The sequence below is a fragment of the Sipha flava genome, unplaced genomic scaffold, assembly GCF_003268045.1.
Source record: "Sipha flava isolate LNK unplaced genomic scaffold, YSA_version1 491_pilon_pilon, whole genome shotgun sequence".
NCBI classification, from domain to species: Eukaryota; Metazoa; Arthropoda; class Insecta; order Hemiptera; family Aphididae; genus Sipha; species Sipha flava.
Genome location: NW_020273322.1, coordinates 2,248 through 74,336, shown reverse-complemented (window position 1 = coordinate 74,336; position 72,089 = coordinate 2,248). Strand labels below are relative to the sequence as shown.

The 72,089-nt window shown below is 30.9% G+C and overlaps 2 protein-coding genes across 2 annotated transcripts; one reads left to right on the top strand and one right to left on the bottom strand.

The window, feature by feature from the left end:
• Positions 1-51,854: 51,854 nt before the first annotated feature.
• LOC112690167 (probable ATP-dependent RNA helicase DDX31) lies at positions 51,855-69,826 on the bottom strand. Its single transcript, XM_025564114.1, has 11 exons — positions 69,534-69,826; positions 69,256-69,474; positions 68,005-68,271; positions 67,727-67,947; positions 67,352-67,610; positions 67,075-67,266; positions 66,539-66,729; positions 66,334-66,394; positions 64,944-65,043; positions 64,559-64,724; positions 51,855-52,075 (listed from the first exon to the last, which is right to left on the bottom strand). Exons 1-11 carry the CDS (start codon positions 69,648-69,650, stop codon positions 51,952-51,954), a joined length of 1,917 nt encoding a protein of 638 aa, XP_025419899.1. The 5' UTR covers positions 69,651-69,826; the 3' UTR covers positions 51,855-51,951.
• Positions 69,827-69,925: 99 nt separating this feature from the next.
• LOC112690169 (28S ribosomal protein S10, mitochondrial) lies at positions 69,926-71,592 on the top strand. The gene is made up of 4 exons (XM_025564116.1): positions 69,926-70,204; positions 70,280-70,410; positions 71,264-71,465; positions 71,533-71,592. The coding sequence occupies exons 1-4, from the start codon at positions 70,040-70,042 to the stop codon at positions 71,590-71,592; spliced, it is 558 nt and encodes a 185-aa protein (XP_025419901.1). The 5' UTR covers positions 69,926-70,039.
• The last annotated feature ends 497 nt before the right edge of the window (positions 71,593-72,089 follow it).

The following is a 72,089-nucleotide window of genomic DNA, read 5'->3' as shown; positions in this document are numbered from 1 at the left end:
ATTTATTATTATATTTAAGTGATCAAATAATATCGTTAATAAGTTTTTGATTAAAGAGATAGGTCTAAAAATATCATTTCGAAGTTCAAATGTTTATTATAATTTGGAATTAGTAGTTAATGGGAAATAATAATCTTACTTTTTCTTTTAAAAGGGTCCCTAAACTCTTCGTTTAAAAAAGCACTCTAGGACCCCTGCACAGCTACAGATGGTTCCACCATAAGCGTGCGCACAGAAGCAACAGAATGTGCTGTTGTTGTCCTTAGGCGGTTTCAATAGGTTAGGTTAGGGCCAAACAATCCAAGCTGGCCAACGTATAATCCACAATAAAAAAATATGTTGATTACCCGAAAAGTCTATTAAATAACCAAGCTAATCTTTTTTTTTTTTTTAAGGCATTTGAGACCATATTGCCGTAGAACAAATCCTCCCCATTCATCTCTATTTTTTTTTTTGCCTCCTTCCAGTCCATGTCTACATAACCCACTCCCTTAGTATTTAGGAAATATTTTTTGATTCCGTCTTCTGAGCGTAACATTGGTCTACCCAGAGGTCTTTTGCTCCTCAGGTTTTCTTGAAACACTCGTTGAACCATTGAACCTTGCTTTCTACATATATGGTCTGCCCATTCCAACTTACTCCGTTGGATCTCGTTTACAATACTTGGTATATTGAATATCTCCATTAGTTCTTAGTTATGTCTTTTTTAGCTAATCTTTACTGTGTTTAAATAGATTACAAAAAAAACACAGTCTGTAGTGACTGTTACAGGTTTCTACACTACACTAATCATGTATAGGCCGTCTATATTGAAAAAAAAAAATGTGCTGGTAAAAATATTCGCTGCCCCCGACTTGAAACTCTGCGCATACCTATGAGCTTTACTTGGAGTATAATACAACTATGCATGATATGCACGCAGCACGTATTATACATATTATAATACAATATCAGTGATGAGAGATTTAATTAATTATTATGGTTCTAATATTTTATTTTCATCATTCTTTCACTCTTATAATTATTCACTTCGTATTATAATAATAACATGTACATATACCGTACACCGGTCGAGTGCTAACGGTTCGCCGAACAACAATAATTCCGTAATTGACCCACGCGTGTTTAGTCTTTTGCGGCGTACACGTGTGCACAACATCGAACGGCTGCAACACGATTGATGCAGTTTTCGAATGCGTTCTCCCTAGACGTGTTCACGGATATGCTTTCGCGACAGCCGATCGAATTCGATCATCGAAACTTTCTCAAACCCGTGTTTAACTTTTTCTCATTGTAAATGAAAATCAAAAATCTCATTGTACCTATATATTTAAAATATTTGAATATTATATTAGTACAATAAATTGATTTTAGTCATTTTTAACACCTGAATTCTAAATTAACACAATTACAATAATATTGTATATTTTTAATTTTTATAATAATACTGTACTTTATTGGAGATCCATTCTATAAGTACAACTAAAAAGTTAATAGTTGAGTTACTAAAAATAACGCTTTCATTTTTTTTTTTTTTTTTGTACTGTCTGTATAAAATAATTATATACCATGTGTTTAATATCTTGTATAATACAGTTTTAAACCACTATATAATACAAACTCACATCACTAAAAATATATCATAATTGTCTCTAATATCTATTGTAAATATTTTCCTAAAAAGTTTAGGTTAGAATGATATTATTAAAGATTTTGCTGCACAGAAAGCTAAAAAATAGTTGTAAATATTTTATATTGAAAAAATTTGTATTAAAATGTTTGTATTTAGTACCTACTAATTTATATAAATTTAAAAACTACTGTTGTTACAATATGTTTATAAATATAAATTAATTGAACAATCTTAACTATGTTGTTACTTGTTGTATACATACATAAAATATATATATACATGTACTATACATGTATATATATATATTTTGGTTTGTGGAAGGGGTTGAATGGAGGAACTTTAAAATCTGCCCCCATGCGGCAAATTTGTTAATCCGGCACTGTTTACAATAAATAAATCCTTGCAAAATTTTTTATTTCCTTATAATTTCCTTACATTAAGAACACTATTATATACAATTTTAAAAAGGCCTATGGGGGGGTCTGACCCCCACATCCTCTGCTTGTATACGTCCCTGCATAAATCCATATATTTCTTAAAAATATCAATAACTCCCCTTCAATAGTAAATGATCATGAACAATTTGCTTTTGAGTAGAGAAGTTTAATGTGTAATTTATATTACACTAATGAATATTACATAAATTACAACCTATATCGTAATAAATGAACGGAACGAAAACAAATACATTTATCTTGTGTCATCGTTATTGATATACCTAAGTTATTTTGAGTATTATAATTTTTATTAAAAGTAATACTTTTAAGTTTATTATTAGTGCTTTTTCATATGCAAAAATTTACATTCCAATGGTCGTCAACATTTACCACAAAGGATTTTAATTGATTTTTATTTTAAACATAATATAATATACTATATAAAATGGTTAAAAAAAATTAACATGGTTTATTTGATAAGAAAAAATAAATAACCAGTGTTGTGCATTATCTAGATCATTTTATCTAGATGATTTATCTAAATGGATAAATGTCTAAAAATATCTCAGATTTTCCAACGTATGTCAAAAATGTAAACGTAAAACGACGTATATATTAATTCCATACTATTATAAGCACTTTTTTTTCTTCGGATAGAACAAATTTCTCAAACCTAATTTTTTAATGTTTGAGTCTACGATTTTATTGTTGTCGTTCTAGCAAAAAAAATTAACAAAAACTATTATTTAAATAGTAAAAAGTGTATTAAAATACCTTTTACTAAACAGAATTATAATTTTAATCCTTAATTAATTTTCTTATTAATTTTTTATAACTATATGGTGAAGAAAAATGAACATGAAAACGTGATTTCAAACACCCATGAATGTAGACATATAACAATAACATACACTGATGAGTTTCATAGAATTGAGTTGAACAAACGAGCAATTTAATTGTATTATATAATTTCAACTACTGAATACATTTGTTTAACAGTAGTGTAACACTATAATGAGGCATGTACCTACTTTATAAAGGTAGTAATAATAATTTCCAGTCGTTTTTATTTTTAAACATTTGTTTTCATAATGTACTTTTTATAATGGCTAGAACTCCCATTTCGATTACGGTCGTTTTTTTACAATTTGACTGCGTAAAGTTATTACGAAACTTAAAATTCATTTAAAAATTATTATTTCATTGTACTGCGTTGTGTAGTATCATACGTTTAATAATATTAAATCGACTATGTGATTGCATTATGGCTATTATATTATTATATTGGGTAATAATGATTTGCAAATTAAATTAAACAATTTATTAAAAAAATATAATGTTACGCGTACAGATAGTCTGCAGCAAACGTACACATTATGTATGTAATGTGTATGTATAAATCTTGGAATCGAAAAAATTAATAGCATATACTGTTGACAAAATTCGGCGCTATTAAAGTACCTTTACATATAAAATAACTGAATAGTAAACAATATTTCTATCGTAGATTTGTCAGCGAAACTAACCGTGTAAAAACCATTATTATTGATAACCTAATATATTTTAAAACGAAGAATTTTAATTGAAACTTTCACTTCATCGAAATAATTGTTTGTATAAAGTGTATTTGATTTATTTTATGCGATTTACTCGAGGGTTTTTTCTTCATTGTAATAAAGATCATTGCAAATATTATTATCGTGGATTGCGCCACTGAGTCGGTGTCGGTCTCACGAAATGATTTTCCGTTGCGTAAAACAACGTATACAGTATAATATATGAGTATTTTGTAAGTGGCAAATATAATTCGCAGTACGTGCAATATAGTTTTACTTAAAAGAATACGACAATAGTTGAAAAATAAACATCTCAGATCAAATCAACACGGTATCATGTACCCATAGACACGGCTACAACTCGTTTGCGCAAAAATGCACAACTCGATAGCGCACATATAATTTGGTTACCTGTGATGAAAATCCCTAGTGTCAGAACTCGTTTGCTTATTATCGTTGATTATAATACCCTCATGATTATGAGAGTTGGTTACTTTTATTATTTTTTTTTGAATTATTAACAATAACACTCGCAGGACATTTTTTCTTTGTGCATCTAAAATTTGAACATTCACTCATTAAAACACAGTATTCACTAAATTTATAATTATCAATATTAAAACATTGTTTTCCTCACCAAGATTCAAAAATATTAGAAATTTCTACATCATATTCAAGTTTAAGTCGTCAATACACTAGTCACCACTGTACCATCCATATCCATAGTCCATACCTACCGAAACTTTACATGTCATGTGTGTGAATGTGTCGTTGTGCGCAAATAAATTATTTATTTTTAGGTAAACGACTGATTTCGTCGTGCGCAAACGAGTTGTCGATTTTCAGGTAAAAAATTTTGAATGTGCGCAAACAAGTTGCAGCGCTCATAGACGATAAACATACAATTAAAGCTAAAAATTATCGTTTTATTCTAGTATTTATTAAAAAAGTTGAATGTATCTTAGCAAGAGCCCATCGATGCACGACAAAAATGAAAATTACATCAAATAAATTGTTAAATATAATTTTTTTTTTTAAGTGATTTATCTGTTGAAGTGAAATGTAATATTATAACTAAGCTTACTATTTGTTTATGTAATAACAATAACTGTAACTAATTTCAATGAAACCATGAAAGCCTTATCAGTACATATCGTGGATATATGCATATATATATATATATATCGTGTAGTATTTTGATCAGGCTCAATGCAACTTTAGATGTCTCGATTAGTTCGTTCACCGATCCTTGAAATTGTCAAGAGCTCTCTCATGAACTATTGTAAATTAAAGATACATTTCACATACACTGGTAACAATTATACAGACAAATCCTGGCCCATTATTAGATTTTGGTGTGTTAAGTACTCCATATAAGATGAATACATAATTTAATGGATATGCAATTTTTTTGCACGTTTACACCGCCGCAGAGGGCGTATGATAATAACAAAATTGGTCATGAAATCTTGGTGCACCGTATATATAAAACCATTATCCTAGTTTGATTTTTTTAATATCGGTTTAGACAACGAGTCCCTTGTATAATATGCTTTTACTAGTACATTTCGCACATTTTCAAATACATATCCATAGCCTCTATATTAACATGTTTGTATTTTGTTTTAATTTTTCGTGTACTGATCAACTTTTCCTAATTAAATTTGAAAGTCTCACGCAATGCATAAAGTTTTCAGTACGAGCCCGAATAAAATCATAGTTTTCAGCTTTTACTAAGTGCAAAAAGTAAATCCCAACATTTAATGGTAAAACTTGGGTTTACCTAATGATCGGGCTTTTACGGTAAACGCGAGCACACACACGGTAATCGCTATATTTCTCTGCAGTGGCGAATCCAGGGAAGGGTTAGGAGATTAAAAACCCTCTCTTTTTTATGTATGATTATTTATCTATTGATTACAATAAAAACACACAACAATTCAAAAAAATATAATGTTATAGTTTTTCTAACCCCCTCCTAAAAAAAAAAATCTGGATACGCCACTGTCTCTCTGTATTTATAATTACACAACTATTACGTGTACATCGTGTCGCTTCACAGTGTACGCAAAAATGTATACACTGCAGTGTATACTTGTGCCTACTATTGTTTTCAAACGTTATCGTAAATAGCAATTCGTACACAAATACGCTGTTAACGCGCAATCCCGTTTTACAATGTTACGGGCGCACAATTGCACCGAATACATATCTACCGCTATAAGAGTGTGTGTACAGCGCGGAAGTCGTGGTCACGACGTTTTCGTAAAATTATAAATGCGCACTTAAAAAAAAAAAACAATAAGTACTACAGAGCTTTATTGTTCACTGTTTATTGTGTACGGCATACATGTATATGCTTTGGTTAGTTATATTCCGACGTGTAGTTTGTACAGACATTTATTATTATTATTATTATTATTATGCGCTATTCCGTCGAAAGCGCCGAACCACCGGTCGACCGCAGCCGCGGGGGTTGTGTGTACATATACCCTGTTGAGCTAATTTTTTTTAAAAGGGTCGCGAAGAAAGATAAAAATAAAAGAAAGCAACAGTCTGCTAACAAAACACGCCCCTCGCGTACACAGCACTGCTTTCGCACACCTATACCGTGCTCACTGTATAATGCACGTATAAGTGTGTATAAAAACTCCCTCACTTCACACCCCGAAATAAAAATAAATAGATTGTAAGCAACTATGTTCTTTTTTTTTTTTATTCACGTTCATAAAAAGACCCCGTTCACAAAAAAAAAAAAAATAATAATAATAATAAGAACAACGTGCGCGCACACCACAATGTTTGTGGTAGTGGTCTAATTACTCGATATTACTGTGCCACCGTCTAAAATTAAAGTCTACATAATGACGTTCAAACGGTGCGGCACAACGAAGGGGTTTTTTTCTACACAGTGGTTTCGGTGAATTACAACACACGTTTCTATAGCATTATGTGTCCTCCCACGCGTTATGTATAGGTGCTGAAGGAAATTGTTTCCGGATCATATAGCTGACAATCGCGCGTATGCATACATAAACGTGCACGTAGATTGTTTACGCACCGAACCCGAAAGTTAGCTTTTTTTTTTTTTGTTTAAAAAGACGCATCGTACGCGCGCGTACCCCGATCTCATATTCGACGCGACAGCTGTTTACCCCAAAGGAAATTAATAACTTGTTTGGGGGGGGGGGGAGGAAGAAATAAAAAAATTGAAAATCGATCGACATTTTTACCACGTCGCAACGTTACCGGGATAAAAGTTTCTGTCTGTAAAATGGTCTTTAAAATGGACTCGTACCGTCTGCACACAATTCACCACGAAAACGCAGTCCGCTCGTGTTTCACCGGTACGTGATTACTGCGCGTAGACAGACGATTAGTATCTATATATGTGTACGTTGTGCAGGACGTGTTGTATGGCGACGCATACATGATAATATAATGTTACCGGACAGTTTCACCAGCACACACGGTGCTATCGCATCCTCTCCGGTCTCCGTATTGTTTACCGACACGCGCGCCAATCTGTGCAGTACGCACATCCATGGGCGCAACTAGAGCCCAAATATTGGGGGAACCGAGATTGCTGAAAATGAAATTGAATGGTATTTTACTGTAATTACTATAAATTATATAGATCTGAAAAAAAAACAGGAGTGCTACAATTGAACTCAGGGATGATAAAAACCCTATTGCGTCCCTTAGATGCGCCTATGCGCATATCAACGGCGTGCCCGCGTATATTGCACGCACGGTGTACGTATAATGCGCGCGATTAAAACAAGACGCCGCCGACGGGCGACAGCTCTCGTACGCGGTCCTGTGCCAGTTCCACGCTCTAAGATCTAACGTTAACGATTATTCCTTCTGCATACGCTAAATTCGTAGCACCTGCGATGTAATATCTGCTGCGGTCAGCAGTTTGTTCGCCTTCTGATTCGTCTATCTATTTCAATCGAACTCAGCTCATCCGCGTACAAACTTATAGGAGGAGTTTGCAAACGTTTACCATTTCGTCGATGTTACGATAAACTTGCACGATTTTATTAATTTTTTTGAACTTGGCGCGTGCGAAGTGCGTCGTAAACCCTACGCCAGTGTGTCTGTTGATGCAAAAACGTCTACAGTGACCGTCGGCGCTCGGAAGCCAGGAACCGTGCGAACCGCATTAAGTATACCATGCGCACATTTACGTAATATCGAATATCATAAAATACCAACGGTATCCGTAGTAAGTGTTTATGAAAACGCGCTATTACATCTATACGATTCGTATACGCATTATTATAATTAACGTTCCAACAGTACATTCTTTCGTACGCGCGCACGTTGAACGTAATGTAATGTATAATATTATATATGCCACCGCTGCACACCGTAGTGCCCATGGGAAAATATATACGCTCGTGGTATTAATCGCGGGCGATTGCTTCCATTAAAAACGTTTTTTTTTTTTTTTTCTCTCTAATTTTTAAGTCACGTTAATATCTCGCTTGATGCTCGCGTACAATATTAATACACAATGTAAAATGTATAATAACAATAATGACCACTGCGCGTGGTGAACCATCTCTCACATAATACTCACCGCCGATTGCGTATAATTGTTCGGCCGTGTGTTTATGCGTGTGAGTTGTGTACCGGTCGCTTATAAAGACTTCTTCGTATCATACACGTGTACGTATGCGTGTGTACAAACTTACACGGCGGCGGTAATCAATCTGCATTATCTCCCATAAGTGTATCGCGAACGTGTCGACGGCGGCAGTGGCAACGATCGAACGGGGTTCGTGAGGTGGTGTACCTGTATACACACACACACACACACACACACACACACACACACGCACACTCACACACACACATACATTTATACCAAAATAATATATATACATATTGGAAAAAAAAATTCAAAAGGTCATTGCGGCGTACGAAGTGTCATTATACAATAGACGGCCGTATCACGCGCGCGCAGGTGCTAATGATGATGTTTTATCATTGCGCGCGCGTATATACATATATATATTAAAATAACTATACATTCGTGTTTATGTATATATACATCGGGGAACTGATAGAGAAAGAAAGAGAGCGTAAAATGTTGGGTGCTATGATCGACGCACAATGGATCGTATTAAACGAAAATTTAATTAAATTTATTCGATTACGCGTTATTACGGTAACGCATGAGCCCATAATATTATAATATGTAGCACATAATGTCCTCGCAACGCGCATTACCGTGCATGCCGTTTCGACGTTTTCACGGCGAAATAAACTCGTTGGACGTGTAGGGAGGTGTTGCGCGATTCAAAAGCTTTCGACGTTTTAATGCCAAAGACATGTTGAAATAACCGTACCAGTGCAGGTATACACACACAGGTAAGTACTCATTTCATATTGACAAGTCTCATTAACTCTATTGCTAATCTACGTGTACGTAACACGCCTCCTTCGTGGGTGCACATAATAACCACTGAAATAATCGTCCCTCTTCGTGACGGCTGACACGTGAATAATAAACACCCATTACACGTGTATACGTACTTGCAGGGGACATTATGTTGTACACGTACACAGCCACGGACACAACAAAAACTGTACCGAAAACTGTCAAGCAAACCTTGAAATATTTAAGGTTGTCGATTTATAACGATTCATGCTGCAGCACTGTACTCATATACGTGTGTGTCTGTGTGTATATAGAATATTATTCTTTGAATAAATGTCTTTTGTTGAGTAATTCAACGCCAAGTGGTATAATAAACAATTAGCCTATAAATATTGTGAAGGCAGTTGCGAAAATGACCTAGCCCGAGGATAACACAATAATATTATGTATGCACACTGTATTATTATTTCGTAAAACTCTGTCAAGTACTTCCTCGACTCAAATTAAATTACCAAAACATGATAAAGACTCTTTCGGAAAAAAAAAATCTATACACATAATAAATATATTTTCTTCAATGTACTATATAATCAGTGTTACATGCGAATACAAAAATAAAATCATAATACTATAATAAATAAATATAAATAAAACCGAGCCACAGTTTTGTATTTTTATAATTACATTACGTACTGGTAAAAAATTAACAACATTTTCCTCCGAGTAAAAAAATATTTCATCAAATGGTTTTATTAACTAGAAAGAGAAAGAAAGAATGAGGTATTTTACTGATTTACATTAAATTATTAAGTTATATTTTAAATTATCACAGTATTTATAATTTATTTATTTGATACATTTGATAACCTCTACCGAACATAACTTTAAACGAAGATATATCATTACTATTTTAAATATTTTCGAAATCAACGGGGATCGTGAAAATTGTTTTAATTCACTTTTTTCCTGGTAGTATTAGTTATATTCTACACACATAACAAACCAAAACTTTTTACAATGATATTTTATAATAATTTTCTGAAACGATGATATACATATATCTTCGGGTTAGGTTATCGTACGAACATAATATGTTTAAGGGATAAAGATAAAAAATAATAAAAATTAAAATTTGTTGCTCGTGAAGATAATGTTCGTCCACTGTACACGATGGAATTTGAAACTGTACGTTTGTATTTAAACGAACATATTTGTGTTTATTGAAAATGAACGGTATTTTTAAATCTAGATAAAAGTTCCATACATTTAATTTTAATTACTTCATATTATTATTTGTATTATTCATGATTTAATTACACTTATACAGCTTAAGCGATTTGTATTTTTATAAAGCAAATATAATATTACCTTAATATTACTTGCACTTGATTTGATTGGTTTTATGATTATTAATTAATAAATAATTAGTTGTTACCAGCAGAGTATTTTCAAATTTTTTGTGAGGGAGGATCATTTTTTTTTTATGATCGTATATCGTATTCATATATAATATATATTTAACACTTTCATCTATCTAGTATAGCTATATCAATGCAATATTTAACTAAAATGTTTATTCTATCAGAAGGCATATAATTTTAGTAAATAATGTAAAATAATTAACCAAAAATCCAAATCGATAAATTTCATTGATGCGTGAGTGTCTCATTTTTAAAAGTCTGTAAAAATTAATGTGATCCGATGTATATTGACATATTTGATCTGTTTTTTTCTTTCAAAATTAACCAATACTCACTTACCCCTTAAGTGTATTCGTGTGTTTCCGTATTAATCATAAATAGTGCTATATATAAAATATATATAATTTATATATAAATAGTCCTATATGGCAGGGGTGATCTTTTATTTTAATCTTGCGTGTTAAAAATTATCTGATTTTATTTTATTCTTCTTGCACGCTGTTAAATTATGAAAACAGTTATACCTACATAACAATTCATTAATTCGTTTAAACGTAAGAGTTATTTATTGTATTTATTTATTAAACAAACTTGAGATTTAAGTATAGAAAATAATGTGACCCTATTATTTATTAGTTTGTTAAATGTGTTTATTGTTGTTGTACGATGGATGACGATTAATTTTTATTCGGTTTATAATTTGTAACAATGTACCTTTTGACTCATCTGTCGGTCGGGTTTTTAAATTACATTTGATAAGATACATTTCGGAAAGGAGTGATTCGCAGAGAATAAGTTGAAGAAGAAATTGATAAAATGGCCAACGCTAAAATTTTTGGAATCGGTTCGTTGTAGCTTTGCTGTTTATTAATTGAAATCGAATGTAGTTCAAAAAATATTTCAACCGCACTTTGCGTGCCCTTGACGTACTACGTTACAGTTTGGACAGTGTAATTCGGCTCAAAACTCCGTGAAAAATTCGCTGACTGAGACAAACGTTGAAAACTACGTTCCGGACACACTTCGACTTGTGCACCTATACAGTTGAATGTATGCCCTCGACGGCGTTGTGATCGACAATACGTTTACTACGATTCGTCCACCGCAAGTACCGCATGGGCAGGTTTTACGTCTTTTTACGCCTTTTTACGCCTAATCCATCCTGTACATTCAGTTTACGGTAATATACGTATACGTATTATTATACTGGTCGATATATTTCACACCCGTTCAATAGGCACGGTGTGTACCGGGTACGGTTAACAGTCGGACCGGTCGCCGTTGCGACGATCATGCCGCCGCGTACACGGTCGACGGGATGGTCCGCGTAGCGTTGCGCGGATGACGGTCGAGGGGCCACGTTAAGCACAATAATATAATAATGTATCCGTTCGCATTGTACGCGCACGCACGTTCGTAGGAAACGTTTTCGAAAAATTTTACATTCAATTAAGCGTAATAAGTTGGTTATATTATATGAAAATAAAACACACGCACGCATGCACGCGCGCGGCCCTTTTCTCGATTCCCACGTTTTTCGCCAAGTCACCACAGCCGCCACCACCCCTTTACCGGCTGTTTACTTATTCTCTCACTCGTACGTCCGTACGTGTATACGTGTGTAACGTAACGCGTATAATATATTTCTTTTTCTCTCTCTCTCTCTTATATCTATGCAAGTCATCGTCCACACGTACACGCGCAATCGTCAATAGCCCCTCGCGCGCAATTAACGAGTCTATTTTTTTATTTTTTTTTTTTTTTCGGGGGGCGGTGCCCTCGTGGCGCCCTTAACGAAAAAATCGCCGCCGCCAAATTGACTGTTTACCGGGCGGCTCCTTTGATCGGAGAAGCCGTGGCGTCGTCGTGCGTACACGTTTACGTACGCATACGATCGCATTGAAGACGCGCTATGCTCTTTAATTTCCGACCGGAACACTTCCAATGGTTTCTTACAATGTGTAATACGCGAGCGCGCACGGAGAAAATAAATAAAGTTTAATTAAAATAAAATGATAGAAAAAAAAACCGTTTGACCCTCCGCATGAAAAGAGTCGAGAAGCAGTGTTCCATTATAATAATTATATAAACGTTTGCCGATATATTCGAATGACGTGTTAAAACTGCGGCCGCCGTGTGTTGTCCGCCGCTGCACGCAGTATTACTGTAATTTTTTCACTCGTTTTTTTTCTTTTCTCATTTTCTCCATCATAATGACAGAGCGCCCAGTGTGTTCGTATAATAGAAACATAATAGAAATGGATAACGCGGCCGATTTAAGTACACACCGCGACGGCCGACAACGCATCATTTTATTGTACAAATATATATAGATAATAATATCAATATTATACACACACGCGTGTATACAGGTATAACCATGATATGCAATTACACGAAATGACATTGGTGCAACGTGAAATCGAACAATCAATGCATGTAACCGCGAATACAAGGGGAGCTATGGGGACGAAGTACTTAAACTATTTTAAAGATTAATTTTGAATTTGTCAAGTAAAGCAAAGAAGAGCAATACTTATATTACATTGCTTATTGGAATTTAAGAGTAATTGATATTCGTAATTATATAGTCCTCAACAGTCCTAACCTAAAACGATAAAAATAGAGGATTAGTCAAATCAATTTGCTAATAAACTGTGATACTTTGTTGAACTACTAAATATTTTGCAATCTTCCCTATTTTCATGTATTTTCAATAATTTATCTAATAAAAGGTAATTTTGTTATTAAAGCGTTTTATTATTATTTTATGATATGCATGTATGACTATTATTTTATTCACTTCAAAAACTTAAATTTAATGCCTATGATCTTATGTACTTGATGTAAGTTTCTTTGTCCAGCCCCCCCCTATTTTTATTTTTAGATCCATGCTTGAATGCATATACTCCGCATTTCACGCATAATATATTTATTATCATAAACAAGGGCCTAAATTACTTTTTCTCACTGATAAATCATCTGTTGGTAGATCAACACGTTGTACGATATGCGCGATGCGTGCAATTATAACTTTCTAGCTCAAAAGTTGCAAACAACTGGGAATGTTTAAATACATTTTATTATTCTTTATTAATATTTTATTTAATATTCACTTGGATCCATTTATTCAAACTATATTTACACAGCATATATTATTATTATTACTTTCCCGCGTCCGCATTAGTAAACATTTACGTCAGTGGCGGATTCAGGATTTTATTTTTTTTTGGTGGAGGGGAGGGGTTGAAAAATGTTTTTCATTGGGATATTTTTTATAACATTACAGTCAGTGATTAATAATGAATTAAGATAATAGTAAGTAATATAATACATAAATTTAAATCTAAGATTACTAATTTCTTGTATGAATAAAAATACAAATTATATACTTCCCCATACTTTAATAAAAAAAAAAAATCTTTTTCTTAATTCATAAAATTATTGATATTTAATATATATTTTTCCTAATTTTGAGGAGTGATTAACTAAATTTGAAACATAAAGTACATTTTTACTAGCTGCTGTTACGGGGATTTTTTGTTTGTTCATATAACATAGTAAAACTTTTTCTTAACTTATATCGTGGATGTTTTTTCTGACGTGCAAAAAATAAAGACGAAATTAAATAATTTTTTATTTTCGATTTAATCTAAATTGCATAGGATGTGTTTGATATGTATTGAAAAATGTACCATACATAAATAAGTATAGCTATACTTTATTATTTAAATAATTATTATTAATTTGTATTAAAAAAAAAATAAAAACCATGTAATATGTAGAGATTTTTATTTTTCAATCAACAATAGATGTTTTTTTTACTGTTCTCTCTAATAATTTTTAAACTAGACCGTTGACCTTATAATATATTATTATAAGATAATAATATTATACTATAATACACGCGGAACAATATATAATGTTTCAATTTTTATAAACACGTGAATTTTATAGTGATCACAAACAATACACTTTTGTTGTCTAATCGTTACTTTTTTCAACTAATAGGATAATTAAAGTTTTCAATTAATTTCGTATATTGTAGTAGGCACCTACAGTGCGTGTGTTTTAAAAGAAATATTTCATTTGTAAACTCGACTGTGATACGTGCACACATGGTCTACAACAAACTTACTTCAAAGTATGTATTGTACTATCGTTATGTACAGTGTATCATATACGTGTGAGAGTAGAGTTAATGAACAAATCTCATCAGACATCACTGTTACATGCATCTGCAACAGTGTTATTATCATTGTTCTCGATATATATACCTGCTTAGATGATCGAATTAAAAAATAAACGACAAAAAGTATAATACTGGTATTACTTTTGTAGAAAATTCTTGCGTAGGAAAAAAAAATACTTTTAGCTGGTAGTAAATGCGCTTCTATTAATTATTATCGCTCCGAATTGATTATACAATTTACTATGATTACAAATATGTATATATGTAGATCGTTGCCTCTAGACGTGGCATAACATTATTTCTATTGTCAGTAAATATTTATCGTATTGTATATTATTATGATTGCACGACATCCGATACTCGAACCGCAGGGTTTCGTTTGTTTTTAATTCAATTTCATTATGACCTGTTTCTTTGTAACTAATTAATAATGTCATGTTGAAATTTTTTCACTATACAAAATCTTTAATTACATGTACGTATAGATGTACGGCATTACGATTGCGAAATAATTAACAAACATATTACACCTATATTTATATATCTGCCTATCTATATAAGCTACCTGTTCCGATTACTAACACGGACTAATCCGAACTCGTTTAAATGTAACTTTCAGCTATCGATTATCATACTTTAAGAAAAAATAGCCTTTTCTAAGTATAATACTACTTCATTTTCCAGTATAATACTTACTGTTAAAATCAAGTGCTAAATACAATAAATTTAACATAATTGAATGTGGGTTATGGAAACATTTTTTTTTCTTTTTACATTTCTTCCGAAATGAAACGGGTGACAGATGAGGTTGAATACAATTATACGATGTATGTACAGAGAAAAATAATTTTTCTTTTTGATCGGAATTCCGGACTGATCATAGATCGATAAAGCGTTTAATATGTATTATAATCGGATTTTAACTTTCATATCCCCTCTTAAACTATATTACCATATACACTTCAATGGAAATCAACATTATATTGTACTTCATTACGTCACATAAGAAAATATACACGATTAACATATGAAAATATTTTCGGTCGATGTCACTAAAGTGGTTAACTATTGATAGCAAAGTCGTTCGAATAATGTAGGTGTATGAAAACGCGCTGTGCCTTTAAATTCCGATCGAAACACTTCCAACAGTTACTTATAATGAGTAATACGCAAGCGAGAAAATAAATAAAGTTTAATTAAAATAAAATGACAGAAAAAAAATCGTTTGACTCTCCGTAAGAAGAGTTAAGAGGTATAAGTTTGTAAACGTTCATAAGAGGCGTACGAGAGTACGAGTATATTACACGGTATGGGCTGCAGCAAATTCAACAATATGCGACGGGGACGAACGTAGAGGGTAAAATAACTTCTTTACATTATTTGAGTTTTTGTGCGAACAGGACCAATCATTAGTGTCGTGGCCTTTAACCGTGTATACGTTTTGTATTGAAATCTTCAGCTCGCGAGAAGTAAAAAATAATGAACCACGTATAAAATGAAGAGCTGAACAGGTGAGTTACGCTGACATCCGCAGGTTAAAATAGCTACATCCGAATTGGGTCCCAAATTTAAAATAACTACACTAGTTGGGTCCCAAATTATTTTAGGTATACACTAGTTCCTGAATATTTTTTGATAAGTTCTACATTATACTAACATTTTTCTTCCTATTTTAACAGACTTAGGATTGTCTATGATCTATTTAGACCACAAGACCACATTTTTTTAAAATTTTATAATTTATATAATATTTTTATATAATAGTATTGGAAAGTTAGTATAGTGTAATAAAAATATTACACAATAATATTAATACAATATTAATATTTTTGATATTTTTACCAACATAATTCTAATAATTTATACTTTAATGGAAAAGAAAATGTTGGTATAATGTAGTACTTCCCAAAAAATATTCAGGAACTAATGTAGTACCTATAAAAATCCGGGACTCAACTAGTACACTTCCTGCGATTAGCCCCTAGTACTTGGGGCTATCGAACGATTGAGAACATTATACCTTTTTGGTTGAACAATTGAGAACACTTAATATTAACAAACAACTTACCGCTGACCCAAAAAAAAAAAACCCAAATACGATACGATTGAGAACAAATTTATGTGCAACGTTGCCACAGTTTGCCGTATCATTTATTTGGCTTTTGAAAAATTCAGTATATCAATTTATACACTTCACAATCTTGATCATATTATAACTAAGTGTATAAAAAAAAAAAAGGAGCATTGAACTTATTAATTCATATCAATGATAAAAACCAAACGCAATTATTGTGTATCTAATGTCAACATTTAAGTTAATACACATAACGTTCTAGGATATTGAAGAAGACCCAATAATAAAACATGAATAACAATTAGGTACCTACTTAATCATACATTAATAAATAAAAATTGTTTATTTTATGCAAATGAGTTGTATCAAGCATCGGAAATGAAAAAGTGTTTCCCCGCCTTTTAGGGGTCGTATACAAATTTTCAAAATGAGTTTACAAATTTGTACAAATTACATAACAAATTTTGGTACCCGTTTTGAGTAGTTATTTTAACCTGCGGATGCCAGCGTAACTCAACCTGAGCTGAACGTCAAGGAGATCGGACAGACTCGTGACCGCGTAACAGGTACCTCATCCGTGCGGCGACGGTGCGCACAGTCCGCGCGCGCGGTAGTAATAACTGTAGACGTGCGCAGTATTGAGGCGGCGCGGACTTTGTATTTTTTTTTAATTATCAATTTTATTACGAACTGGTTGGAAATTCCACGGCCGGGACGAGGACCGATCGCAGGTAGCCGTCCGCGGGAAACCGCACCGGAAACGCTTCGCCGTCAGATGCACTACCGTACGCGCCCGCGACCTACCCGTGTGCCGCCACGCCGTCGATATTTTCGTGTAAAAGGTCAATCGCAGTCGTAACGGTGAGGCGGACGATGATGACCGCGCGGCAGCGGCACACGATCGGTAGCCAAAACGATCACCCGTCAACCCGTGTGCACTTAATTGCCTAATGTAAAAAAACAAAACGCGTTTCGAAAATGATTTATCGTGTACCGCGTTACGTGTAATATATAATAAATCGCGCGGACCACCGTCAACATCGTATTCGCCTCGTTCGTCTCCTCCGGCCCGCGGGGTTAGTGCACCGCGCGTATAAATTCATAATACGCTTAACGACATTTTAATTGATGCTCCGGTAATAGGTATACCTACGTTCGTACCGGTGTTTTTTTTTTTTTTAATTCATAATTTTCCAAACACCAGCGTCGCGCGTGTATGATTTCCCGTCCCCTTACCCCATCTCGAAACCGAGATCTATCGGGTCGCGGTGCGAGATTATAGTGTGGATCTTCCGATCGTTCCGCCTAATGCGTATACCTATATTTGTACCATCATACAGATGGTAGTAACCACCATAGATCAACCGACATCGCGCTTCTCTCGCGCAACTTTAGATGACTAACAAATCGACATTACAGTTCTATGGACATGCTGCCGCTATGGACTGCGAATGAGAACCGTATGTGTAACGTGTCCGCTGTCGAGAGATGTCCGCTAGTCGGAAAAATTAATATCTATAAATGTTTCTGCGGAACTAAGTTTTATTGACTTTTTAAAAAACATTTCACTCAAGTGTATTGTAAATGCACCGTAATAACTATTATTATTATTATTCCATAACTATAAAATTACATATAGGCAAGGCTTTATACTCGTAGATATACATACCTATATATAAACAATTTATAACTATGAAAAATATCAGAAATCTTGATTTAACGGAAATTAAAAATATGAGAAATATGTACAATTTATAGGTTCGTGTTTCGCGATGTAGCTGTCCATTATTTAAATGTACCTTAAGCACATTAGAACTCCGAAACTTGTCCACGTCCGTTAAACAGGGGTGTCTGCTATTTAAAGGAGTGAAAATCATTCATTGCAATGTAGCTGTGCTGCGACCGGTAAATTTGTCAGTTATTGATAAATGTCCGCTAATTAGAGGTGTCCATTTTGAAAAGTTTCACTGTATTCTGCACTATGTATCCGGCACCACCCCGGTTTTTTGTTCATAGTGCTAAAACTAAGTTCGTACATATTTGGGGAGTAAGCATACAAATTCATACAAATTGCATACTAAATGTATAGTAAAAAAAAAAGTATAAATTTTGAATGGGAGGGAGGGTACGTTACATGCTGCTAAAACTATTTTAGAAGATCATATTAAAATATAAGGATATTATTATAATTTGCCCTAATCATTCCATCAGAAAATCCAATCCAAATCAATCAAAATTGAATTTTGTACATTTTGTATTTTGACAAATTTGTACTTGGACATTTTTATTTTGACATTTATATAGACTCCTATATACGTATACATGTAGTATGTTATATTATTATATGCGATTCCTCGATTTTGATTGCAGTTAAGTGAATGCGAACAATTTTATTTTTATAATACCGCATCCTGCAGAACGCCCGAGTACATCACATGTTACCATTCCGCTGTTATCGTACAGTGTATAATAGTTAGACATATTCTGGTATAATATTGCGGAACGAACGCGCACGTTATACATATTTGCGAAATGCGTGTAATGCAGATAGATTTTATGAACCAAAAGTAAACAAGAACCCCGCGCGTACACACACACACATACACTCACGCGTATATGATATGTTTACGTGAGTGTTAACGGAATGGGCGGTAATTGAGGGTTTGTGTGCGCTGGGGACAAGAGAATCTCCTGGGGTGTTTGAGCATGTATATATACGCGAGTTTATTATATTGTTTGAGTGTGTAATGGCAATTAACGGTGAAAGGGCACGGGAATCGAATTAACCGGCCGCCGCCATTTTGTTGGAGCTTAATATAACCGGACTGATGGTACTTGGACTTACCATACATATATATATATTTATAAATGTATGTGTGTGTATGCTTTATGCAACGTGTTTTGCTGCTTTTCACGTTCCATAAAGTCCCTGTGGTGTTCCTGCACGTGTGTGTGTACAATTATATGCGAGTACAGGGTACGTGTATAGAACAGAATTTCAAACAAAACACAGCTATACTACATTAATGGTGACATAATTCCGATAACTGAAAATTAAAAAAAAAAAAAAAAAAGAGAATGAAAAAAAAATGGTGACAAATAGCGGAATTTGGTCATTAAAAGCATGCATTCAATATGGTAGGAATATATCCTTGATCGATTCGCTAAAACTATTTGTATAAAGCTCGCAGTTTACTTCTTTATAAATGTATTTATACGAGTATCTATATATTATTTATATTATAAATCACATTATTTATTTTAATTTTTACGTATACAATATAATACAAATAATGGACTTAGAACACTTGAATATTAACCAATTATTGTCTATAATGAAATAAGGGCATGTAGTTGCACTATAGTGTATAATATTTGTATACTTTTTCAATCTGTATCGGTAATAAATCAATTAATTCAATTAATATAATAAACGTTAGTTTTCACTCCCAACAACTATATTATTACCATTTGAACAATTCATCATGCATATCGATATTAAACATAATGGACAACAAATAATATAACGATTTTTATCTGTATACATTATGGATTCGTATCCAGCAGCGTAGATCGTAATCCAACAATTTTCTTAGAAATATTTTAAATTTTTTGTACTTTATTTGGTATAGGCACCTAAATACTTACTCATATTATTAAACTATTATACACAAATAGACAGATGACCAGCACATATTTCCCAAGTTTTCCGTCACTGCTTGCAGGTATTTGTATGATAGTAATACACTCGATTAACATGTTACACTTACTCCGCATTTATGAAACTGCCAGGCAGGCGCGGATCTAGAACAGATTTATGGGGGTGGGCCATCTTAAATAAAATTTCAGCCTGATAAAAAACAGTGTACATACTATGTAAGCTAATAGGTAAATATTAATATTTAAATCCCAGTTTATCTGTACAAAAAATAAAATAAAATATGAATAATTCTTAGGTTAAATTAATTTTACATGAAATATAAAACATTTTATAATATTTTATGTGCTGCCAAAAATAGATATAATAGAAAATTCACCAGAGTCTATGGGGGGGGGTGGCATATCCCTTTGCCCCCCCTTTGGATCCACGCCTGCTGGCAGGTGAGAATTCGTGAAAAGGTTCAAAGGCCCGTTAAAATTGTCAGCTTATAGAAGAAAACGGTCGCAAACCAGTATCAGTATACGTAATCACACGATCATTATAACTTATCTTATGTATTTAAATATTGTAGTACGCATATTTTAATATGTTAACATATTACTGAATTCAGTATCGCCGGACTAAATAATAATTTTTATTATTATTATTATCGATCGGCTGTCGATTAATAAAATACAAAATTTAGTTTAACGGGCAAGAAGTGTTAGTTTATTATTTATAATAACCACTTTGGCCCCCACACAATAATTAAAAGCCGATCTTGAAGACAAAAAAAAAAATAACGTGCGTTGTTGAAACCATGCAAATTGTTAGATATTGATTGCAAACTATAGGTCGGTAAAAAAAATATTTCTCAATGGGCTGAAACTATTCTACCCGGTTCTGTGCTGTGCTGCACAAGACGGAATATCGTTCGTTAATGACAATCAGAGACGTTTTATTATTTCTCCCGACAGTCCGTGAGAAATGAGCGGCAGGCACTATTATCTGAGTGGACGGGGACCATTAGTACACCCACGCACATGACAATATTTTCGATAATTATTATTTACGAACGTTTTCAAAACTAAAAACATGATTTATAATCGCGTTCGGGGTTCGTTAAAATCATTTTAAACATCGTCAGGGTTAGATGTATACGCGCGACTTAGCGCGAGACGAGGGTAAAACGGCGCATGCACAATGTGGATGTACATTATTCCACGTTTCGCGAGAACATTAAACTGTTCGTGTGCGCACATAAGGGTCGCGGAGCTCGCGGGAAAAGGACACGATATTCCCTAAACGAACGTCTAATTAGGCGCGACGACGACCGTATCGGCTGTCCAATGCCTGTACACAACGTTTAACACGTGTCCACAACCGCCGCAGCAGCAGCCACGTTAGACGTATAATAATAATAATAACATAACACGGCGGCACCCGGTAAATCATTTTTCATTTTTTCTCGTTTATTTTTCCTTTTTTTTTTCTCTATCTTTCTTTTTTCCTCGAAATTAACTAAATAACAACGCCCTTGATATAGCTGCAGCGTGGAGTAATTTAAAACTATTATTATTATTATTATTATTATTATCATTATTATTGTTACACACCTTGTACGCTGATATTAATAAATATATATATATACGCACATGTTATCTCCGAGGAAAACATGCGCGCGCGTAGTACCTAACCAACGTATCCCCAGTGCACAAATACGTCGTTGTCGCGCGATGGTAACACTGCACACAATGGACATCACCGTGAAATCGATGGAATAGACATGAACGCGCCGCGCACGGAGTATTATACATTATTAGTGTAGTTTATACATTATTATATTACATTTTGTACAGTGTATGCGCGCCCGGACGTGTGTGCGTACATACATATACGCGATCGGTAGGTGCGTATATTATTATTATTACGATTATTGTTGTTGCGTACGCGGTGCTTCTACAACACGTATAATATCGGAGAGCCCCCTCGGACTAATCTAGTTAACAATAGACACATCTCGTAAAACAACCGAGACTAATGTCATATACATATAATACACGGGTACATTTTTCACCTCCGTTAACTTCGGGTAAACACGAGGTTTTCACGTCGAAGGTCGTGCATTGTACGTATTATCGAACGTATGTGAGACGTATGGAGGTATGTGCACCTAAATATTATCGTCCGGCAATCGTCCGGGTACGACGACTGGTGCGCAGCCGGACACGCTGCTAGGGGGAGGGGAGGGGGTGGGCCGAACCCTTTTAAATTTATTCTGACCCAAGGCCTCCATCCCCCAAGTTCGAATAAAAAATGTATTTACCATGTATCAAAAACATGCTTATAGGTTATGCACGTTAAATAAATCTATTGTAATAACTATTCCATGATATGATTTATTATATAACTTCCATATAAATAGATACATTATTATTATATTAAATTTTATATTCTTAAAAAACATTATCATAGAGTTAAATATAAGGTCTATTACCTAGAAGACATAATATTAAATGGAAACTAATGTCGAATAGTGCCTTCTACGGGCTCTACAAATTTCTCATAGGAAACAAATTATGGAAAATTATATAAGGACTCAAAATTGTTGGCTCCCCTTTAAAGATATTTTCTAACCACGTGCCAAGGTACAGCGGGAACAACCGATGCGTAAAGGAGGAGACAGATGTCTGCCGGTATGCCTACGGCTACAGTCGTCTTCATAGATTTTTATTTTGATCCCTATTATATCAATGTTTAAGAATCCTACATCATTCAGAATATAAGAACTTTGGTCAAATTAAATTTCTTCAAAATTATATGAATATAATAAAAGTTAAAACTAGTTTTACATGTTCAAGTTCACATTTTTTTCGTATGCCGTGCACGCGTCGTTTTGACACGGCAATTAGAATAAATTAGAGAATTTATGTAAAGATAATTTTAAACTCTGTCACTTAAGACTTTTGTTTTCTCAATTGTAAACAAAATTGTAGTTCATTACAATATGCGATAAATAGATCTACGAGTACACCACTGCACATACGCTATTATAGTATTGATTTATTGTTCATTACATCGCGTGTGACAAATTGCGTTCTTCCGCGGCCCACGTGAACGGTGTATACTGACGCGCAATAATAATAACAATTACGCTGCTTCTCGGTCCAAGACCTGTTACCAAAGCTATTTCAACATCGTCGCCACAGATTTTTCGACCTTACCAAATGTGTCTCACTGAAGATGTTATTATTTTCGTATGATTACGTTTAAACTATATAGCTATTCAATAGAAAATGTTGTCTCGTGTCTGCAACTGCACTTCACCCAGTGTTCAAAATAGAAAATTTTCTAAACCGGAACTCTTTTTTTTTTTTTAGTACATACCATTGAATTAGGGGCTTTAACCCACCAAAATTATAATTTCCCATTCCTAAAATACTAAGCCTTTTTTGTTACATAAGTTGTACCTACTATTTTATACTGTTTTAGTTAAAATTATATTTTAGTAAATCATTTTTTTTTTTTATCTCTAATGCTATGTAAAATGCTAAAAAGAGTGCTAAATCCACAGTCATTTTATCAGAGTGTAAAATACTTTCCATATTTATACAATTTAAAACTTGTTAATCTATTATCTAATTCATTCGGTAAATTAACAAAAGGCCTTTAAGTTTTTACAATTTTATAAATAATTCTAAAAACTAGAACAAGGTTTGGAAAAGCGAAGAGTCATGTCAACAACAGATAATCCAAAATTTGTTATATTTTTACAAATCAAACAACCTAATGCCTTATTTTTAACTTTTAAAATTCACATACGTATTGTGTAAATAAAACTAAAATACACAATCGGTGATTATCGTATAGATAAGTAATAAATGTACTTATGCATCACGGTCGTTTGACGTTTATTAAATATTTTACAATGAACAATTCTGCAACATATTTAAATTTTACCAAAATATGGTAGGTATACTAAAATTTGTTTGAAGCGGAACGCTAAAAAATTTTTTTTTGTGAACCGGAACTGTGTTCCGGTGCGTTCCAGTCCATTTCGAGCCCTGACTCGACTGTACATCACTGTAAGTCGAACATAAACTGACTCGTACTTACAACATGAATGTTGCGTAGCAGGTAAATCACCAACGGTATATTCGGCTATTATGGTAAGAATGGTTATTGTGAGAGCTTATCCCTATTTTCGAGAGATAATACGAAAACATTTAATGTTTACTCTGCAAATACAAGGGTCATCTCAACTTTACCCGGCTATAGGCGGTCACCTTGGTGTAGCTCGTATTTTGTACGTCGTCGTTTTTCAATACACGAAACTTGAGAAGGTTACAAAAGATTATGTTATAATGCACACGTACTCGTACCGCATTCTCATTATGCTGTGCCCCGATAAAGGTACGAATCGTGAAGATCATCTTAACAGGTACACAGAAATCTCGAAAACATTACTAAACGTCCGTTTATACCGAATAATATGTGTTATGTTGTCAGTATTACACGTTGCGTGTCTTGTATCACAATAACAGTCCTTTATGGAAAACCATGTTGCCAAGAACGGTCCTCGTCAAGTGCACGGGTCGCAACATGTAGTACATCGTCCATACGAGCAGTGACGCAACTAGAGGTGGGGTTTGGTGGTTGTACCCTCTCCCCCGGAAATTTTTCTGAGATTTTTACAAATTCTACGTAGGAAAAAAGTGGTTTATCTAAAACATGTGAAATGGCTGATTGATATGAAATATGAATATTATTCGTATTATAATTGATAACAATAATAACATAACAATGTAGAACGTTTTATAACGTTCCTTTCAACTTTAAAACATCAATAACCTTGCTACTACGATTTCTTTATAGTCGATTGTAAAATACTTTTTTTTGTGGTATCACAATATGAAATAGAAGTTAAACAGTTTAATTTTTAATTTTAATATTTTACTCATAAACTTAACTTAATTTTACTTCCTTATCCCCACCAAACACTTGCAGAAAATGTTTATTTTTTCCAAATTCACGATTTTGGTGATTGTCCTTAACGGGACGGCATAAACTGCATTCAAGTAATATTTTACACAATTATAGATACTGTCACGTTTACGTTTTTAGGCAGTAATATTTATTGTACGTGAGTTTTTGATACGAACCGTTTCAAATTGTAATACATATAACAGTTACACGTTATTCGTGATATGTTTATTTTGCTACCTACTATTTTGATTGCCGATAATGAATATTGATTTTAGAGGCGGATTTTTTTTTTTTACCATGATTAATTAACCCGCATATCTCAAACTTTCACCTCGATTTTTGCAACCATAAACAATTACGTAAACAAAAAATGCATTATTTCTTTGTTGAATACTTTGTTTGAAAGCTCATAACTAAATCAATAATTTTTAATAGATGAAATATCGGAAATACTATTTTTATATGTTGTACCGTTATTATAGTGACCGATCCCTGTTTTCCGACACTCAGATTAACCATAAATCATACGTACTATATTAAACAGCCGTCGGTATTGATAATAGTCTTGCAAACGACTTGTGCTCGTCACCGTACATGACGTATACAGTTCAAAATACTTATGACTTCGTGCGAGTTAAATTGCTGTTTCATATTACAATTGATTTTTGATTCTTTTTATATTAATAGACTATAAACTAACGTAATAATGCGTACCTACCTCTTATTTGTTCGTCTCAGTCATTTGCCGCGCAAGTGTGTTATCGTAGACAACATCTTTAATGGGATTAAAGGTTTAATGATATCTTGTACGTCTATAAAAGAAATGATTTTGATAGTAATAAAAAAGCAGCTACCTAATATAATAGTATATATAACATCTCATAAATGATAAATTTGATAAATCGTATTCGTGATTTCGTGATTGCACTATATCAGCATAATTTAAATAAATCTATAACCTTCATCAGTGTATCCCAGCTAACGATCAACCACTCTGTTTTCCTTTTATTGTTGTTTTTTTAATGCTATTGTTCTATTGAGTTGAGTATTATTCATTGGAATTTCGAGAAGGAAACTGTTTATTATAATAATTCTACGCTTTCAAGGGCCATATTTATAGGGTGGTTCGGGGAGGCAATAGCCCCCTGAAATATTTAATGAGAAGGTAAAAGTTTTAAGGTAGTTCTAAATAAAAATAAATCAATTTTTTCTCATTCTCAATGGAAAATAATTTGTTATAAAATTATATATGAATAAATAAATAAATTTTATTAATTACATAAAAAGAAATGTAATATTATAAAATTATTTATATTATTTAATAGCATATATAATTTATATCTATTTAACCGTATTTTATTTTAAATATTTTATTGAGGTATAGGTATTGTTTTAATCTTGATTTGTATGAAGATGAAACATTCAAACCGAAGGGTACCACCAATCAAGCTTAGAAAAGACAATTTTCCATAATTTGATTTAGGTGATTAAAACTCGGTTATTATTTTGGATTTTAAATTAATTACAAATATTGTTTAATAGTGTACTGAAATGTGAAAAATTAATTTCGAGCGTAACGAGCGGCTTTTTAGTGAAAAGTTGAAGATACTTGTTTTAAGTTTTTCGCTTTAAGGAGAATGGGAGAAAAAAGGTGGCTTAAACAAGGTCCTGCACGCTGTTCAGTTCAATAGCCATATACTGATATAATCATATAGTATAAAATATTAAGCTATTATTTCGTCAGTAAACTAAAAACTGTCATTTTAATCAAACCATGGACTACCTATATTTCGAATATAATACCATGCGTGGTTGACGGACACAGAAATTAATTTTATTAAGGAACCATAGAGTATTATAGACAATTATGTATCAAATTCCTTTTTTTTTTAAATTTTATTACCCACTATCTTACGCGCAGTGATATTTCATACCTGCATAGAAAATACATAATATTAATTGGCAATCCAAGGAAAAAAGTAAAAAAAAATATTTTTACAAAATATTGTAAAACGGAAAAAAATTGTTCATTTTGGTAATGATTGTTTTTAATTGCTTCACTCCGTTCGATTATTATAAATAATAATAAATAATAAATTGACATGTGAAGTTATGGGTTTCACTCATTGGCCCGTCTATTCTAATACACGCATATTCTGGACGCGTTTTCATTAATTTAGTTTATAAATTAACTTACTAAAAATTAAAAGTTATTTTCATATTAAAAAATCTAAGATTTTTTCCTATAATCTGATACCAACATCTTAATGAAATAATATCAAAGTTAGTAAACATTAATTTTGTATCTATAATTTATACATTTTTTCTTCTGTTTATGTAATTGTATACCAATTTAAAGAGTAATAATATACGTGTGTATACAGACTATGTTTTTACCAAATTTACTTTGTTTTGTTATCCGTAATTATTATAATGTTTATATTTGTCGTAAAATATTTAACATTCCGCATTCATTATTGCACGTCAAACGTAGTACGTTTAATAATGTCTTTAAACCCATTTAGTTTTGAAACAAATGTTTATGATAGCGATGGATTTGAACCAAATTATTCTATATCATTATGTCTACTAAATTTTCAGGGAAGAGAACCTATGTAGACATAAATAAATGATACATTTATGAAAATAATGCAAAAATGGTGAACGCTTTTGCGCATGCATTTGTTCAAGATTTTATAACGTAAACCAATCACTGAAAAAAATTTATAAATTATGAATATAAAACAAATATTTTCTACCTTCAATATTTATTATTTCAATAAAATATTGGTATCAGATTTTAGGAAAATATCTAAGCTTTTTTAATACGAAAAACGATTTAAATTTTGAGTTTTTAAAGTTATTATATAAATTAAATGAATGAAGACACGTCGAAGATATGCATGTATTAAAATAGGCAGGCGGCCAATCAGTGGCACCTGTGACGTCACGCGTTATTTTAAAACAACTATAGCGATCGAATGAAGCAACAAATAATTTGTTTAATGGTACCCAATTTTTTTATTACACCATATACTCACGGCTTAGCATTTGTCTATTTTTTTTCTTGGTTAGCCCTTTAATATAGTACGACGTGTTTGCATGAATATATACTTAAATTTGTATGTATAAATGTATATTTAGAATTTAACAAATTATTAATTTGTTCTTCATGATAAGTCAATTATTTCACAATGTTTATTCACTTTTTACCAGCATCAAAATTAAATTTAAATATAGGAATCAAATTAATATTACTTTTTTAATTAATTACTTAAATAATACACTGTAATTCCGTAAGAAAGTCGAACAATCACTAACATTTATCATATACGCCCATAGACAGTTTGACATTTTTCAGTTGGTGGTTCAAGAACAGTTAATACCACCTATCCCCTACCAAGTCATATTAGGTACAACAATTTACCTAATTTCTATTAAATTACTAATTTTATGTTACCTACCGCCAGTTGCCAAGACCAAGTACTCATCTATTAAAATGACACTCACCCCAAACTTTTTGGTGGTTCAGTGAATCACAAAATTTATGATTAAGCCACTAACACCATGTAAAAAGTTCTGCATAATCATGTAATATCATTTTAACTCTTACGCTTATCATATAGTCACATATAGATATAATGTAAAACTATAAATATATGAATTGCAATACAATAATAACAGCGTTTTACGCCACTCATTGTATTTTTTCCATCGTTACACGAATAGAACCAAGCCTATATCATTATATAGAAAATGTTTGTATACATAGAAAAAATGTTGAAAAGTAATATGCAATATTAATAGGAAAAAAATGTGTTTAATAGCTGTTTAATATGAATAATTTTTATCCATTGTATATTATATTTCTGATTAAAATAAAAATAAAACGTGCCAGTAATGATGAACTAATTATAAACGGTTGTCGAGTCTACAACGAAGTTTATTTATCATAATAATATATCCATAAAATGTATAAGCGAAAATTAAAAAATATGGAAATCCTAGTCGATGATGATGGGAACTGGTAGTCGACTGTGACGAAAATACTGTGGTAATGTTTTAGCGAATTTGTTATTATTATTATTATTATTATTATTATAATTTTTCTTTTTTCTTTTTATTATGACGAAAATATTAACATAATTTATGAAAGCGTTCGTGTATCGTGTAATAGATCATAATATTATTATAAACGGCCGAATACGCACGGAGCAGCTGCTGTTGTTGCTGCGTACACAGATCGTTTCACAGGTAGTTGCTGCACGTATATCTAATATCAACAACGTGTTTGCATAGCAAAAAAATCGTTCGCGCGTAGTCGGAAAATATCATAATATTATCGTATAATATATCATGTACCTACGCGCAATAATATGGTATAAGGTGTCCCGCGAGGATTGACTGTTAAAAGTGGACGGGGTGATGGATTTTTTTTACTTCACTCCCATTGCTTTGATAAAGTAAATTCTCGCGGGACGCACTCTGTACAATAATAATAGGTGCGTGTATAACAGCGTATATTTTATTCGTATTATTACTCTGTTAAACTCAAAGCTTAACGAAATGACGAATCCTTTATGAATGCAGCCAGGTCTCGTCGCGTGTTCCTACGTTTGATTCATAATTTTTTTTTTTATTTCGTCAACCGCGCGAAATTACGCGAACGACTCGTACCGTGTTATATCCGTATTATTGTTATTATTTATTACTATTATCTATTACTATCGGCTGGAAATTTAAAATAAAAAATAAAAATACTGACACATTATTTTTGCCCTGAGGCTAAACGGACAAGCTGTTAATTCGTAACGGTTTATTAACGATTACCATGGGTTTTCTGTGACGACAAAAGGGAACCGATACACATTATACACACGTATACGCGTATATATATATATATATAATGCGTACTTGTATATAAATACGTCTTCACTTCGGTTGCACGCATGTTCTCTAGCTTAAAACATATTGAATACAAAGCATTTCATGGTGAACGCGACGTATCCACAAACAATATAATACATATACGCGTATATAATATGTATAGGTACTATCTAATATACCTTCGTTGTCGTCATCTAAAAATAATAATAGTAATAATAATATAATATTTCTTTTTTTTTTTTATACGAGACGATAACACGAGACAAAATTCAAAAGTAAAGCATTAGAATTGTTTAGGCTCATATAATATGTGCACCGTATTGATAATATATCGACGCAGCGTTTTGTGGGATTCGATGTGATATTTTTCTAATTTTCTTTCGTCTAATCCTTTTATCTAATAGAAGCGTATATAAAGGAACTACATTTCTTAAAAATAATTTGTATTCACCCATGGCAGCTAATAAACGAATTTTTACCGCATATATTTATGAAATAGTTTTATACCACCCGCAACAATTGTTTTCTTATCGTGTTGAAACACTATAAGCACTACTTTCAGAATTTACTAGAAACTAGAAATGTCAATAGTATTAAGCCAAAAGTTTAACCCGCAAGATAAAATGTTATTTTAAGAGCCATGGTGTGGATGTAGAATTTAACCAAAGGAACACATTTTTCGATGGCAAGAACAATGGTATAGAGTGTTCCAAAAAGAACGCAGGATTTTAATCTAATATAAATTAAATTTATTTCTTTTAAAAAAAACATAACAAATATATCATTCTCTTCAGAAGAAGTTAAGATTTAAATGCGAAAAACAATATCGGACATATGACCCTCCCTACTAGCCCTATAGGCCATTATTCTTTCCATATAATTTACCATCACTTGATGTATATATATAATATTAGCATTTAATTTTCCCACGTGGTTTATTAATTTGTTTACCCGTTCAGCTGCACTTCCTATACGAGAATTCTGCGGGTTAAGACAAATAAGATAATAACCTGCGTGTTGCAGTTTAACGGTCTGATAATATAAACGTGCGTTAACCCTTAGATTGAAATTCTTTGCGATTCCTTGCCACCTACTTCTTAAATGCATCTTGCCGGACGGTTTATGTTCGCAGTTCTCATAAAGCGTTCGGCCGACTACAGGGGATGACGGGATAATATAATGATGCATTTCATTCTGTTTACGGAAAACGTTTTGTGGGTTAACAAAATTATTTTTCATCCGCAATCATATTATTATTATTATTATAACTATTATTGTTGTGCACCTATACGTATATATTTACAGGGAATTAATTAACCAAAATCAGTGGGGACCGCAAGTGACTGTGGCCGGAAGTGCGTGTCACGCAGTGTTACCGGTAGAACAATTAAAAATATGTTACGGTTCGCGGAGCACATCTGTTCGATGTTTCCTATATTATATTATTATTATACGAGTGTGTAGGTACCTACACTCAAACACACTCGCGGTAGAGACATAATTAATTCGGTTTTACGTGCATACACTCGGAGAGCAATAATAATATTATAATAATATTAGTGTACACGAACAACAGTGCGGTCTGTTAATCGACGATTTGATAGGTCACATGCGGCTCTAGTTTTTCACCGTTATTTCTCCGGGTTCGAGCCAGTAGCGTAATTGTTATTCGTTGAAGAGTGATGCAGCACTTGTCTTCCCGGTCATTTTACTGGGGAAAAAATGATTTTACCAACCCCGTTCCACCTACTAATTCCGCAATAGTCATTCTTAAGCGGTTTAAATACGTAACAGATACATAAGTATTATACATTTATATAAAGCAAGCTGCTGTTCGGTATTTTATTGTACATTTGTCTGCTAATTTTATTCGATAGTTAAAATTTAAGAACATGGAAGAATAAATGGATAGGTTTGGTCAAGGTTTGTGTGAAAAATAATAATAACGTTACATTTACTTGTAAAATAATTTTGATTCAATTTTTTAACCAACTGAAAAATAAGTTAGTGGAAGTAATGTTTTATCAACAACGAGCACGAGATGAGTCTGCTTTTTTGCAAACCACCCCTCCTTCATAGAAATTTACCATGATTAAACACCACTGAAGGGCACCCACAAGGGCATATTTGAATTGAAGCCATGGGGAGGGGACGAAACTAATTTTTCTTCAATACAAACTTAAAAATAATTTACAGTTCATTACAGGGGTGTACCCAATGGGGGGGATTTCGGGTCCGGACCCCCCATTGAAATATCTACATACTCAATGGTTTAATAATAAATAGTATATAGTGTCTTTTTTTAATATTTTTTTTTCTAAATCTTTTTTTATTTCTTATTACCTTCAATATACAAAGTTTATAGATTATATAATAAACCTATAATCTATAACCATGTTTAATTTATACTGATTTTTTAATATTATTTATTATTGTTAATTAAATGATGTATTTTTTTATAACATTTTACTACCAAATACAAATTGATTTCAAGTTATAGTACCTACCTATTATAGTGAACCTTTGTGCAGAATATGTGTGATGTGTATATAACTATTGTGACTATTACTATAGTTATTAACAGTAATTTGTTGGTATTGAATTAAACTATAATTATAATTAGAGAACAGATAAAATAAAAATGTTGGACCCCTCCCTAAAAAATTCCTGGGTATGCCCCTGGTTCATTACCTATAGCTCATGTACCTATTGTTCATTGGAGTAAATAAATAAATATACAAGTGTCAAATTGAATTAAATATTTATTTAAAAAAAATATATTTAAAACCTACTGCATATAAAATAAATATAATAATAACAACACAAATTGTTCATATATTAAAATTGTACCTTCAGTCTGAATCCTGTATAAAAAAAAAAACAACAATTAATCATAGTAGTAATAGTACCTATTAATTATTTTTTAAAAACTTTAAAAAACAATTAAGATAGGTAACTTAATTTAACAAATATCTAAGTAGAAAACATAAGGTTGGTAAGTAGTTAAATAACAAATTCCAAATTTCTTTTATTCATTTTGGTAAATTTGTTGATTGTTTCATCAATGGATACAATATTATTTGTATGCACATGCAGCAAAGCCAAATCTGTTAGTCTATGCTAGCTTAATCTAGATCTTAACCATATTTTCAATTTACAAAAATATATTTTTGGTCAATATTTGCAAGTTAAATAAAATGGAAACAAATATTGTCAGTTATTATGATTATTATTTGGATTAGGGGCTTCTAGCTCTATAAAATACACAAATATGCATGCATTTGTGCACAAAAAAATGATTAAATACCTATGCCCAAAAAATAGTACCAGATATTATATTGTAAAAAGAAAAAAATAGGCGAGTAAAATTATTAAGGACTTATATAGCTGATATATTATCTGATAAATACCCCGGTTATGGTTGTAAATGTCTAACCATAGTAATATCCGTGGAATATAATACCACTATTTGTTCCACAACCAAAAATGTTGATATAAGAAGAAACAAAAATTGATACCCGTGATCAAATTGACTTATTATTGAATTTATTATCATACTACAATGATAGACTAGTAATTTATATTCTTAATTATTTATACATAACATTTTTTAAATGCTTAAGCTTACCGATTCTTTTTTAAAACAAATATTGGTCCATGTGCGATCGTATGTCTATGACTAACCTTTTATCTCCTAAGACTCGATTATTAATTATTGTATAAAACTATACACATGTGAGTATATTATCAGTGTTGTATGTGTGTGCACACTGACTGAATAACAACCGACGCGTATAGGTTTTATAAATAACGTACGCGACAAACAAATTATTATTCAAATCTGTTTAGTGTTTGGGGTTAATTAGCCGCTGGCTGTCCGATTTAATATTTTGGCTCTGAACCGCGGACGACGTGTCGCGTTTGACGACAAATTACACCCACCGCCACATGCTCACACGTCTGCTCGTTCGAAATTCAATGTAATAATTATAATAATAATAACAATAATAGTAATAGAATAATAGTAATAATTTTGTGTAGTAACCAGACAGACAACGTTATGAGCGACCACGCAACGGGCCAATTTTTTTCTACAGTTTTATTACATATGAACATACATACATACGAACACATTATCCGATGGCGTTAAATAACGAGGGGAAAAAAAAAAACAATTACACAAACGCTTCTTTTGTCTGTTTAAAAACGACAAAAAAAATTGATATTTAACGTGTACCACGAGCAACGAGACCGGAAATAATTTAACAAACACAATAATTTATTTATAATTAAATTATTAATTGCTACAGTCGAAGCTTTCACTTGTAATTAGGTAACACGAGTGCATGATGTGTATAAAATAATACTACGTATACATAAATATAACTGCGGCGGTGATGGTTTTTCGTCAAGAAATCCGTTTATAATCTGAACAATTCTACTTTTTTCCTCGGCTCCCCGAAAACGTATAATGTATGTACAACACATTATGTTCATGACACGATCCCTACAGGTTTTCGAAATGTTATCTTTGCAGGTGTGCACGACGAACGCGAATTCCGCATGAAAATTTTAATCGATTTTGACGGCGTTTAACCGAAATATCGCTGGTCGTATTCCGAGTTGAAAATTAACCGTGTTAATATACCCCCTATAGGTAAATGAATGTAAAGACTTTTTAAACGTATTCGATCACGCATGCGGACGATGAAAAAAATCAATAAGTATTATACGCACACACATGTTATGTTGTATGCATAATATTATTTTTAACGCTGTTCTTCTAATCACCTCTCGCTGTAACTACTTAGTATACGAAATTAAAATAATTGCTCGCCGATTAATTTTACGTAAACGGTTGGCCGCGTACCGATAGGAAATGGTTTTCGGACCAACAGGTCGTGTTAAGCACACATGAATCGATGAAGTTACAAAATCACCCGAAAAATAGTAGGTATACAAATTGCATATATCCTATAACATAATATATCCTAGGTATATATATATATATATGTATGTGTATTTGGCGTACATGACGTAATTAGAATAGATTATGTGTTTCAAGTATGTGTAAATACATATTACATTGGATTTACGTTTCGCAGTAGTAAAGTACTCTAAAAATATTATTCGTTGTGTACTTGCGTCAAACGTTTGGAATAATTGTGCATTAGCTGCGAGAATGGCCGGAAAAAATCGATCTAACTGCTACGGCCAATTCGATTCCGTTGGTATTATTTTTTCGAGTTACAATCAATCAGTCCAGATGTACGACCCAGTGGTAGTTCTCGGCGCCATAATATTAGTGTTTTTTAAGCAAATTTTTGCGTCGTTATGTCACGCGAAGCGTACAGAACGTCGCACGATATATTATTATTGTACAGCGTTCGGGATGAGAATTTAAAACGTACGAAAACGGAATGTGAATTTTTTGAAATGTTACGCGCACATTTAGTGCGCGTAAAAAATACTTGTCTCTTAAAACCCATAAAACTGTACTAATTAGACGAATAAAACACACACACACACACACCCATGCATAGACTACGCAGACAGTCATACACATACATATGAATCAACTAGAACGCGCATGGTAAGCACACACACTCGCGTGCGCGCGTATACTTAAATTTATACGGTGAGATACCGAAATTATATGTGCTAATATTTACGAAATAAACGCGTCACATATAATACTATTTTTTATAATTTCTATAAGTTTATTTCTTCGGAAAGTAATGGTTTGTATACTATAGATATATAGTTATATGCTACGTATAAATGATACATAATATATAACATATATATTTATAGAAAAAGATAGAAATGGATTTATAACTTTTTTAACTATCATCGAATATCACCCATATCACAAGTCAGAACAGAATACGTTTTATAGATTCGTAAAGTACCTACAGGCTTTGGATGCGTTGCAACAAAATATTTGTTTAAGCGCGAGTTCGTTTTAAATGAAATTGTAATAAAATTATATTCGACTTTCTTAAAAACACACATTTAAAGATTCAGCGACCGCATCGTTATTTGAACGTATAATTATTTACATCTAATAATATACACATACGATTTGTACAACAATTATTTTTAACCAATAAATACATTAATTATATTTAAACAACTTTAACGTTTTAACGTATGTATCTGGTGTACATTTAAGCATTTTTCCGTACACGTTTGTCTCGTTTTTCGTGTTCTGTATAGATATATACGAACTTATTATCGCCCTACACGTATGCTACAGTAATAATAATTTATACTACACGACGACCGGATACATCATTAAAACCCGTGTTGTTGATACATGTGAATGACAACTATTAAATATATTTATATATGTATATATTATGTAAACGCGAGCAAGGATCGCATTCTTCTGTTTTCGTACGCGCGTGCAGTGTGTACACTCGTGGTGGTGTCATAACCCGGGCGCGCAGCAGTGGCTTCATTCTATTTTATTCGTTTTTTCTCGTCGTCCTCGTTCGTTTGCTCTTATTCCTGGATCCCTTATTACCGTGAGTTATGGCCATGTGCGCGGCGTTGAAAAATAAATCATGACCCTGCGCGCTATCGTCCGACTGCACGGCACCACGCACACACGTTCGAGGAGTTAATATATGAGGATCCTCGCGGCAGCGGAACTCATCGCCCGGGACGATATTATAATAATGAACCGCTGCGGTGCGCACACAGTATTTAGGACCGTTGAACATTCGCTTAAATCATCGTTTGTACATTACATAGTTTCTCTCGTTCGCTCTTACACTTCGCACACACACATACATTCGCGTCTCTCGTACATTAATATATATATATATATATATATATATATATATATACACGCACTAAATACAGTATATTACGTGTTGCTGTACACACACACACACACACACACACACACACACACACACACACACGCATATACGTTCAAACGAGAGAATGACGTACCGTGAAACTGACGACGTTATAATACAATATAAAAACTTATATAATGTCTGCTGAAGCAAAAGGACGAAAACAAAAATATCAAGTATAAACTCGTTCGTTTACGCGCATCGCAGTCGAGTAGTAATAACAAAACGACGTACGCGAAGTATAATAACATACAATGTAGGTATTATATGTACTGCAGCAGCAGCAGCAGCAACAGCAAGCACTCTTCGTTGAATTCAAATAATACACCATAATCGTTGTGTATGTACGTGTGTATATACCTATACATACGTCTCGTCGATACGCTTATACGAGACGAGTTTTTGTCAAACGATTTATCGACTATTATGTATGAATAGACACACTCGTCGTCACACGGACGCCATCCATCACATGTACAAGTAATACGAGTACATATATAATATATATATATATATATAACTGTAAGTATTACATTACATTTGCAGTAGATACACTCGCAGCAACGTATATAACTATAGTACATCCGTTGTAGTTTTACCTTCTCGCCAGTCGATTATTTTCGAATTTAATCGATAAAATTACAATTTTCATAATAAACAAGTACCCGTGAAATCCATTGTATAAACCGTAGCAAACGGAATTACATCTCATGTGGTCACAAACTCGTAAACAGTATAATAATTTAAAATACTACATACTTAACGCATTCACATTTTCCGTGCGTTTTCTACACATAGGGGTTTTGGCATTTCACCCCTTCCCTCCGCTACCAACATGTTCCGTTAAAGTTCATATTTTAAGATAACTAGATCAGATCTTAACTTTATAAGACACTACTTTCAAACATTTCGATACAAATTGAATGTACCCATTAGGTTAGGTTTCTACTAGGTACTACCTAATCGACGTGCAAGTATTCTCTAGCACAGTATTCATGGACATCACACCAGTGGTGGTTTTACGGGGGGAGGGGGACGATAAGTGGACCGTCCCCCTTGAGACATGTAAAAACTAAAAATATGAATGAGCAAACCGTTTACTAAAAATCGCTTTGGCGATAATTTTATGTCAAAACTGTTTACTGTTTACAAAAATGTTTGCTCCTATAAAAGATTGACTGTTAATTAAGTTTGAATAAAAAATCATTTTTGTTTTCATTATTTTATTGATAGTTACCTATATTTTTATGTTATGCCATTATGATATAAAGCTTATAGAACTTAAAATTACTTCTTATACATCAAGCAATAGGAAAAAAATAAATGTGATATGTATGCAAATTCCAAGTAGATATATGCAAAATATTTTCATCCCCTTCCCTTGTGGCTTTTTAAGAGCCGCCACTGCATCACACCCGCATACAATATAGCCAATGTGTGTTCAGTAAAACTAACGTTGTGTTGTTAATTTTAATATGATAGAATTAACTGACCCATCTTCGAACCAAAAGAGAAAAACCTTATCTGTATCTTCTACGATATTTTAATTTTTAAATGGGATATAAGATTATTTAAATTGTAATATTTTTCATAAATATAATTCGATTAATAACTAAAATATCATAAAAATCCGGGTGCGTCCTTTTAACAATGAACTTTTTTCGTGAAGAAATATACAGAATAGTTAAATATCTTTATCATTTTATGGAAATGAACAACAAATAACATAAGGTTTTTATAAAACTTGTTTCTAATACAAATGTACAGAATACCGTATTTTTATGAGAGAGCACTTTCGAAAACTTTCTTGTTCAGTAAGACCGTTGAAGACACGTAGTTTACTGACCAATAGCAATAATATTTCTAAATTTCTATTCAGAAAAGTTACGGATTTTCACCCATCATTTATATTAAAAATTTGGGGTGCAGGAATTCTCGGTAGGTAATTGGTCATTGGATTTTCCTTGGAATTTTTCCATTTTCTCAAGCACGTTACTAACATTTCAATAACAACGGTCTTTGAATTTTTGTTTGACGAAAGATTTTAAACTAAAGTTATGGTTGAACGCGAGTAAAACATATTTTGAACATATATTAGCATAAAAGGTCTATATGGAACAGTCTTGGAAAAATATGATGCTGATATTAATACCGTAGAGCTTTAAATTGAAATTAAACATCTAAATTAATTTTTACCGATTGGCAAAGGATCGCTCAAATGAGCATTCCAATTTATATGTTATATGCAATTGGTTGTTGAAACTATTACACATAGTACGATAATAATAAATATAACTAAACAACGATCAATGAAAAGAAATATACATTTCAAAATTGTATCTACAAAATATGAACGACTATTAATTGCAATGCGAAAGTATTTTACAAATGTATAAATGCAGAAAAAAAATACCGGTACGATATCACGGGAACAAATATTTACCCTGGCTAATCAATGTTCCCACTACTTTGGATATAGTTGCGAATTTACTATTACCGACATCGTTGTGTACTATAATGATGATACAACGATTCATTTCATACCGATAGTTAACTCTATAATAACGCATCTGATACATAAACAGTTGGATTTCAGTGTAAAAGAAAAATTTAACACCAATAGACAAATATACCATTATTATATTCAACACGGTGTATGAAATATGTAATACGTGCACGTGTGTATATTATATATTTATAATTTTGTTTTGTAGTGTTATAATAATATTAAGTCGATTTACCGCCTTGAATATAATTAAAAGTGTAATAACTAACAATAATATACACTACTTATGTAACAACCAAGAAGCGCATCGTGTTGAAATAATTACGGTTATAGTTATATTGGAGCAAAAAATGAACAAGTGTACATATTATTATGCAATACATGGAGTGCTGTATTTAAATTCATAACGTAAATAATTATTTTTGTATACAGATAAATTATAAATAAAACTTTTCAAAGTAGGTACTTTGAATGTAGTTGAATATACTTTTCGCTATTAAGTATACAATATCAATTTTAATGTAAGTGAACATTGATATTTCAAACATTTAGGTACCGTGCCAACGCGTACTTAATGGAATAAAGAAATACGCGTATAAAATAGCTAAAAAATTGCACTCTCATATCGTTTTAATTGTATAGTATAGACATTGGGTTAGATTAGGTTAGCCATGTGCATGAGCCTACGTTATATTATATGTATGATTAATGTGATGTATAATGTGTACACTAGGTTTGCCATTCGTCCCGGTTTGATGGGGACAGTTCCGATGACTCGGCCGCTCATCTAGTTTGTCCCCCGGTCAATTGAAGTGAGAGAAAATAACATTTAGTATTGTATTATTTAATAATAAAACATAGAATATTATTGTACACTAAATCATTATACTATAGTTATGTAATCGGCATGGTTATATACAATAATAATGTTTCTTTATGTTAGCTAATAAACATTTGAATCGCAAAAGGATATACTTATTTTTATTTCCATATGAGCATAACATAAAAAAAAAAAAGGGCCATTCAATAGGAAGCCCTTGTCTAGGAATTTCAAAATCTGGTAATCCAAGTGTCGTCGCATATACCTAAATGAAATACCATAATCGCTCGCATCGGCTTAAAGTTTTATTATTTTTCCAACCCAAGCACTCTATATATTATCATCCATACGTAAAAAGCGCATAATATAATAATTATGTATACAACACGCATGTGTAAATATGTATATATATATAAAACCAAACAGAAATAATGCATGAAAAATACTTTTGGGAGATGATCCAGATCAGCATTTTCCAATCTATGGGTCGCGACCTAACATGAGTCGCAAAATATTTTTGATGGTTTACTACCTTTTTTTTTTTTTTGAGGGTCATCTTCTCAATACGAAGGACATTTATGGGCTGTCTTAGTACAAAGATTGAGAAATAGTGATCCAGATGACCAATACTGGATGTCGTCGTCTTCGCGATAAGATCGTAACTTCAACAACTCGAGCGAAATTACAAACAACGAATTTAAAATAAACTGTTTTTATAGCCGACTCTGCAATTTTACCGCGGTAAAAACAACAATTGACCGGTCTTGGTTTGGTTGAGTTAATGGCCGTTGCTTGTACCGGCATTGCTGCTTTAGTCTATACGCGATAATCATAATAATGTTATGTGACACGCGCAATACGAGTATGCATGTACTTTTAGATAGACGCTGGATGGCGACGATATTATTACGTGTTGCTGCGAGACGCGTTTCGAAATAGAAAATTATGATAAAATTATTATTTAATTAACGGAAGACCGAAAACTTCGAGACGCGATTCGCGCATGTTATCTTTGTAACGAGGGCATACGCATATAACACGCGTATTATACGCTAACAGATGGCCCTCTGTTACTAGAAAATGCACCCATTTTAGAAACGTAGAACACGATTTCATCTCGGAAAAATAAAACAATTTCGACTTTTGATAAAACTACACTTCTAAATTTATAACCGTAAAAAATACTAACCCTTGAACACATATTCGGTGCGTCGTCGCTTTATGTAGGGGATATGCGTCAGACGAAACAGCGCAGTGAAACGATTCATTTACATAGCCTAAACTGTTGAACAATGTTAGATTTCATTGTTCGAGTTCCGTGTCTTTTGATTTATTGACAACGATAGGAGAAAATCAAAAAAATCTATTGGTTCAAAATCGGATTCTTTTAAACGTTATACAGCGAGCGCCTATATATTACAGTGCAGTGTTTAATACCGTTTGGATTTTCATTTATAGGTACACGCCATTGTTGGATTTAGCTAAAACAAGATTCGCATCTTTGAGATCAAATACAATAAGATATAAGTATGATATTGTTCATATTTTTGCGACGCTAGATACGGTTTTGAAGATCAAAAACAAAGAACTAACTGCATTGAGTAAGTGACGTGAACGACATAAACAATTTATATGATATGATGGACAAAGAATGACGCGTATTATATCTAATAATCATAGTTATTGGATAATAAAAGTGTTTTTATCTTTACAGAAAATAACTCTGCTAAGAATCGAAACATTTTTAAGAATTTATTAGATGAACAGATCCAAAAACGAATATCCGCAGAAAACAAAGTTTTAGAAGTCAAGGCCAAAAATAAACGGTTGATGAAAAACTACTGTGAATGAAACTTTACAAGCAAAAAAAAATTATCAACATTATTATTGAATACATCAACGTACGAGAAGTCATTAATTGATTCGATATTTGATAACAAATTAAGTGTAAAAACAATTGTTTTATGAAACAAGTTGTTACCATTTTGAAATATCGTGACTGAAAATCTAAAATTTGGTTTCTTAGTTTAACATGATTCTCGTTGTATAAAGCCTTGCAATTTCAGTTTTGTATTTAAGTAGGTTGTTATTACATAAACATACACATTTTTATGACATCTGAATATTTTAATTTAATTAGAAAATGTGATGTGCAGTATATTCCTTTAGCACCAAGAGAAAATATTATTCTTCAACACGATGGCATTCCAGATCATAATTCTTATACAGATCAGCGACTACTTAAATGCATAGTTTCCATTTAAAGATTCTAAAGGATCCATTTAAGAGAAAAATAAGTTGAACAACGTATGTACATGTTTAATTATGTTGAAGAAAACTCGAAAGGCATAAAAATGTATATTCTTATGTAATTCAACAAACAGAATTCAAACTGCAGTACTCAACACATAGATATTGAGTGTTTTCAGTTACACACTGTATCCAAGGGCAATATGGAATACTGGACAATGTACATATTGTTCGGGCGATTTGGTCCGGCTCGAGCATTTTGAACCTCGAATATAAATAAATAACTAAAAAGTATAAAATTTCTTGAAAAGCACGAAAACTCTACTGGTTAATCGTAAATATCAATTATAAATATATTATAGTAAAATATATATTTAATTTATATATTATTTACACTATTTATATTTTTCTATTCTATATCTATTGTTTGTTCATATCGAATCCATAAAAGTAATATAGCTATATCGATACAATCAGACAACAATATGTAAAGAATAATTGATATTTACGATTAACAAGTCGAGTTTTTCAAGAAACTTTATGCTTTGTAATTATTTATTTATATTCGAGGTTCAAAATGCTCGGGCCGGACCAAATTTCCCGATCAATATGTACATATTCCAGATTCCATATTGCCACTAACATATATACAGTGTGTAACAGAAAACCTTCGATATCTATCGTTACGATTGAACGACGGCACGCAACACTATGCGTTGAGTACTGAAATTTGAATTATGTTTTTAGTTAGTTGAACTAACATAAAAATACACATTTTTATGCCATTTGAGTTTTCTTTATCGTAATTAGGTATGCGTATGCATTGTTCAACCTTTTTTTTTCTTAAATGGATATTTTAAATGGAAACTGTTAATAATATTTTATCTTAGAGCTAAAGGATCAAGGAGTATACTGCACATAGGATTTTTATGTAATCACAACCAACTAAAATACAGAATTCTAATTGCAAGGTTTTACACAAAGATATTGAGTGTTCATATTACCCCTACATACCTTACATACGTATTAATAATGATCTAGGTATGTATTCTTTCGTTCTTTTCGAAACTAACTTATTGATCATAACTATTTAAAATTATGAAACCGATTAATTGATTTTCAATCAATATACTTCAAAATGTTCATAACCTGTTTCATAAAATTGTTTTAAAATTGTATAAAAAAATAAAATATAAAGTTTTATTTTATTTATTAACTCTTAGAATCTGGTCTGCATGTTTGACCGTATAATTTATCGAGAACGGCTTAAAGTACAGAAATAAACAGGATGGATATATTCTGAAACAGGATAAGCTCTAGTAGTGTATAACAAAGTTTTTTTCTAAAATTTAATTGTTCCGAACTAAGGTCGCCATCACTGTCGGGCCAGTATCGGTACGTAACGGTAAACACAGCATAACACACAATATTATTGACGCCGTCGTACAAATTCTATTGAACAAATTATGGAGAAATTTACTTAGGCTCAAGATTAATGGTTAGTTTCTACTAAACAAAATCAAAAAGACTCCTTTTATGATTTTCATTTTAAGTTTTATAATTAAGCTTTGTTGCTAAAAAGTGTTAAATAAATTGTAGTTTTAAAAGAACTCAATAAGATTTTTATTTAACTTATTACTGAACTAAAAATTAGAAAATAAATTTTGATGTATTCTCTACCTGGTATTTTTACTGATGAAATGCGTTCAAATAAAAATCTAGTGGCTGCAATATATACTAACTAAAACTTGATTTATGAGTACAACATGTGCAAGTAAAATGAATAATGAAAGAAAAATCCTTAATATGAATAGTTAATGAGTGTTGTCAATTTGTCAGCGTCAAATTAAAAGTGTCAATATCATCAATTAATAATGGTATCAATACAAGTAGAACGGTAAGTAAATGATTGTAAATACCAAATTATTTGGAGTGATACGTGGTTTAATTTTAAATTTAAAAATTTTTTTTTAAAAAAATGTTTACTTTTTTTAATTTAATAAAATTAATTTACATGTTTCTGGTTTATTACATATTTTAATTAATAACACAATTAAATCGCTTTAAAATTGAAATAAAATACTTAAGATGTTGAAAAGTGTAAAAGATACTCGTACCTACATAAAAAAAATGCGTGGTAGGTTTGATTTTGATAGTTTTTATTCAACCCATTGAGTTGTATAGTGTTTAATCAGTATTATTCTGTCGACCGTTGTTGTTTTATTGCTGGCAAGGTGCATTCCCTTGATGTTTGGTTTTTAAGCTTAGCTTAAGTGTTCAGTATCCGTTTTCTTTTGTTATATTTATTAAATCGTATATCATTTAACAGTTATCTAACTCTCACTCATCTCATAGGTACAACCAAAACCGAAATACTCTTATCTATAAGTTATTACAATAATAATAATTATGGCTTTGTCTACGTTAAATGTATTTTATTGAAAAATGTATTACTATTCAAATTCATATTCATTTTTTATAATTTTAAGCGTAACACACACACACACATACCTACACACAAAAGAAAATGGTGAACGAAGAAGAAAAAATACGAAGTTTCCTTGGTGCTCAAGGTTAGGTTAACCTAAAGGCTGTTTTACTTATATACGAGTACAGTTGATAAATTTCGAAGAAACTTATCTTCTAGTACAAGTTATTATATAAATGAAAATTATTAATATATTTAGTTTGAATCAAATATGCGAATAGGTCTCTAGGTATCCGGACCTCAAAGATAAAGTGATTTATTTTAGTTTAAAAAAATTCTTATTAACTGCGTGATTATAATACAATTTTAACAGAAACAAGTAAAATTTTAGACTAACTAGAAAAAAAAATGAATATATCACTAGGCACTCCATGGCAATTAGATTGAAAATAATAAAAATCAGGTAAATTGGTTACACTCAGAAGAGTGTTTAGCACAACTCTGCGAAAAATATTGGAAAAATGTTAAATAGTATTATCACAAAATTAGAACATAAAAAGACCTGTTTTTATATATATATATATATATATATATATAAAAGGCTAAGGATTAAAAAATATTTTTTAATAACTATATATGTATAGAATCTATAGAATCATAAGAATCATTTATAAATATAACTATTTTTTTTTATTATTATTTATAATTCAGCTACTACTACTATTTAGCACTTGATTAAGTATATGTGTGTGTGTAATAAATATATCTAGAGATACTTTTGAATATATATTAATCGGTGAATTTGAAATTTGGTGTAATTATTGGTTGCTAGATAAAACTTTGTCGGCCTTTAAAAGCTCTCAAACGATGTGACCAGAACTGTTTTTTCTCGACTATTTATTTTTAAAAACGCTTATCATGTTATCAGCTACAGCTACAACAACTTAACAGAATTTTTCAACATTACGAAGAATCAAAATATGGATGAGGTCAAGAATATCAGAGAAATTATTAAATGGACTGGCATAAATTACATACTCTTCGAGATGACATTATAAAACACGATCAAGTTGTAGACATATTTGCTCAATTAAACAGAAGATTGTATGGGTTTACCCAGATTTTTCTACTACACAACTTACAATCTTTCATGTATTAATATTATTTTTAATGCCTTCCAACAACGGTCGTAGACGGATGTTTTATTAACAAACTTCAAAAATATGTTTGACTCAATAAACTATGACGTATTACTCGTAGTCCTTAAAACTATAATATTTCACTACTTAAGTCACTATTAAACGCATAAATTTATACAATTATCCTTTATAATTCGATAATTAGGTACATAAAACACCAATATATCGTCCTTCAGATTTATGTATTATAACTTAAGAGTCTCGATGTGGCTGTATATACTTGAAGAATACTTCTCTTACACTTTATTATAATAACTTACAAAATATATATTCGTAGAGTAGCATTTTTTTAGATTGATATATGCAGTGTTTTTCATAATATTATATTCATAAAAAAAGAGATTGATTTACACTACAAAAGAGGTCTGTTTTTTTTTTTTTTTTTTTTTTTTAACTCATAACGATACACTGCTTTGAATTTTGTTGCTTTTTTAACATGTAGGTTTGACATATTTCAGCAACTTGTCGTTTTGAATTATTTAAATTATAAATTTTAAACATTACTTGAATTATTTTTATACATTATGATTGTCGAAAAATACTCAGTATATATGATAATAAAAAAACAATTAAATACCGATTGAACAGCAAAAGATTCGCACTAAGAATCTGATTTACCTTGGGTTTTTTTGGCACGTTTAAATTCTGATACTTTTATCCCATCACCTTTAATCGTCACTTTTAACCTAGATATCTATTTTTCCCGAGATGTATATTTTTGTACATAATAGTTCTCCGTTGCTACAAAATTGGAAAAATAGTTATACTGTCCCACAAAAAAATATTAAAAAAAACAAAACATTATAATTTAAGTGCAAGATGCAGTAAATCTTCTGTACATATAAACAAGTACAAATATAATTTATACCGATGAGAACTATTGAAATTAGTAATTATTCAAAATAGACGATTAAAGCATTAAATAAGTATTCTCGGAACACTGTATTCACGATACTCGTAAAAAGTATATAAAATACTTAAAAAAAAAAAAATGTATTTCAAAAGTATTCAGAATACTTGAAAATAATTTTGAGTACAGTAATTAGAATACTGCCCAAGTCTGCGTTTAACAAATTAAGATGATGGTTAGGTGATTTTTTTTTTGTAATTTTCCCGCGCGGTCCCACCGCAGTAAAACAGTCGTTTTGCTAATCGCGCGTGTCACGGTAAACAATAAAGTCGATCTTAGAAATAAAGATCCCGCTGCAGTACCGTGTATGCATGTATGCACCTCGCGCGGGTGTGCTGTCGCATACGATTGAATCGGACAAAACAACGCTACCGGCGGCGGCAGCGTTCCCATTGTAGTGGCGCATTACAATTAAAATTCATCACGTTGTGTCGTCTTGTGTTATGTGAACGTGCATGTATATATATATATATGTATGTATATGCATGTGTACAACGATGGATAGACTCCCAATGGTCCGTCGTCGTCGCCGCAATACACCTGTATCGCGATGTATAGCCATTAATGGAAAACGCTTAACAAAGTACCGATCCCGACGACTACTATACGTATATACAAAGGTACTACCTTAAAGCTATCAGAAATTTCGATTATTATTATTGTTAATATCCTTGGCGAGGATGTGAGACACATGCGTGCATGTGAGGTCATTGATTTAACCTTGAGCCTCGGGCCATACGAATATGTGTAGGTACCTACATATGCAGGTGCGCGTACGGCAATTAAATATGTGTAATGTTTAACGTTGTCGTCGGACCATCGCGATCGATCCATCCCTTTGATGCGCCCTAAAAACAATTATAGCGGGTACATGCAGCGCTCGACTTGGGAAAAATAGCAAAAGTACTCAGATGTCACGTACAAATTTTGAGCCCCAACCTAATTAAAAACCGAAAATAACCGTATTCGTCTTCCCTTTAAGAAACATGTTACCACAAACCAACGACCAATTACTCATTATATTCACTTTCAAAGTTCGAAACATCACCTCATTACATAAATACAGTGTATATGTTTTTTGTCTGAAGGGGCTAAATTATGTCTTAAATTCAAATAACAAAAAAATGTAGTGGCAATAATTGTCATAACAAAAGTTATTGATGTTGATGCTTGATTATTTTCATTTATGGTGTACCGCTGTATCAGAAATTAATACTTAGGCGTATGCTTACATGTTTAGATTTAAAAAAAAAAAAAATTTAATTTTTTTAATTTTGTAAAAACTAAACTTCAATAGGGGAATGATACCATATCGATTTCCACGAGACAATATATTGACAATATATCGGCTCCGGTTGTGTAACCTTTAAGTGACTGTATTGCGTCCCATTACGATAACAATTTTTGATTCTTACTGAAACTCACTGCATTTTTTTACTATATTTGTGCCAATTACTTAGATCACTCACGCCTCCTTTCGGACATGTGGACTGATATGTCGAGTTTAGGTGATCGCATCACGAACTGTTGCGAATCTTTACACGCAAAATGTAATGCTGAGTTCACGGCTGCTTATCCTAACATTTTCAATTTCATGAACATTTTAAAGCAGATTCAGGCTGACAAGTATATAACGATCCGTAGCAAAAATACTGGGAAAAAATTAAAAAACAGCGAATCATTTGTATCGTCATTCAGAAATGTATTGATCAATTTCAACAAAGACAATTTACCAGAGTGAAGTATATATAAAATGTTTATATTCAAACCACAATTTTTATAGTATTCATGCAGTTAAATTTTTCTAGAGTTATTTTACTTATTTTTTTTACACATCAACAATATTTTTAACCATGTCTACAGAGAAGAATTTTCTTCAGTCATCAGCCTGTAAATGGGAAGAAAAATTTTGTCAATTGGAAGCCGATACGGTCACCTTCAAGTGAAAAGAGAGAGCCGAAGTGAACAAACCGAAGCCGATGCAGATACATCGAAATAAAGTACCATCTCACTCGTCCTTTTTCAAAAAAAACCTTAAGGGTACTTACGTGGGGCACTCAGTTTCCCTGCATTCCCACCCACAAATAGAGCACTGAGTATATGTAATGATGACGATGCGCGTGTGAAAAAATCATCAACTTCCTTACATGTAACAAAGTGTGCTCATCCATGCACGTATACCACGTAGTGATGAGAATTAGATCCGAATGCATATTAACATACCAATTTATTGTATTATTTTAACCTTTTAACCGTGCTATTTAAAATGAGCCAATCAGAAACGACTGGTCGTTTAGCAATGTATGGTATGTTAATACACGATCCAGATTCTCCAAAAATATAAATTTTCAGATTGCCAAATTTCAAAATGCGAATTTTGATTTTGACGTTGTGGATTTTCTTTAAGTATTTTAATTAAAAAATCAAATTATTACAAAATATGTGTAGCAATCAAGATGTTACTTTAAGTCATACATAAAAAAATAACGATTCAATTTTTGAAATCCGAAATTCGAATTTAGAATCCCATGAACCCGGACTTTGGAAAATCCTGATTTTTCCCATCACTAACACTACGTTACAATTATAATGATGTGCACATACACATAACACCACGTGCACATTACGATTGATAAACATTATTGTTTTCGACCAATCGGCTGCGGGCGATCGAGCGCATTATTTCGCTCGACATAGTGTATTTCGTTCATGTAAAATATATGATACGCCTACGGCCGTTATTTTATGAAATCACCGTGTCCGTGAAAATATCTTGATGTTACGCATCCGAGTCCATAACACCACGTGTGTATCATCTAACTCTAAAACGAACCGGGAAGTACTGAAACACCAGGAACGTCTAATGCCTCTCATTTCGTATCTTTTCCATGGCGTGAAAACAGCCCTGACCATTATTGTTATTGTTCAAATATTTCAATTTTAATTTTGGAGGGCATGAACGACACTTTACATACTATGTTATTAGAAAAAATTACAAAAGCTTTTTGAACAACAATAGAGATTAGTTAAACTTTTTTTTTTAAAAAAAAAGAGAAAAAATAAGGTTTTTTTAACTCTCTTGAAGACCATAAATCATGTGGCTTTTAGATTTTTTCAGGCCCGATACGGCGAAGTAATCGAATTGGGTATGGTCGAATTGTATTTATTTTAGTCGAATTGCACTTGGGTTTAAAAAAGGTAATATTCGATCACACTCCGGTAAAAAGCAGGTAGTGGTCGAACTGCACTTGGGCTCAAAAAAATATTTCAATAAAATTATCATGCATTTGAAGGGGTTAGATTTATTTTATTTAGTTACATTTATTACTATTTAGTAATCATTCGTGTGGTTAAAAATTTTTGTTTTATACATCACATTGTTATATGTTAATTATATATATCCACATTATAATTGTTAGATTGTACATTATTTTATATTATATTATACATATTATTATTAGGTATATATTTTTATTTTTAATCTTCAAATTTAATTATTGTCATTATTATAATTTTTTTTTGTCATTTCGATTATTTTTTGTAGTAATGACTAACTGTATTTAACTGTATATTAAAATATAATACACAATATATTACTGGATTTGAAAAAATTGTATGACTGACTACATTACTAAGAAGATTACAAGAATTGAATATTGAAAAAAGGTTAGCTTCAAATTTACAAATCAATTGTTTTAAATTGTATTTATTATATTTTACTATTTGTATTTAAAGTGATTACAACAAGTTGACTTTCAAATCAACGATTTAAAATTGTAAATATTTTATCATTTTTTTTTAACATATATTAACACACATTTTTAACCAAACTTACTTTAAAGTTGACAGTCCCAAGCCTGTAAAATTTAGAAGGAAAATGTGCGTAATTAAACGGCAACCAATTCGGCTATACCTAATAAAATACATTTTTCAAAGGGGAACCAATTCTGCTATACCTAATAAAATACCTTTTTCAGACGGGAACCAATTTGGCATGTGGGTTTGGAGCTCGAGAACCAATTTGGTACCAACCGACACGCCAATCAACTATTCAGAAAAATCAAGAAAGGCCCGCCAAAATGTTCGGTTGGTAGGATAAAAAAACGATGAATTTTCTTTATAATTTACAAAAGTAATATGTAAAATGACATTAAGAACAGATAGGAAAATATATTTTGAATTGTACGAATAATAGTATTAATTCAGTAATTGTTGAGCTATAATTGTTCTTACTAAAATCTCTTGGATAAAAAAAATTATAATATCCGTCATTATTATCTGTTACACCCGGCAGCGAGATTAAAATAAAAATCGCAGTGTTAAATTTCCGCGACCTTTTCCGACCCATGTACACTTTGAATTAGACTGTTTAACTTTACATTAAATTATATCCGTCCAATATATATCCAAGGGCGTACGATTTAAGGAAGAGAGGAATAATAATGATTATACATGAAGTAAACCCAACACGAAAATGTAGACGCCACACATAGAACTTTCCTCAGCAAGCGCACTGCAGCGTTTAAGTTTGGGAAGAAAAAAAAATCTAGAAAAAATTACAACTGACTCCTGGAATTGACCGTGCGGGACTAAATACAATAATAATGTGAACGAGAGAAATACATAACCAGTAATGAAAAACCGGCTATCCAAATAAATAAAAAAATGTATTTTATTTTCATTATAACAATACATTGTCGTTTACAAAATTGGCGATTCGATAATAACATTACATGTACGAATGAAATCTATTAATTCATTTTCCTTTTCTTGGCCTTCATTCCACTGTCGAACTCCGAAGTCGATCCGATTTTGTCCGATTTCCGTTTTTTAAACAATGGACCGCTATCGGACTTGGGTATTTTCCTTTGGTTTCTGCAAAACAACAAGATCATTTAATTTATATCTTAAATCAACTTCACGTAATATACAGTTATCTAGGATCATGCCTAGGGCCGGGTTAACCTAGGAGCAAAATGAGCATTTGATTCAGGGCGACAAATTTAGTGGGGTGGCATAAATAAAATCGTCCCAAAAAAATAAATATTATGTACAATAACTATTTAAGCAAGTTTTTCAATTATGATTAGAAAAAAAAAATGTAGGATGTTCCATAAAATCTACAACTTTTGAATCTGACGTTTTCTAATATCAAAATCATTTTAAGAATTATTTACATTTTACCTTCTTCAAATGCTAATTGGAAATATATCGTTTTCAGTTAAAAATTATTAAAAACTATTTAAGATCGTTATGAATACAAGAAAAAATAATGTCAAATGTATCAATTTTATGCATAGAATCTAATTTGGCTGAGAAAATGAAGTTAGAAGAACTAATACAAACATTTGCAATCATTAAATCCATATAAAAATACATTTAAAAAAAAAATAGTATTAGTATTTTTTTTAATTGACGTTAATATTAAAAATTACTTTAATTTTTATCTGGATATTTTTGAACCAATTTATTAATATTATAATTGTACTTTGAGACTGTTTTCCATTAATTTAAAAAAAATCTTTGAAAAAACTATTCTGTGACATTGAACATATAGTTATAATTTTTAGTGTAAGCAGATTAATTACCTATTACATATATTAGGTATATTTTATAATAGTATTTTATTTTTTAATTTATACATAGAAACCAAGAATATTTTTATTTTTTTTTTTTGTCTCATTACAACACCTTATTTGGGGGGGGGGAAGGCAAACATTATTTGCTCCAAGGCGGCATCGGCCTTTAATTCGGCACTAATTGTGCCACTATACCGAGAACTATACCTAAACCACGGCAAAGACGAGTTGAACACTTAACTATAAGGATATGATCAATGTTTATTTCAGGGGAGTGACTGAGGGGAGTATTACCCTTATATACCCCTCAAAGAAAAATATATATCTCTTGAAAAAAATATTTAATTTATAAATTATTTACTTTTATGGAATACCACATACCACCTCGAAATTTTACTATAGCCCCCTGGGATAGAAAGTCTGAAATAACTACTACAAATGATAACTCCGATTTTGCGTATATGTCGAATATTATCAAGAATTACTTGTATAGTTGACTAATCGTGAATACTATTATTTTCTGTAACGTGTTGTGTCGATCCGACGTTATCCAATTGTCGTGCAACAATGTATTTTTAAACGTTACGATAAATGGTCAAGCAGATTAATAGTGTTTCCTTTTGCAGTTTCTCGCCCGACGAAAAGTGCCAGTACGTACATGTAATGGACCATAATCACCAGTATTGAATGCAATATAAATAGACATATATTTATTAACTCTCTTGACAACTATCCGCGTTTTTGTCGTTCGCGTCCGCTGCAGAAACGCTCACGGGAGACCATAGAAAATATTTAAATTGTCCGTACAAAAGAGCCGATTACCGCCAGCGTACACATAATATATACCTGGTACAAAAACCCCCGGTGATTGCGTGACCTAATTTGTAATTTCTTACACTCTCACAACAATCGCTAATCGCCGGCAATTTGTCTTTGCGCGCACGTTACCCGCGCCCGCCGACCGGGTAGTACTACTACGTAGCGGTCCGACGTGTAAAATCAATTGCAACATTAAACAATCGAATCGACAAGAGTTACACAATCCCGAGACGTTAAAGTCAATTATCGATTTATGGTTTATTTTTTATTTAATCTAATACCCGCGTCGTAAGTTTAATACGAATATATATATATATATTTATATTATTTTTATTATTATGATTAAACAAACAACAACCCTACATTGTACTCCTGGGAACCGATTCACGTCACTAAATATTGGTTTACGCAGTGTATACGAATATACTGACGTAAACAGATACGTTTTCAGTGATAGTAATAAATCGTGTTTGTTAGGAACGAGGTACGATTAAAAATTTGAAAAATCCGCTATTGGGTGCATTCGATGTTTACAACCCCAATCTAATTTTAATACCGTGATCGTAATTTGCTGTTTTAAACGCATCTAATCCAAGATCCAAAATGATCTAGAACGTATACGAAGAGTAAAATAACTGCATGTATACTGGCAACATGGCACATTCACGCATTTAGGAGAAACTGCAAAGGCATCAACACTAATAGTGCGTCTTAGAGTATTTTTTTTACTCAAACGCGCACAAAATCATATTTAAGATCTATAAATCTATTATAGATATGGTGATAGTGCAAAGAAATATGCTTTTTTTTGTATTAACCGTCTTGAAAAATAGATAATACATGATAAAAAAATGAAACTAACCATTTAGTAAACCTATGGAGTATGAACACAAATATTTACAAGAAAAATCGGATGCAATAATCATGATGAAGACAATGTTCGGTTGTGATGACACGTTTTATATTTTCGTCGCTGTTCGTTCGTAAAAAAGAAAAAACTATTTCAGCAAATGTTATCAAACGGGTGCAAGTCACGCAGATAGACTTATAAAATGTTTGCTCTCTCGGGGGCAACGAATATGGTCTAAATACGTTACTATGGCTTACGCACGTATATATATATATATATATCATAATTTAACGAAGGGATGGGTCTCCGTGTGGCTTATGAGTACGTACGTGTATAATATAATACATAAACACAGGAAGATGCCGCGCGGGTCCTTTATTGTTCTATACGCGTATATGTAATATATATATACATATAAGAAAGACATGTTATATCGTCAAGATCCAGTTGAGAAATTAATGGACGACGAGAGCTGCTGAGAGCGTCTTGAACAATAAATGACTGTATTTTGAAAGGCTTTTGTTGTCGTGTGCTGCCGCGTACATATTATATTGTACGCGTGTACGCGCTGCGCCGCGAGAGTGTGCGATGTTGACTATCATTAACAACCGGGATTAAGCGCAACAACACCCTATAGTATAATATAGTATATATATATACATACGCGTGTATGTGTGTTTGCTCGTATTTATTTTTCAAACGTTTCTTTTTTTCTCGGTTTGGTTTTTTTCTTTTTCATTCTTTCGGTCGTTCCCATCCGTAATAGTATATATGCGCGATAATTCCAGAAATCCTATTATACGCTGGGAAACGCGCGACACGCTGCAACAACGATCATTTATCAACGATTTGCACGTCTCACGTTTCCAAAGTAGATATATAAATTGGCCGCATTTCATCCCGAACAACACGCAGTTATAATAAATATAATGTAGGGTGGAGGTCGCAAGTATATTAAACAATACGTGTGTGCAGTGGCGAACACAGGGGGGGTTAAGGGGTTGTAACCCCCCCCCCCCCCGACATTTTCTCCGATGTTTAGGTTAAAATTTACAAATTTTACAAGTTTAAAATATGAATAGTATTGAATACCTAGTATCATTGATTATAGAATAGTCTATTCTATTTTCAATGCTATTATTTAAATCAAAATATATTAAGGATTTGCATAATTTTGTTAATTGTAAAATGTGTTATATTTTTACCTTGACCCTCCCCTCGAAAAAAAATACTGTGTGCGCCACTGCGTGTGTGTATATAATATATATGTATATTTATATACATAATAATATATATATATATATATATGTGTGTGTGTGTGTGTGTGTGTGTGTGTGTGTGTGTGTATAGTTTATTATTTTTACGTTCGTTCGGAATTTAACAGAAATCCTAAACAATCGTCACCGTATATACGATTTTGATTGCGCGTTCCATCAACATAATTATACATAAATAAAACTAGAAATTGGAAACAATTTATTCTTTTTCATCTAGCAATCAATACTCTAAGACTTCGCCACCATCATTAAACTCCTCCGTTTTTCTTACTTCTGGGCTAATTCTCTTCATTTTTTAACTCCCCTTCTGTCATGGTCTTCTTCCACTACGCTTTAAACTACATATTTTTCTTGGTCACCCTCGTGGTTTTTTTTTCCGGTGACTTTAACTCCAATACATTTATTAAATCTACAATGACATGAAGCAAAGGAATTGAGGCGCATACGTTAACTTAATGAAAATAGCGCCTCGCTTAACTTACAAATAAATCAAAATATAATATCAAATTAAGTTGACATAGTATATTTGATAGAGTAGAAAAATTAAAAGACATCATAGAGATTATAATGGTTTAGCCGATAGTATGTTATCACTTTTATTTATTATAGTGGTGATAAACCTCAAACATGATGTTAAATATTCGTAACCATGTTATGTGTTCTTTTAAGTCTATGTATATGATGGGACGGATACGAGTAAGTACTATTTTTAACTTCTCAATAATTATTTATAGATGCATTGCGCAATCGGGTATCAGTGTTTCCGAAACCTGATGAACTGATAATAATTATCAATTATTGATAATATGACACCACTCGGTTGTCCATGTTTTAATCGAGCACTTAATAATTTTTAAATAGAAGATTGTACCTGTAACCCATTTGGAAGAATTTCTGAAAATTTAACGTTTTTTTAATTTATCTTCTAAATGATAATTTGTACTCAATAAATATTTGGGAAAATCTTTATGTTCACTTTGTTTGGCAAACTTGCTGGGTTGAAAAACTGAAAAAACATTTTAGTTTTCTTTGTTTCAATTAAAATTATAAAAGCCTTAAACGTATTTTTGATAGTCTGATACAGTGACATCTTCAAAAACTCACTATCTTTCAAAATCATTGACATTCTGCGATTTATAGTAACGTTGTGTGTTATTTCTATTATATTTTTTAAAACTTCATCAATTAATTGCTTATTAAAGTAAAAAAAAAAATACTAATTTCTACAACTAATATTATTAAAAATATGATATTAAGATTAAAAGCAAAATTTTAAGAAATTAATGAATATTTTTCTAAAATATTTAATATAAGTAAAAACACTTTTTAAAAGTTCAATATTTCTGTATACTTTCCTCGATTATATAGAAAATATCAAAGATATCAAACTCAAATATCAATGATCTACTCAATTATTATCGCATTACCACATTCCTACCATTTATTGACAGCATAACAAATGTTTTAACTCATTATTTTAGTGATGAAATATTTGGAAATTTCGATTTGGATTTGTCTTTACTTCATTTATTGACTCAGCTATTTTTGGATGAATAAAATCAAATCAAAAATGTAATGGATAAATTTGGAGGTTTTCTGTCTAAAAATTTATCAATTTCTAAAGACATCATTGAAATTGAGTTAAAATGAAAAATCGAATTGTGATATTAGTTTTGGATAACAATTATGAAATTAAGTCAAGTAAATTTCTGGACTCAACAATTAATACATTACAATATTGTGAAAGTATATTGTACCCATGTATTAGATTTTTTTTTTTGTTTTTTTTAAATATTATCTTTACCGACTAGCACTGCACCTGCATAATGCATTATTTTCCCCTTTAGTCGACTGAAACTAAAAACAGAATGATAGAAATAAGACTTAATTGGCTAGCTCTTAAGGGTACATAATTAAGCATAAAAAATCTTTCAAAATTGATATTGAAGAAATAATTAATGTATTAACAAAATCATTAAGAAGTCTAGATTTTACATTATAAATTACTATTATAATCAGATTTATATTTATAAACTAAATTTTTATAATATGTAGCATTAAATAAGTTACTATTTTTTGTTTTCTGTTTGAGACTTTGTGAAAAATAACATGTAAATAAATATTTAAATAGGACTATATTAATATGTAAACTCTAAAATGTATCTCGTACATCATATGTGCCTATTTGTAAATATCTTCCCCTCCTCCGTTATCTTAATAAAAATTGTATTAAGATAATTTCATCACGCCACAGTTTATACATGATTACTACAAGATTTAACTATGCAACATTTATTATTAAGTGATATTTTACTCACAGCTTTGATTTGTTATAATTGAAAATTTACAAACTATTACAATCTATTTGATAAATATATATTTCACATATTGCATTTAAAAAGCACAACGGACATTTAATATTTATTAATAACACGAACGCTATATCACTATTTTATATTCGATTTAAAATTTTATTCTAAAGTATATAAAATCTAAAGTATATGATTAATATTGTATAATATGTAGATAAGTATTTACTAAATATTACTGCAAAATTAACATTAAAAACAATCAAGAGGTTCAATCATCAATTTATTTACTATTTTATTAATTTTTGCCTAATTTTACTATGCATTGATTATAATTAATAAGCAAACATGTGCGTAACAATTATTACATTTTAAATCAAAATATGAATTTAAAAATAAATAAATTATTAATATCATAGTTATGTTATTAAATACAACGAAAAAATGTACTAACACAATGTAATTATTTGTTTAATGTTTTATCTCCTGCAATAATTTTTAGATAAAAAATACAAAAGAACTAACGTTCGACAATAGGTAACAGATCGTTATGGTCTATAATAATAATACACAAACGAAGAAAAAATAGAATTTTTCTAAAATTTATTGATAAATACTATATACCAAAGAGTGGGTATATAATATAGAGGAGGCATATATGTTGAGTGAAAAAAAAACCATTGTCTCGGCATAATGTTTATTAGTCGTCAACAAAAGAGGATCGGAAAAAGGCCCCCGAACCATTTTAATCATTATAACACAATTGATGATGATGGTATAATGATAATAATAAGTGAGGCAGCAGTTAATAACGTGTCTATCTGCTGGTGTATAATATGTATCAAGTTCTACTACAATAGTGCGAGCGAGTATGTGCGTATCAAACAAAAGGGTGTGATGCGGCGATAATGATGAAAGGATTTTGTCAGACGGGAGCTGCGACCGATAAACACAGAACCGATGGGGGGCAGACTATGAGAACCCCTGCAGCTACCAGAATTTAAAAACCTTCTCCGTACATATATCCTTTTTGTGTTTTATTTTTTTTCTTGCTTGTCTTTAAACAATAAGATTGTTGTTCGATTATAATCAGTGTGCGTCGAGAAATTAATAAGTTTTTAAATAGCGTCGACCCCGGCGGCCGAAACGAATTTCAAATCTAACTCGGAGAATCGAAAATATCACGGAAAAAAAAGAAAAGAAAAAATGTACACCCGATCGTGCGAAGGAACATATACTATTGGTATACATATAAGCGTGTGATTTGAGAGACCATAACTTTTTGCCGTTACAATCGATCGCTCGTTTCAGATTGTTTTAACAATTATCATTGTTGTATTATAGACGATATACTTCGATCAAACGGAATACACGTCGTATTTGTGTTGTTAAAGATTAAATTCTCATTTCTCTTGCAACGATAATAACACGTCCAAACGCGTGTGTAATATTCGTAAAATTAATTTTGATAAACATAAAAGTATGTGTACGAGTGTATGTACTCGAATGTATGGAGTAATATATTAATATAGTAATATGTACACGCATATAAGAACCGTGTTCTCTGGTTGAACAACTACTGCAGTTAGCAAACTGCTATATACAGGATTCCATTACGCTGCGAATTACACGTTGTTAGCAGAGAAAAAATAGGTTCTCGAGATAAAAATGACCGGTGATTTGTCAGTGGAAATTAACAAGGGATATTAAAGCAGATCATTTAATGGACCGTTGTGATATTGCCAAGAAATCTAAATGAACCACATTTCAAAAGATTTATTCTGACGCGGTTAATGTTTTGTTGTACCTATCAAACCCAGACAAATAATTCGACTCCGAGAAACATTTGTCTCCAAGTTTCCAAAAAAAAAAATATTTTTTTCAAAACGAAGAACTATTAATAAAACTGTTTGTAAGCGCCTGAACTGCCATGCACGTGAATTCTGAAATGTATTATTCACAGTGGACTATAATGCTCTCAATGTTCAACGTATAATATCAAACGATTTAACATTTAATTGCACTACGTGCAATGTAACTTAAACCGCATACACATAATATATAATAGTGAATACCTATATTGTTTCGGAAACATTACAAGGAGGGCTACCGTAAGTTAATGGACGATGATTATAAACAATATTGAATTCAAGAGATTATAGTACCATTACGGCAATTGAAGAGTTGCCAGGGGTCTTTAAAAGGAATGATACGAGATAGATCAAAGGATTAGAGCGTGAGTTGCTCTTAAGTTTACAGGTCAACTGCGGTATAATCACCTTCACTTTTTATTTTTCAAGAAACTTAATGCTTCACTTTCCATTTTCCTGATAGTTCAAAACAAAAATTAATTCCCCTAAAAAATGTTTGGAAAAAGATTCAAAATTTAACCTAACCTTACTTTTAAATTCTTATAATTAAGAACCCATTGTAGTTTATAATAACCATATGTTTTAACCTTGATACACGTAGAAGGTAATTATTGTAATCTAAATAATCAAATAACAATTGAATAGAAGATTTTAAGTGGGTTCGTTATTTTGGAGTGATGAGATGCTACAAGATTTAACACCCAGTGTAATTCCATATTGTGTCTTTGGATATTAACGATACTAAAATCAGAGGTTTCTAGCCAAGATATGATTGTAAAGTACCTTATGTATAATTTTACGATATAAGTACGAAAACTATTATATATATATATATAAAATTATTATATTTTATTTCATTCATTAATTATCCTATTAATATTTAATTATTACAAATGCGATCATTTGTTCAAAAAATATATAGTGGATGTAATATATTTTTTTAGAACTTCAGTGGGTGTTGATTAATGTAATCACAATCGCACGCAAGTTTCTTTTTCGCATATGTCTTAATTTAAATGTATTAATATATATGATTTATACATATAACGTGTATAATGTGCTGTGGAAAACATATACATCGTTATAAATTCAACGATTAAATGCGGTAAATATTTGAACATAGGCGGAAATCGGGGAGGGACTAAGCCCCCAGAAATATAAAGTACAGGTCTTAGCCCTCCTAGCCCTAAAAATTTTTATGTGACTAAAAATATAATAATTAATATAATCGTAAAATGCATTTTTAATAACTGAATTAAAAAAAAATATTCTGTGATAAAAATTAAATCAAATTCATAAGATTTTACAAACTTCTTGTCATGACCTGTAACGATACCCGTATAGGTTGTATAATTTAATAATTTCTGTTTAGAATACCTACTCCAAAAATTTTTAAGATAAGGCACCTAATTGTTTTTTTGTTTAAATTGTTGATTAAAAATGTCAAATTGTCAAACTTCGTAAATTGCCTAGTTGAAATAATTGCGCACAGTGGTATCTATAGGTATAATAAACAAATAATGCTCAGCCCCCCCCCCCCACAAATCTCACCAAATTTCTGCTTATGTATTTGAAACGCAATTTATTATCAGATAAAATTCAACGAATTTAACATTTACAATACACAATCTATATAAACAAATATCAGTCATTTATCTCTCTTTCTCGACCTCTTTTTTTGAGGTAATTTTACCATATTCTCTATCCGGACGTACTGAACGAAGAATTTATTTATCCGTAACGATTGTAACCAATATAACATAACATTATTTTAAAATAATTCGAATACTTTCATTTATACACAATATTATATACGTGTATTATACGGTGGTTGGAAAAAGTACATGAAAAATGTTCTGACCGTCCTTGAAGATTATGTGGCGCATATGCGGTTACATAATCGGGAAACCCAAGGCGCACATCCAATCGGTAATTGGTCTGAGCCAAATAATTGGATATCTTATTGTTGTTTACCCTTCCCCCTCGGTATCCAGAGCCCCGATTTTCCAGCTGAACCGCTCTGACAATAACAATTGACCTGTAACCAAAATCTTTTCAAGTACGCATCGTCTAGGTATTGTTGCTGCAAACTGTAGAGCTAATAACAAAATAAATAACAATCGGATCTCATAATACGACTTGCGTCGAAGGCACAATTTAATAGATAGTTTTATCTCACAGCCGGAAAATTAAAAATATAATCCTATGATGCAGTCTTAGAATAATATATTATGTACAAAATGTATCACATTATAATATGCCAATAATCAGCTTCACAATGAAACACAATGTAATTATTTTCATTATAAATTATACTGAACATGTTAATTTATAAAATATATTTAATTTCCATAGGCCATAATACAGCGTATGGTACAAAAAACGTATAAAAAGAATCTTATTTTGACGGAAGATAAAAACCCATTGATAATGTTTACCAGATACCTACTTGAAAATACATATAAGTTTTCATACATGTATTTAACGAATATGAATATTTTTCTTTTTTTTTTTTTAATAATATTAGAAACAATATAAATACTTAAGATAAACATTGTATCAATTTTACAATTTTAATACTCACGCATCCATACATATAATCAGAATTAGACGTCATTGAATATATTACGAACATATGTTTAAAATAAAATCATATTCTATTAATTTAGAGTAAAAGTATTTTTCCAAGGCGGAATTATACCAGATTCAGAAAACAACAATTTAACAATTAAAAATATACTCAAGACATACAGAACATACTTTGTAAACAGAATTAAATAATTGTAATAGTGCGTTAGGTAATATTTTTATTTTAAGAAAATGAACCTCTATGTATAAAAAACAATAAAAGACTAACATAAAGCAATGGTTGATATTAGGAGGGATATCAATACGAATAACTTGGGTTTTCATAAAAATGTTGTTTATATTTAAATTTTAAGAAAACAACCTATTGACAATAAAGTAAAGTATCCTCCTTCTCAGTCCCGAAAACAAATTAAGAGTAATTTTTCAGTAAGCTGAACACAATAATCATACTGACATCATGTACACAATGGAAAGTAGATTGTTTGAAGGAAAACCGTTCCATTTTCACACTTTTGATGTCGTCCTTTGTGTTCAAAATCGATTATCACACAGTTACGAACAATCGGGCACTTAAAAAGAAAAACGATGCAAATCTTCAATTCAGAAAAATGAATACATGTAAAGTTCTAACTCAATTTCTAGTCAAAAACTAAAGTCATTAATATTGAATCAGAACCATAACAATTTAGATTGTTGACATTTTCCTATCCAGTCACCTTATTTTAAATGTATTAAAATAAAATTATAATAATATTAATCTTTGATTCTAGATTATTTAAACTCTAACTATATAAATAGTCTGTAAGTAGTTCTACTTAAATACATCCAAGGTCTGATCGCTTATTAGTTTCAAATTTTTACTTTACAGTTAACACATAAAATATACTTATTTATTACAAATATTTAAGTACTGCAATTTGATTACCTTGAATATAACATGACATAACAAATGGTAATTTATAATGAAACGTTTTAAGGCCAAAATAGTTTCACTTAGCATTCACAATACTAACAATTGTATCTTATATGAATCAATTACCTGAACCAAAGAAAATAAATGTCTAAAAAATAGGCTTAAGAGTTTTATTTTCAATATCAATTTTCCAGTCCACCAGACCTTAACAGTATTACACCTTTTACTAGACCAAATAGTAATAGTTGTGAAAAATCGATTGAAATAGTAAAAAAAGTCAAATTATTCACCATTGTCATTATTGTGCTAAAACTAAATAAATAACATAATGGTTTATATTTTTAAGTACCTCGTATAGTCATAAATCATTTTAACTTTTAAACATAAAACTTATACTTATAAAAATATAATTTAACAACAAAGCAATGATGTATTATTACACACTATAATTTATAAGAAATCATATATTGAAACTATTATATTTTTATGCTGAAATCCTAAGACGATAGAAATCATAAATAAGTTTGAACATAACTCTTTGAATATATATTTATTATATATGAGTAAATTGTAAAAAACGAGTACTCATAGTACTCTAGAATATTCAGAAGTTATTAAGTAGACCAAGAATAGTTTTAGATATGTCCTTGGTGTTCAATATTCAGTTTTTTGACAAATAAAATGATATTATTATTAGTAATATTATTTAAATAATAATGTATCTAAGTATAGTTACTTATACATTAATATTAACAATTAATTATTTCATAAAATCTGATCAAATTATATTACAATTAAATATATTTTCCTATATTGTTAATGCCATTATTTTGTAAATGATATAATACAGAATCATAAATAAATGAGTAAAATATCAATAACTAACCATATTTAAGTTAAAATATACATTTAAACCAATTTATAAACTTAGTTTACTAATATAATTAAGACTATTGGGTATAAAGATAAAAAGTTTTCTCAAAATTTACCCCAAGCAAAATTATAGACTTACTTAAATTTACAACCAATGACATTGTTACTGTCTTAATGAATTTAATGGCTTTCCATTTGAGTAAGTAAAATGTAAATAACTTAGGTATTAAAAATATTTTAAACTGTAGTAAAATAATATAAAATTTACTACTACTAACTTCATTCTAGGATCCTTTTTCGGTTTACCAATGCCTCCAATTATTCTTGGTGCATCACGTAGAGCAAAACTCTTAGCATAATGTCCAAGATGACAATCTTTAAAATTAAATACTTCTCGACTGCTTTTTGGATAACTTGCATAGGATCTAACCCAAGATTTGAAACCTACATGACAAAAATCAATATTTCAGCACTAAATATAAATAATAACTAAAAATTAATATTTGTATAATAGATTTTGTATAAGAATTTCAATTATTATGAAACACAAAAACGGATCAATAGAATAAATAACCAACCATAATAAAAATATATAAAAATACAAATCAAATAATTTATTTTACAAATGCTAAACAAATGTATTAAAAAGATAATAGCCAATACCGTTACAGCCCAATTCGTGAAGACGATCTTGTTCAACAACCGCAGTTTCCATACGAGATTGTAAAATATTAGCTGCCATTTCAGCTGTTTTTACATATTCCTGAGAGGAAAAAATATTTTTATTATTTTTTTAGATATTTATTTTTTATTTTTTATACAAATTACACAAACTATACTAAAAAAGCACAATGAGTGTATGTGAAGAGGGTAGTACATCAGGAAATACGGGAGTAAGAAGTCACCCATTAGTAACACTAGGCTTGTGTATAGATTACGTTATCTATGGCTTAGTGGAAAGAAATACGTGTGTATGCGAGGGAAAGATCGTTAGGAGTTTATTAGATTGATTAGGAGGTCCCTGCACCATCTCCTTTTCAAACGTCGAGGAACTTTGGGTAATGTTACAGTATTTAGATTCTTGATTAGTTTGGTTTTGGTGGTTAGCTAGATGTGCAAAGAATCGCTTGTAATAAATTACCGATTCTTCTTCAATTGATTTCATATGCAAGTCTTTGTGGAGGGTTTGATTGGCTACATATGGTGGAGCGTTTGCTATTTTGCAGAGAGTGATGTTCTGGAAGGCCTGTATTTTATTGATATTAGTTTTTTTGGCCGATCCCCACAATTGTAATCCATAAGTCCAAATGGGTTTTAGTAAAGATTTATAAATGAGCAGTTTAGTTTCTAGATTAGTAAATTTATTTTTTATTAAGAGATGTTTAAGGGTGCGAGATCAAGAATTTAAAATTAATCTTTTGGACCTTATGTGCTGCTCCCAGGTTAATCTTTTATCGAGGGTCAATCCTAAGTATTTAACGGTATTAGACAATTAGGTTAAGTTAAATCCACAAATACAAATGGACAAATTTCGTGTTTTAGCGTAAAGGTTGTGTGTACTGACTTGTTGTGATTTAGTTTTATTCTTCATTTGGAGTACCATTGCGAAATAAGGTCTAATTGTATTTGAAGATTGGCCATAGTAATTAGATGATTTTCATGTATTGAAATTAACACTTTATCATCTGCGTAATCAGCAACTAGGGTATCTTGTATTATGAGCTGGTCTGAGGCATATATGTTAAATAGAAGGGGAGATAGGATACCTCCTTGAGGTACTCCTGCTTTGATTAGAGCTATTTCTGAGATGCAGGAGCCAAAGCGAGTTTGAAAATATTTATCTGTTAGATAGGATTTGATTATAAGAAATAGAGGTGACAGGAGACAATTACGAAGTTTGAATAGAAGACTACTTAAAAGTATTTAAGAAATTATTTTAAAATAATTAGAAATTAATAGAGCATTTAATTTATTGCATTATCAATATCAAATATATATTATCCATTTATAAATAATCATCATTCAATAATTTTTATGAAGATAATTTACTTACCCCTTCAAACTCCATTGTAAGAATTGATGTCAAACATTTATCCATCTTTAACTCAGAAGCTCTAAAATTTATAAATAATAATGAATTAATAATTTAATAATAATAAAATATACTTATTTTTTTTTGAAATAAATACATTATAATAAAAATTAAAGTAAGTATTTTAATTTTATTTTGTTCTTCTTAACTATGTTTGAAATCTTACATAATAGAATGATCTTGAAGTTTGGCTATAAACAAAGCTTCATGTGGTGTCAAGAATAAAATTGCTTCACCTTTCTGACCAACTCTTGCAGTTCGACCAACTCTGTGTACATAATCTGTAGGTGTAATTGGTGCATTGAACTGTATTATACGATCTACCAAAGGTAAATCTAGACCTCTAGATGCCACATCCTAAAAATATTTTGTCATCATTAATTGTACTTATAACAAACAGTTTTTTTAGATTGGTGAAACATTACATTAAAATCTTCAATACTTTAATTTATTTTAGCAATTAATGAAAGAAATTAAATAAAGAATAGTAAAATAATAAAGACCAACAATAATAAATTAAAAAATATTTTATGATTTTAATATCAAAATACAATTAAAAACTTTCATGTTACTTTGATTTAAATAATTTAAATAATAATATGAGATAAAAATCAATAACAATAAAATAAATATAAATTATAAATTAAATTTCTTCATTCAAAAACATGAGTTATTACAAATTAAAACAAAAAACAAACATACGGTACAAAACAATACTCCGTGATTTGCTGCTTTAAATGATTTGAAAACATCCATACGTTCTACTTGAGTCATATTTCCATGAAGTTTAAACATTGTTAAGCAAGTTAAAACAGTGGTTAATAGTTCAGTATAAAAGTCAACCATATCTTGAGTAGCCATAAAAACTAATGTTTTACTTGAATTCTGACCTTTCTAAAAGAAAAGATTTAATTTATATAAAAAAAAAAATTATTAATTAAACATCAATAGTATGTGTTTCTAAAATATGAAGCATTACTTGTAATTTTTGTAACAATACACCAGAAAGTGTAACCAATCTTAATTTAGGAGGAGCTATGACATAATATTGCATAAGACTATCAGGTATTGCTAAGCATTCTGGATCAGAAACTCCTATGGAAGATGCATCAATATGAACAGGGTCTTTGAGTGATAATCCTGCAAGCCGCTGTACTCCTTCAGATAAAGTAGCAGATAATAGGATAGTTTGTCGAGATATAGACTCATCACGCTGTTCGTCAACAGCAGATAATATACTGAGAAATAATAACATCAAAATTAAACAATTATTAAAATTATATTAATAATATATATTTATTAATTAATACTATTAACTGATATCAATATTTTAGATAATTTAAATCAAATTTACCTTGTGATATCTTTTTCATATCCAAGATCAAGCATCCTATCAGCTTCATCAATTATTAACCATTGAAGTGATTTAAATGATATTGATTTGGTGTTCATTGTGTGGTCCAATAATCGCCCAGGTGTTCCTATAAGTATTGTGATACCTTTTCTCATACGAGCTTTTTCAGATTTTCGTTTTTCACCACCAGTAAACATACCCGGTACAAGCCATGTGTAAGGCTACAAAACCATATATTACATTACTATTGATAATTTTAAATCATTTTATGAACTTACTTTCAATAATTTGATAAAATTGTCATAGGTTTGTAACGCCAATTCTCTGGTTGGCAAAATAATTAATGCTCGGAGACCATCTGTTCTAGATAATTTTGGACGAATCTTGTGTAACGACTCAATAAGTGGAACAGCATATGCAAATGTCTTACCACTCCCAGTTTCAGATTGAATCATAGCATCTTTACCTGAATATAAGACTGGGATGGCTTGACTTTGAACAGTAGTCAATTTAGTCACTCCTAAGGTCTGTTCTAAATTTGCAACCTAATAACAATGAACCAAATTAAAAAGAGTTAATTTTAATAAAATAAAAAATAGAATTAAGTAATTCAGCTGTAATATTATAATTTATAATTATTGTTATACATTAACTCAATAATTATTAAATACAATTAATTAAATAATAAACTATATTATTTAAAATAAAATATAAAACCATCAAATAATAAAAAAATATGTTTAGTATAAAATAATTTCAGAAACAATATTTAAAATTTGTCTTTTAGACAGGAACATTAATCTGAACAAATATATGTTTTGTAAAATCACATTGGTTAACTAATTTTAAAATAAAAATATTTTAACTATAAATATTTAATATAATGAGTTAAAATTTTTCTAATGATCAATAATTTAAATATTTATTTGGTTTTGCTTGATATCTACCAATTCTACAATATTAAAAACTTTAATGGAAAAAACCAAACGTTATAACAACTTTTAATTTTAAATTATATAATCAATAATCTCGTTAATAACAGAACATTAATTTTGAAGACATTGCAAAATGTTGTACATATATAAAACTATTGTTTGAATAATTATTACTTTGATTAACTCTGATAAAATATTTACTTTTTAAAATTAATCGTTATGATAAGGACTTGGATTTAAATGTATTAAAAACCATACTAAAATCTAAAAAAAAAAATACAAAATAAAAGTTTTGTTTTTGAAGTGTTTGTTAAATATACCAAGTACTTGGAACTTTGAACTAACTTTTTTTGGAAGACATTGTCTAAGGTCATTTAAAAAAGGTGCCTTTTGCATTAAAATCCAGACCCTAGTTATTATAATTAAGTATGTACTGATTATTGAATGATGCTTTTGAAATAACAAAACAAAAATAGCTTTGTACTATAACTTTTTAATTTAAAATTAAATTTTAACAGAGCACAAAAATAAAACATACGATATTAATAACTAAATAAGGTAATAATATTTTTAAGAAAAGTTTGCTCAACTTACCATATGTGGGTGTAGATCAGTTAAATCCTTAAATGTTGAAGTTGAAAACAAAGAGTTTTTGTTTTTTTTAATTACAGTTTGGTTCTCGGCTTGTTTATTGATAACGCCTACAGGTACTTGTGGATTATTTCTAAACATCGCAGATACATATCCATTATTTTTGTCGTCCGAATTTCTCTTTTGATTTTTTCCATTAGACTTTGGGCCGTTACCATTCTCCTGAGGATAAAAAAATGTATTGCACAAAGCAAAAATATGTGTATTTAAGTTGCACTTACTTTTCTACCGAACTTTGATCTTTTATTAACACCAAATGTTTTCGAATTCACAGGATCTTTTTCTGGATTAATAACATAGTTGTTGTCCAAACCATCACCGAATTCGTCACAAAACATTGTAATTTCTAGAGCAATGTCAATTTAAGAAGACAATTATTTCGATAATTAAAATGAAATAATAATGCAAATTTTACTTTGCATCGGTCAGATGTTACGTTTTTAAAAACAAATTTGAAAACTTTCAAGTCCGATACATCGAGACTCAAGTTTTAAGTGTTTCCACTATCAGTAACCTTAAAAGACCACGTGCGAAGATAAGAACCATAGCTATATCTATGTATGTGATCAAATCTGTTCCAAACCACAACAGCATGATAACGTTGTCGCGATTTGGCTCGGTGATAAACGTCCGAGCGGATAATGGTTATTCTATCAATCCATGATACCCGCATCTATAACTCGACGCGTTCGACGATTTTTCTTCACGTTTACGTGTCTAATATCTCATGCTCATCGACGAAATGACGTCCTTTCTGAAAAACGTACTGTTGAACAGAAGAAAAACTGCTGCGTTCTTGTCGGCAAGCCTTAACTCGCCGTCGAGATGGTTTTGTGCCAGCCAGACACAACCAATCGACAACAATGCCGATACATTGCCACCCGTTTCACAGGTATTTCATTATTCATCCTATTGGTCTCCATCGGGACACAAGCTAATGTCATTTTCCGTGTGTTTCTTTTTCCAGAATGACCAACTTGACAAATTGTACAAGACTATAGAATTTGAGTGTCGTGGAAATGACCCCGCCGTATTGCGCAGTTATACTCAATTTGCTACAATGGCAGCTAATGAACTAGGGATTCAAATTGGAAAATGGTATGTTTCAGTATACACATCTTATATTAGTCATACATGACCAAGTAAAGGAACCTGAATGTTTTTTTATTTAAATTAATAAATAAAGGACTTATAGTTAAGTTTGCATCAATACATGATGGTTTAAGCACAGATTAGATGTAACATTTATTATTTCAAAATAATATTTTTAAAAGGTTAACTATAACTTACAAATGTAACTATTGATATTTTGTCAATATTCAAATCTGAAAAAATATGCACTTTAAATTATTTTAATATATAGCTCTACTTATGTAAAATACAAGCAATTCCAAACTTCTCATTAAATAACTAAATTTTGAATTATAAAAATTAAAAATACATATAAATTGTTCTAAAATCTGAATAAATCTTATGTGTTTTTAAATTTTATTACCACTCTATTCCTCTTTAAAAATGTTGACCTATGATGGTTAATTAAAAAAAAAAAATCTTAATGTTTAATAACACATCAAAAAATACATAAAGTGTATCTTAGATTTAGTTTTATTTGTGTTATGATTGTATTATTAAAATTAAATGGAACATATTTTTAAAAATATATGTTAAAATAATTATTTTCCCATTGGAGTTGTTTACTACAGTTATAGTTTATAATAATATTTTTAATGTAACTATTGAATTTTTTTAAAAAAAATTAACCAACATATTTGTGGCTATAATTTAAACACCTTAGAACAACTTTTCTTTTTTTTAATCAATCAATTTATTATTGTTCTAAAAAATAATAACATTTTAATATATATTTCAAAATAATCATTGATTATTCCAAAAAATTAAAATATTAACATTTTTTCATCACAACCAATGTAAATGTAATATATTTTTTTAGCTGGTCTCCTCGTAAAGCCCATCATGAACGATATACATTATTGCGATCTATTCATGTTCACAAAAAATGTAGAGTGCAGTATGAGGTAAGAACATGGTTTAGATTCATTCATTTTCATAAGCTTACTGGATCTACTGCAGAAACCTTTTTGGAGTACACACAGAGAAATTTACCTGAAGGAGTTGCACTTAAAGTAACCAAAGTTAGTGTTATAATTAAGTTTTATCATAATTTAATTGACATCTAAAATGTTTATGAAACTGTTGCAGGTACTTTTAGAAAAAAATCCTGAAAGTATTGCGTCACATATGAAATTGAAAATAGTTTGATTAATATCATTAAATAGTTGTAAATGTAAAACATAAAATTTTATTTTTATTATTAATTTTTTTTGTGTGTATAAAATGTAAATGAATAAGATCCACAATTAAAATTTTGAGTGACTGATTTCTTGTTATTTTATTTGCCTACAATTTTTTATTGATTCTTAAGATAACAAAAAAAAAAAAATTGTTTATTTATGGCCATTTCAATACCAAAATGAATAAAAAAAAAAACAGTTCATGGAATATATATAAAATTCAATATATAGTTAGTAATTAATTTATCATAACTTAATCACTAAATATATATATATATATATATATATATATATATATATATGAATACACTATTATAGAATAATAAGATGCTATCATGAAAGTGTCTATCACTATCACTGTTATTATGATGTTCGTACTGTAATAGTAAATTTTTATACTGTCATTTGGTATTGTATTTATTTTTTGAATTACAATTAAAATTTTATTATTGAATTTTTTTCATT

Coding starts and splice junctions, on each gene's coding strand:
- LOC112690167 (XM_025564114.1), bottom strand. CDS start 69,650: ATGTTTTGTGACGAATTCGGTGATGGTTTGGACAACAACTATGTTATT. Junction 69,475..69,533: donor GATCAAAGTTCGGTAGAAAA/GTAAGTGCAACT, acceptor TTTTATCCTCAG/GAGAATGGTAACGGCCCAAA. Junction 68,272..69,255: donor CTGATCTACACCCACATATG/GTAAGTTGAGCA, acceptor CATTGTTATTAG/GTTGCAAATTTAGAACAGAC.
- LOC112690169 (XM_025564116.1), top strand. CDS start 70,040: ATGCTCATCGACGAAATGACGTCCTTTCTGAAAAACGTACTGTTGAAC. Junction 70,205..70,279: donor CATTGCCACCCGTTTCACAG/GTATTTCATTAT, acceptor TTCTTTTTCCAG/AATGACCAACTTGACAAATT. Junction 71,466..71,532: donor TTGCACTTAAAGTAACCAAA/GTTAGTGTTATA, acceptor AAACTGTTGCAG/GTACTTTTAGAAAAAAATCC.